Source organism: Pituophis catenifer, unplaced genomic scaffold (assembly GCF_029215685.1).
Source record: "Pituophis catenifer annectens isolate HBS135680 unplaced genomic scaffold, rPitCat1.0.hap2 SCAF_7, whole genome shotgun sequence".
Taxonomy (NCBI): domain Eukaryota; kingdom Metazoa; phylum Chordata; class Lepidosauria; order Squamata; family Colubridae; genus Pituophis; species Pituophis catenifer.
The window spans coordinates 87,587,063-87,658,207 of NW_027256887.1; the positions used below are offsets into that span (position 1 = coordinate 87,587,063).

At 45.5% G+C, this 71,145-nt stretch overlaps 2 protein-coding genes across 2 annotated transcripts; both read right to left on the reverse strand.

The window, feature by feature from the left end:
• Positions 1-5,194: 5,194 nt before the first annotated feature.
• On the reverse strand, positions 5,195-5,659 carry LOC139319181 (calmodulin, striated muscle-like). Its single transcript, XM_070946912.1, has one exon. The coding sequence runs from the start codon at positions 5,639-5,641 to the stop codon at positions 5,195-5,197; it is 447 nt and encodes a 148-aa protein (XP_070803013.1). The 5' UTR covers positions 5,642-5,659.
• A 17,527-nt stretch (positions 5,660-23,186) lies between these two features.
• On the reverse strand, positions 23,187-49,097 carry NET1 (neuroepithelial cell transforming 1). Its single transcript, XM_070946988.1, has 10 exons — positions 48,846-49,097; positions 38,025-38,132; positions 35,881-36,048; positions 34,676-34,738; positions 33,884-33,980; positions 32,361-32,437; positions 30,954-31,211; positions 30,117-30,287; positions 27,152-27,338; positions 23,187-25,435 (listed from the first exon to the last, which is right to left on the reverse strand). Exons 1-10 carry the CDS (start codon positions 48,936-48,938, stop codon positions 25,041-25,043), a joined length of 1,617 nt encoding a protein of 538 aa, XP_070803089.1. The 5' UTR covers positions 48,939-49,097; the 3' UTR covers positions 23,187-25,040.
• Positions 49,098-71,145: the final 22,048 nt, after the last annotated feature.

Sequence of the window (71,145 nt, forward strand, 5' to 3'; positions counted from 1 at the left end):
ATGCCAATTTTATGACTATTTTTGCAGTGGTGATTAAGCAAATCTGTTTTACTCAATGGCTGGTTCTTTTGCGGGAAACCGGAAGCATACATGAAAAATTGTGTAGTCACATGACCGCAGGACACCACAAACAAATGTGAGTTAGTTGCCAAACACACAAAATGTGATCACACGGGGGAGGTGGCCCTCCAGAACAGGGTTTGTAAGTAGCTCTGTTGAAGTCCATCATAACTTTGAATATCTGCTAAGTGATTAAGCAAGGACGATCTGTATTTGTTATTAGTCATAATAATTGAATGGAGCTTCCAAGTTCAAAAGCAATTTACCTCTCTGTTCCTGCAGGTAAGAATAAGCAAGATCTGGATTCATAATCCTGGAAGTTGTTTTTTAGAGGCAATTGACTAGTCACTACAGGTAGTCCTCGATTTACAACAATTCGTTTAGTGACCGATTGTTCACTTAACAACCGGGTTACTAACTTAACAACGGCCGTGATTCATTTAACAACAGTGGCCAGGAAGGTCGTAAAATAAGGCAAAACTCACTTAACAAATGTCTCGCTTAGCAACATAAATTTTGGGTTTAGTTGTGGTTGTACATCAAGGATTATCTGTAATGAAATACCAAAATCTGGGCTGGATTGATCTTCGCAATTGTATCTGTCCTGCAAGTGTTTACTGCGATGTTGATATGGTGGGATTTAGTCAGTTCGCACCTATTCGGGAGAACCGGTTGTTAACTTTCTAAGCAGTCTGGAGAACCGGTTGTTGGAAGAAATCTTATTTTGTTTTTTTCCCCACTTTACAGGGCTAATCCTGTAAGGAAGGCAGGGAGGAAACATTCTGCTGGTGTTTCTAGCCTAATCTTTATTGCCCTGCTTACAGAAACTGCCTCTTTGGTTTAACCCTTATTACGTTGTAACAGTAAGGTGAAGTGCCCATCGACGTCAGTGACATTGAGTTGGCCACACCCACATGGTCACATGATCACCGAGCCACACCTACCCAGCTGGTCATTAGGGCAGAGAACCGGTTGTTAAATTATTTGAATCCCACCACTGGATGTTGGGTTTAGTAATTGATCAGGATTCGGATTGAACTCTCCTTTTATCTTCCAACTATCATGTTTTCTTCCCTTTTCAACATCGGTCCTAATGTAATGGCTAAACAAAGAAATAAACAACGATAAACTACAGTCTCTGGCCCCATAAAGATTCTACCTCCGCCTCTTTGTACCTTCCTCCCTTCCTTGCCATTGTTCTTACTATTAATATTAATTTTAGCATCAATATTTATGACCTTAATGTTTTCGTGTTTGATCGCATCGTGTTTACTCTGTTGTAAGTCAAATGGGTGGCATATAAAATGGATGGATGGATGGATGGATGGATGGATGGATGGATGGATGAGAAGGTTGCAGGAAAGATGGTGGCCGAAGTAAGCCAGGGTTAGGGTTAAGCCAGGAGTGGGATTTGGGGGTTCTCCGAACTGCACAGAATCTTAGCTACAGGTTCTCCCAAACCCCTGTGAACCCCGACAGCCCACTCTTGGTTACATCCCCCTTTATTCTTACCTGGGAGCATCATTTCTCACAGTCAGTAAAAACAATATGTTGGATCAGAAGGAGTGCACACCAGAAAGTCACCTGGGCAGTCCAATACTTAGAAAATAATAGCATATGTATTTCCCTTGTTCTAATATATTCAGTTTGTGTTTTGCTGCTATCCAATTTACCCTTATTTTTTCCTTGTAATTTACATTCCCAATTTTGAATTTCTTCTCGTAATTTATTATATTCTTTTTCTCTTTCTTTTCTCCGTTTTGCGTTATAAGCTATTGTGAGGCCTCTTACATATGCCTTAGTTGTGTCCCATAAGTTTTGTAGGGAGGTGTGTTGTTTTGTATTTTCCTTATAGAACAATTCTAACTCCCTTTCCATGTGTTTCTTGTACTCTTTTTCTTTTAATAACTGTGTGTTCATTGTCCATCTATTCTTTCATTTATTCGAATTTCTATACCGCCCTTCTCCTTTCGGACTCAGGGCGGTGAACAGCCAGATAAAAAACATCTATACAAACATCACAGTTAAAATAAAGTTAAAATAATTTATAAATTTATAAATATTCTTCTTTCTCTGCTGCCCCTTCCACGTCATCATTATTGATGGAGCCGCTCTGGAGCCTCATGTGGCTCTTTCACCCCTCTGCTGCGGCTCCCTGTCACTCAAAATAGGCATCACAACCGCCAATGTATGACACCTGCCAGCACACGATTTATTGAGCTTTTCAATCCCCGGTAGGCCAACCATGGATAAATCCAAGAAAAGGAAAGTTTCAGAAGTAAACAGAACATTTAATTCAACTACATATGCTAGTTTTGTGGCCACTCAAGAAATAGGCAGGCACGGGAAGGGTTTTTGTGGCTCCCGGTGTTTTCTTTTCTGTGGGAAAGGAATCCAAATGGCTCTTTGAGTGTGTAAGTTTGCAGACTCCTGATCTAGGCAATATATATTATTGTTCTTTCTACCTTGTGAGCTTAACGAACTGTTTAGAGTCCTGCCTACTATGTGAATGTTTGAGAGTACCAGGGGTGGGTTCTACTTACCTTTACTACCGGTTCGCAGTGGGGCCGCACGCTCGCGCTCACTTCACTCTAACGTGCGTGCACCCTTCTGCTCAAGCACAGAAGCATTTTGATGACGTTGGGGTCGGTGGGGAGAGTCTCCCTCCGGTTTTACTACCGGTTCTATAGAACCGGTGCGAACCGGGGGCAACCCACCACTGATGCATAGGCTCAGGGAGGGTGAAAAATGGGCCTACCGGAAGTTCGGGAAAGGCCTCCGGAGCCTGGGGAGGCCGTTTTCGCCCTCCCAGAGGCTTGAGGAAAGCCTCCGGAGCCTGGGAAGGGCAAAAACACCTCCCTCCCTGCCATGGTGTAGGAGGCCGATTAGGCCATGCCAGGCCCTACCATTTTTCCACTCTGGGTTATCCCTTGGCTTTTCATTCAACTGTTGGGTTGCTTGAGCAGTGGGTTGGACTAGAAGATCTCTGAGGTCCCTATGTTCTATGTTCCAAGTCTAAGTATTGTTTCTAGGCAATGTTTCTGAATCTTAGCAACTTTTAAGATGTGTGGAAGTTCAGTTCCCAGCATGCTGTTGGAATTGAAGTCCACACATCTTAAAGGTGCCGAGATTCAGGAAAAAAAAATGATCTAACATTTATTCCTGAAACTCAGCAGTTGCTAAAATTCCTTCATTATAGTATTCCAATTTTTCTTCAATATATATTATTGTTCTTTCTACCTTGTGAGCTTGATGAACTGCTTATAGTCCTGCCTACTGTGTAAATTTTGAGATTACCCTACTATTTCTCTTCTGGATTATCCTTGGTTTACAATCAAGTGTTGGATTGCACCCCGAAGGGTGCAAAACAGTTTGAATATGAATCACGCTTGAGGTCGATATGTATTGGAAGTTTCCAACTTTAATGGAAGAATCCTGGCATTGTTCTGACTATGGAAGAGTTCCATGCCTGCTGGACTCCTGTTTCAAATTTGAAATGTTTCAAGTTCAAATCATCTTTTGTAAACAACTTGTGTTTATTTATTCAGCATATTTATGTAGCCGCAAACATCTCACAAACATGTGACTCTGGGTAGAGTAAAACACGACAACAGTTACAAACTCCATAGCAAAACAATCAACTGCTTTGATAAAAGAAAAAAAAAACACAATTGCTTTTGCTTCTACTTGGAAACCGTTTCTGGACTTTGTGCTTGGGGTGGGGAAAAAAATGAAACTTTGATTTTGGGTTTTACTGATTAGATAGATCTGTTGCCTCACCACTAGAGGTTCTTAAGGAGAGACTGACAGCCATTTGTCCTGAATGGTATAGGGCCGTGATGGCGAACCTATGACACGCGTGCCACAGGTGGAACACGGAGCCATGTCACCTGGCACACCAGCTCAGCTCCGGCACGCGGAGAAATAGGGAAACAGGCTGTTTCCTGCCTCCGGAGGGCCTGGGGAGGTGGGGAAGGCCAGTTTTTCTTTCTCACCTGGCTCCAGATCCTCTCTATGCAACTGGGGAGGGCGAAAACAGCCTTCCCCACCCCCTCGGAGGCCTCTGGAGGCTGGGGACAGCAAAAAAGTCACTTCCTGTCCAACCGAAAGTTGGAAAACTGGCTGTTTCGGGCCTCTGGAGGGTCTCTGAGGCGGTGGGGAAGGCTGTTTTCGCCCTCCCCAGATGCATAGAGAGGATCTGGAGCCAGGTGAGAAAATAAAAACGGGCCTCCTGGGCCATCACGTGCCAGGAACGGGGAGGGGGGGTCGCTCGCGCATGCATGGGGTGGGGCGCATAGAATTATGTCTGTGGGCACGAGCATGTGCGAACCTCCCCTGCCCCCCCCCTTCCTGGCACACGATGGCAAAAAGGTTAGCCATCACTGGTATAGGGTCTCCTGCTTGAGCATGGGGTTAGACTAGAAGACCTCTAAGGTCCCTTCCAGCCCTATGATAGGAAGGAAGGAAGGAAGGAAGGAAGGAAGGAAGGAAGGAAGGAAGGAAGGAAGGAAGGAAGGAGAGACAACGGATGGAAGGTCATTAAAGACAGATCCACCAAACAGGTACGCACTTTGTACGCTTCACGTCACATCTGCGTATGCGTGCAGGTTTCACGCAGCTCCCTCCGTGCGCTGTGCATGCAATCGCACCATCTGGACATGCAGTTTGTTTCCACACGTGCAATGCATGCGCGCAAATGCCATCTACGCTAGCAGAAAAGTACTCTTGAGGGCATGTACAAATGTGCACACATGCGCAGGAGAGCTCCGAAGACCAGCTGGGACCCCTGAATCGTGTGCATGCGCACCAGAGGCCCGAACATCAGCTGGGACATGCGCACATGCGCAGCCACAGGTGAGTTGGGCGACAGCTCGCATGGCTGGAAAGATGGCTCTGTGTGCCACCTCGGGCACGCGTGCCATAGGTTCGCCATCACGGGTATAGGACCTCCTATTCGAATAGGGCGTTGGACTAGAAGACCTCCAAGGTCCCTTCCAACTCGGTTATTATGTATTCTGTTGTATATTTTGGACTTATCCCCTAATTATTGGACATATGGTGGCCATCCCAAACATCTGTTTCACAAAAGAACCCTGGAATAGTCACCAACTTAAAAAGAAATTGTACCTTGACATTACTTCTCCACCATGATTCGCGCAAATTCTTCATAGTTGACCTTCCCGTCCCCATTTTTGTCCATCTCCTTGAACAACAGCTTTACCTCTTCGTCGGTCAGCTTCTCCCCGACGACGGTCAAGACATGTCGCAGTTCTGCTGTGTTGATGTAGCCGTCTCCATTCCGGTCAAACACACGGAAAGCCGCTCGGATCTCCTCCTCGGTGTCGGAATTCCTTGTCCTCCTGGCCATCACGGAGAGGAACCTTGGGAAATCTACCTTGCTCTTGTGGGCCTCTATCTCACCGATGATGCTTCGTACCTCAGATTCCGTGGGATTTTTCCCGAGGGATCTCATCACGGTCACCACCTCCTTGGAGGTGATCAGCCCGTCGCCATCTTGGTCGAAGAGCGCGAAGGCACCTTTGAGTTCCCTAATGTCGTCCTCCGAGAGTCGGTTGGCCATGTTGCTTCTCGGATCCCACACCCACGTCAGTCGTTCTTCTCAAACACAACAAACACAACTCATCCTCCTTGAAGAAACAGGAAAATCTGGTGGAGGATGAAGACGTGGGGTAGGAACGAGAAAGATCACTCCTCACCCTCCAGGCGCGGATGTGGGTCGGTCGGTTGAGAAAACATCACATAGGGAAGGTAGGCTTCCAGAAGTACATAGAAGGTAATCCGTGCTAAATTTTCAATGTCTTCAACTTCAGCTCTTCTAACCAGAATTGAATATACAAGTCATCCTCAACTTATGACCACAATTGAGCCCAGAATTTCTGCTGCCAAGTCGAACAGTTGTTAATGCCAGTTTCCAGTGGTGGGATTCAAATAATTTAACAACCGGTTCTCTGCCCTAATGACTGGCTGGGTGGGTGTGGCCGTGGTGGGCGTGGCTAGAGGGTGTGACAGGCAGCACTCAGCCTCCTGCACCCCCCTGGGAGCAAAAATGGGCGGCGTTCCCCTCTGTGCCCCATTTTGGGCCTAGTAGGCCTCCCTGCAGCCTCCTGGGAGCAAAAATGGGCCGCAAGGGGGCGAGCTGCACCACTCTGCACCCCATTTTGGGCCTAGTAGGCCTCCTCAGACTTACATGGGAGCCAAAATGGGGCGTGTGGGGACTTCTGGGAGGGGAGGGGCCGGCCAACAATTTAACCGGTTCGGCCGAAGTGATACGAACCGGTTGAATCCCACCACTGCCAGTTTCCAAGCGTAGGAATTTTGATCACGTGACAACGGGGATGGTGGAACAGTTGTGTGAAAACTGGTCATAAGTCATTTTTTAAAATGATGTGGCAACTTCGAACAGTCACTAAACAAATGGTTGTAAACGGACTGGTATCTGTACTTCGGGCTTTACGTATTGTCAACGGTTCTCCTGACAAAATTATCTCACTCCCACGTAGCAGCGAATAGGTTAAAAAAAGATGTAATGAAATGAAGAGTTCCTGAGAAGAGGCAGAAGTTAGGAACTTTCCATGTGGACGCAAGATGGAAAAAGCGAACGAGTCAGCGGGCATGCCGGCGTGTTTAAAATTCTTCAAGCGCTGTTCTAATTCAAACCGAGCGTGCTAATTTTGCCTCCCCTGTTCTGCGTTCACTCTCCTTTGCAGAAAATCATGTTGCTTGCAAGGATGCAACTGTAGAGGTGGTCCAACAGTATTAAGTATCTGCAGTTGCAGATAACTAACAATCTGAACTGGTGTCTCCGCACGTCATCTTTAGTGAAGCGTGCAAACCAGCGACTGCATTTCCTGCGTCGGATGAGGAGAGCACCTCTTTCTCCTTCTGTCCTGGCCACTTTTTACAGAGACACGATGGAGAGTGTTTCAAGAAACTGCATCCCTATTTGGTTTGGTGGCAGCAGTGCCTCAGATAGAAAGTCCCTACAGAGAGTGGTGAGGACAGTGGAGATTATAGGAAGCTTGCTTCCCGTTATTCAGGATACTGCTTATAAGTGCTATGCTCTTAGAGCTCAAAGCATTGTTAGAGACCCCACACACCCAACTTCACGGTCTGTTTCTGTTTCTCCTCTGGGAGGGTGTTTCGGAGTATTTCTAGCACTTGCAAGATTTGTTTCTCTCGCCATGTACATGTATACATTCAAACTAGACTGCGTTGTTTCTCTGCATCATATAACATATGTAGGTATATGCATAATTTTGTATTTATTTCTTTTGTCATGTTCATGTTGTGTATATTGGGGGGGGTGACCTTTTGGAGAGCTGTACACAATGAAACTTCATTTTAATGTACGCCAATTAGCGTATATTCAAAATGACAATAAAGTCACTTGAAAATCCCTCTGTCAAGTTTTGATGTCATCTCAAATAAATTGCACTCCCAAACAATCTTTGCTGAAATATTCCATTTATTGAGTACGACAGATCTGGCCCCGACTTCATCGTAGCCGATACTAACCCTCTGACCCCCAAACCCTTCCCTTTCCATTCCCCAATTCTCATCTTCTCATTGGCCATCTTCCAAGTCAGTCTCCCCAGCTTCTGACCTCAGCCCACAAGAATGTCCCCCTCCCATCCTATCTCCTAGGGGATATTATCTACAGAGAAAATAAGTAGGTGAAAAGTCAAGCGTCTCCTCCTTTTTATGGCAGCATCAGAATGCTGACACCCTCGCTGACACACCTGCCTGTCAGCAACAGAAACGTCGGGCTCATTTGTGGTCGTAAGCCGAGGACTGACCAAGCTTCATTTTTTGATGCTGATCACCCTCCAGTGATGGCCCAACGGTGCTGTCCCGATTCAGGATGGGCAGTCTGAAAGGCCAAATACAGGTAGTCCTCAATTTACAACGGCTCATTTAGTGACCATTTGAAATTACAATGGTACTCAAAAAATATCTGACCGTTTTCACACGACCAGTGCAATCCTCTCCCTAGTCGCGTGATCAAAATTTGTATGCTTTGCAAACCGGTGTGTGTTTATGATGTTATCCTGGGCTCACGTGATCCCTATTTTGCGACCTTCTGAGCAGCAAGGGGAAGGCAGATTCACTTAACAACCATGATACGATTTTAGCAACTGCAGTGAAAGTTTGTAAAATGGGATAAAACTCATTGAACAAGTGTCTCGCTTAGCCACAGAAGCGTTGTACTAAATTTTGGGCTCAGTTGTGGGTCATAAGTTGGAAGACGATGCGTAAATGGCTTTCCCATCCTCTGGGTTCATCATGTCATGAGCCGACGGGGAAGACATCTGTCAATCACACTATAGCAACATCAAATTTAGTTCCCACCCAGGCGATCAAACCTAGCATGCAGTGTTTGACTCTGAACTGGCTTCAACACCCAGCATATTTTTTTTTTGCAATTTCACACTTACAACCGTCAAAGCATCCCCGTGGTCACATGATCAAACTGGCAACTGACTCGTATTTACAGTCACAGCGTCCTGGACGTGTCACATGATCCCCTTTCTGATGTCTGTGGGGAAGCCAGATTTGCTTAAAAACTGTGTGACTGACTTCACGACCGCGGTGCTTCGCTTAACAACGGGGGGGGGGAAGGGGGGAAGGTTGTTCAACGAGGGAAAAAAAAATCAAATGATTCAGCAACAGATATTTTGGAGCTCAATTGTGGTGGTAAGTCGAGGACTACCTGCATATATATAGATAAATAGGAATTTTATATATATATTTAAATGTTTTAATATTTGTATTCTATGTCTTTTATCTTGGCTGTACACCGCCCTGAGTCCTCAGGGAGAAGGGCGGTATATAAATTCGAAATTAAATTAAATTAAATTAAATTAAAATTAAATTAAACTATCTACCTGCCTGTCAGCAACAGAAACGTCGGGCTCATTTGTGGTCGTAAGCCGAGGACTGACCAAGCTTCATTTTTTGAGTAATTTTCCACATAATGGGCAAGTTGTCCGTCACCCCCCCGCCCCAGACAAAAATTGTTTGACATAATAAAAACAGGGGAAGAATGTTGCCGGTGGAAATAATGTTCCACGCCGTTGTTTTACTTTTCTTTGGAAATTCCTGACCCTCTCTCCGCGTTTTAATGAATGCCACGCTCTCTTCTTTTCCAAAATGTGAGTGTGCCAGCCATAAAAAAAAAAAAAGGAAAAAATGGGGTTTTATTTTCCGACATGGAAAGCTTTGGGCAGCCCACTCCTCTTCATTTAATTCCCTCCAGATGTATTAAATCACGTCCTGGAATCGCTCGCTGGCCGAGGGAGAAAAACATGACATTTTTTCCCCCAACAAAAGTTTCCCCTACCCCAAATGAATGATTGTGGTGGGCCCCCGAGGAAGGAAAAGGTCCGATGTAGTAGAAAATGAGGGTAAAAATCACATCCACCCAACTCGTGGCCAGGAGCCAAATGACCTCAACCCAACATAGACTTCCTCCCATCTCTCGTTGTGGATTCGAGGCAGGTTTAAAATTGGGGACTTTGGATGAACGAAGCATCAAAAGCTCCGATTTGCACATTTCCAGTATTTATTATTGTTTAAAAAAAAAAAAAAAGAGGTAAGAGGTTCCTAAAATGGAATTCTACCATTGCAGGTACTTTAGCCCCTAAGTAAAGTATAACCGTGATTTTAGCACCTTTGTTGTTCAGTTGCTAAGTTGTGTTTGACTCTTCGTGACTCCGTAGCACGCCATTGTCTCCAGAGTTCGGCCAAATTCGTGTTCGTTGCTTCGAGGACAGAGGTTGGGAATTCAGCCGGTTCGGACCGATTCTTGTGAACTGGTAGCGCCGACGATCAGTTAAGGGGTGAAATGCTACTGGCTCGGACCGGTTTGACCAAACCGGTAGCGATAGTGGTGGGTGGTTTGAAGAACCGATAGTGACAACAGTGCAAGGCTCCGCCTACCTACCCAGTCATTGTTACTTCCTGGTTTTAACTAGGAAGTAACCTGTTTTTTACCTTCTGCACATGCGTGCACTTCCGAACCGGTAGGGAAGGTAAGTAGATTTCACCCCTGGATCAGTTGGCCCCACCCACCCGTCCCCGCTCTATCCTGTCCATTATTTCCTGCTTTGTAGCTCATCTCAATTGTGGCGCACAGCTGATTTCTCCCTCCCCGTCGCTGTTCTACTTACCGTTGCTGACTTGGAAGGGAAGCAGCTGAGCTTCTAAATGCTCCATTTTCAGCGCTGCGCACAAGCGTCTTAGGCACACACGCACTCACCAAAACGGTTGTTAAACAAGCAACATCCCACCACTAGTCGATGATGACTCTATCTAACCATCTCCTCCTCTGCCATCCTCTTCTCCTTCTGCAAATGTCTATGGAGATTCTCGGTCATCCAGGTCCTGGTTGTCCTTTTTTTTTTCTAAGAGGCAACCAGACTTTCTGGTTTTTTCTTTGAAGACCTTTCGCTACACATCCAAGAAGCTTCCTCAGTTCTGACTTGGATGGTGTGGAATGGAAGGATTGATACTCCTTGCAGACAGCTGGTCATTTGCATCCTTTTAGAGGGTCGTTGAGGCCACTTGGAGGTTTATCTGTGTCCTCAGGGTCATCTGAGTGGAGCCTTCTTGGAACTGCAGAAAGACTGAGTTGTAGACTGGAGATAGATAGTGTCGTATCCTTCCTCCTCTGTTGAGGGAAGGGCTGCTCAATTTTGACCTAGATGGCCTCTTTGACCCCTCTTTCAAACCAGCGTTCTTCTCTCTCCAGAATGTGGACTTTGCTGTCTTCAAAAAAGGGGCCTTCGTCTTTTAAATTCAGATGGGCTGCTGAATCTTGGTGCTTTTTTTTTTTTTCAGGAGACAGTTGGACTTTCTGGTTTTTCCTTTGAAGACGTTTCACTCCTCATCCAAGCAGCTTCTTCAACTCTGACTTGAATGGCGGGGAAGGGAAGGATTTATCTTCCTTGCAGGCAGCATTTGGTCATTGGCATCCTTTTTTTTAGAGAGTCGTTGAGGCCCCTTGGATGTGTATCAAACCAGCAGTCCTCTGTCCAAAATTTGGACTTTGCTGTCTTCAAAAGAGTAGTCGTTGCCTTTCAAATGCAGAGAATCGAGTCCCCGTGGGTGCATTTTTCTATGCTGTGCCACATGCTTCTCCTTCTGCCTTCCATCTTACCCAACATCGGGGTCTTCTCTAAAGGAGTCCTCTCTTCTCCTTTGGTGGCCAAAGTCTTTTGAGCTTCGGCTTCCGGATTTCTCTTCTACAAAGAGTGCAGGGAAGAGCAACGAAGATGATTAGGGGACTGGAGGCTAAAACACATGAGGAACGGTATGAGGAACTGTGCAGGCAGTCCTCGACTTACAACGATGCATTTAGTGACCGTTCGAAGTTAACAACGGCGCCGAAAAAAGGGACTCATGACCGTTTTTCACACTTAGGATGGTTGCACCATTCCCAAGGTCATGGTGATGTTTCCTAGTTGGGTCATGAAACGTCCACCAGAAAACCACCAAGCTCAGAGAACACCAAGGACCCCACAGTCGTCGCTCTCCCCCCACTCCTCCTCCTCCTCTAACCTCACTCTCTTTTTGCCCTGATGATGATACCTAGCTGGGTCATGAGACGTCTGCAAGAAAAGCACCCAGCTCAGAGAGCACCAAGGACCCCATAGTCCTCCTCCTCTTCTTCTTATTCCTCCTCCTCCTCCTCTCTGCAAACTTCCTCTCCCTTCTAGCACTTACTATGTTACATAGCTGGGTCATGGGACATCTGCAAGAAAACCACCCAGCTCAGAGAGGACCAAGGACCCCACAGTCTTCCTCCTCCTCCTCCTCCCAATCCCAAATCAACTCTAGTTTGTTTGACATTGTTAGGAGAAACTCCTGAGCTGCTCAGGCAGGGAGAACATGGGTGCAAAGAGGAGGAGGAGGAGGAGGAGGAAAAGGAGAAGGAGAAGATGAAGATGAAGGAGAAGGAGGAGAAGCAGAAGAAGACGAAGGAGAAGGAGAAGGAGAAGGAGGAGAAGGAGAAGGAGAAGAAGGAGAAGGAGAAGAAGCAGAAGAAGACAAAGGAGAAGGAGAAGAAGGAGAAGAAGACAAAGGAGAAGGAGAAGAAGCAAAAGAAGACGAAGGAGAAGGAGGAGGAGGAGGAGAAGGAAAGGAGAAGAAGAAGAAGAAGAAGAAGAAGAAGAAGAAGAAGAAGAAGAAGAAGAAGGAGAAGAAGCAGAAGAAGACGAAGGAGAAGGATAAGGAGGAGAAGGAGAAGGAGAAGGAGAAGAAGGAGAAGGAGAAGAAGCAAAAGAAGACGAAGGAGAAGGAGAAGGAGGAGAAGGAGAAGGAGAAGGAGAAGAAGGAGAAGAAGCAAAAGAAGACGAAGGAGAAGGAGAAGGAGAAGGAGAAGGAGGAGGAGGAGGAGAAGAAGAAGAAGAAGAAGAAGAAGAAGAAGAAGAAGAAGAAGAAGAAGAAGAAGAAGAAGAAGAAGAAGAAGAAGAAGAAGAAGAAGAAGAAGAAGAAGAAGAAGAAGAAATAAACTCCAACAAATATCATCATATAACGTCGAATTCCGGCCCCTTCCGACGGTATAAAAATGCCTTTTCTTGGAGGCCCAGCCTTGGAGAGGACCCTGATGCAAATGCCAGGAAAAGCAGACTACAGTCCTTTGAGCAAAGCTTCCATTTTTGGCTCGTTTGCTAAATAAAGAGATGGGGAATCTGAGGGCCAGGCCACCTGGCGCCTATAGACGCGGCTTCGGGCCTGGTTCCCTAGAAGGAGCCAGGAGGGTGAGGACAACAACACGCAATTCTCCAGGGGAGCAAAATTCCAGATCTTTTCTGGTAAAAAAGGGTTGGGAATGTTTGGGAACTGCAGAGGAGAGGCCCTTATCTGCCTGACTCTCCTCTGAGTAAGATTTCCCAGGGTGGCCGAAATTTTCTGTGGCCAAAATAGCCACTTGAAGCCATTGGGTTCAATTATAGCACTTCCAAGCTCTGATGGGTTGCATTTCCTTTCGGTTTAGCCCAATGTTTCTCAGCTTTGGCAAGTTTAAGACAGATGGACTTCAATTCCCAGAATTCCCTGTGCTGGCTGGGGAATTCTGGGAGTTGAAGTCCACCCGTCTTAAAGCATGCTTTGCTGGAGGATTCTGGGAGTGGAAGTCCATCCATCTTAAAACATGCTGGTTGGGGAATTCTGGGAGTTGAAGTCTGCCCATGTTAAAGCATGTTTGACTGGGGAATTCTGGGAGTTGAAATCCACCCGTTTTAAAGCATGTTTGACTGGGGAATTCTGGGAGTTGAAATCCACCCGTCTTAAAGCATGTTTGACTGGGGAATTCTGGGAGTTGAAATCCACCCGTCTTAAAACATGTTTGACTGGGGAATTCTGGGAATTGAAATCCACCCGTCTTAAAACATGTTTGGCTGGGGAATTCTGGGAGTTAATCCACCCATCTCAAAGCTTGCTGGCTAGGGAATTCTGGGAGTTGAAGTCCACCCATCTTAAAGCATGCTTTGCTGGAGGATTCTGGGAGTGGAAGTCCACCCATCCCAAAGCTTGCTGGCTGGGGAATTCTGGGAGTTGAAGTCCGCCCATCTCAAAGCTTGCTGGCTAGGGAATTCTGGGAGTTGAAGTCCACCCGTCTTAAAGCATGCTTTGCTGGAGGATTCTGGGAGTGGAAGTCCATCCATCTTAAAACATGCTGGTTGGGGAATTCTGGGAGTTGAAGTCCATCCAATTTAAAGCATGCTTGACTGGGGAATTCTGGGAGTTGAAGTCCATCCAATTTAAAGCATACTTGACTGGGGAATTCTGGGAGTGGAAGTCCATCCGTCTTAAAGCATGCTTGACTGGGGAATTCTGGGAGTTGAAGTCCATCCAATTTAAAGCATGCTTGACTGGGGAATTCTGGGAGTTGAAATCCACCCGTCTTAAAACATGTTTGGCTGGGGAATTCTGGGAGTTAGTCCACCCATCTCAAAGCATGCTTTGCTGGAGGATTCTGGGAGTGGAAGTCCATCCATCTTAAAACATGCTGGTTGGGGAATTCTGGGAGTTGAAGTCCATCCAATTTAAAGCATGCTTGACTGGGAAATTCTGGGAGTTGAAGTCCACCCGTCTTAAAACATGTTTGGCTGGGGAATTCTGGGAGTTGAAATCCACCCGTCTTAAAACATGTTTGGCTGGGGAATTCTGGGAGTTAGTCCACCCATCTCAAAGCATGCTTTGCTGGAGGATTCTGGGAGTGGAAGTCCATCCATCTTAAAACATGCTGGCTGGGGAATTCTGGGAGTTGAAGTCCATCCATCTCAAAGCTTGCTGGCTGGGGAATTCTGGGAGTTGAAATCTGCCCGTCTCAAAGCTTGCTGGCTAGGGAATTCTGGGAGTTGAAGTCCACCCATCTTAAAGCATGCTTTGCTGGAGAATTCTGGGAGTGGAAGTCCATCTAATTTAAAGCATGCTTGACTGGGGAATTCTGAAGTCCATGGCCAATTAGCAGGCCCATTGCCTCACTTCCACATCCTTTTTGTATCATGGCAACCAAAACTGGATTCAGTATTCCAAATGTGGTTTTACCAAGGCCTTATAAAACGGTACAGGCGTCACATCAACAGGTGGAGCGTTACTAACTCTTCATGTGACTTTGGTCCTATCCCTCTGCTGATACAACAACTTAGGACAGCATCCATCAAGGACTACTACCTGTGTATCAAGAATCTTCTGGCCCCCATAATTCCCTTTTATCTGCCATTTTGGAAAAGGAGCAATGGAGTGGCAAACAAGATCCTGAGCACTAACCACTCCACCTCTCTACCTTCTGGAAAAAGAGTGTTTTGTAACTTTCCAATTCCGCCCCCCCCCCTCAAAGGATGCTGTTTTGTAAAAACAGGGCAGCCCCCTCACCACCTGGGGACCATTTCGCATGCTTTCCAAAGTCCAAAAGTTTCCATTGGCCCGAAAAAAGTGCCTTTTAAGAGAGCCACAGAACTTGTGTGAAAAAATAAAATGTGTTTTGGCACCAGGAAAGATTTTTTTGCTCTTAAAGATGACACTTCTTGGAAATTTGGGAAAAAAAGGACGGTGGTTTTCTGGTCTTTTGTGAGGGGGTAGGGATGGTGGAAATCTTAATTCTGGATTTTCACCTGAATTATTTTATTGAGTTTTCCTCTCTGGTTTTCGAGCAATTTCCTAAGAACTGTACAAATAAAAGTCATCCTCAGCTTATGGTCTCAATTGAACCCAAAATCTCTATTGCTAAGTGAGGCAGTCGTTAAGTGAGATTTGCTCCATTTTATGACCTTTCTTGCCGAAGTTGTTAAGTGAATCAATGCCGTTGTTAAGTCAGTCACACGGTTCTTAAGCGAATCTGATTTCCCCATTGACTTGGCTCGTCAGAAGGTCGCAAAAGGGAAACACGTGACCTCCGGATACTGCAACCGTCATAAATATGAATCAGTTGCCAAATGTCTGAATTTTAATTACGTGACCATGGGGATGTTCCACGGTCATAAGTGTGAGAAACGGTCACAAGTACTTTTTTCGGTGCCGTTGTAACTTTGAACGGTCCCTAAATGAATTGTTGCAAGTCGAGGACTATCTGTAATACAGTTACAGGTAGTTCTCGACTTACGTCCGATCACTTAGTGACCGGTCAAAGTCACAATGTACCTGAAAAAAAAAGGGGAGTTATGAGCTGCTTTTACACCTGGCTACAGGGTCCTGCAGTTACACGACTGTGATTATTAATAAATTAATTTAAAAATGAATAAATCCAATTTGTTTATTGGATTTACAACGGTTTATTTATTGGATTTGATTAGCAACACTTTTGCCCAAAACAATCACTTCTGATTTTTTGGCAAAACTGCACCCATTGGTTCACTTAATGACCCCTGCGAAAAAGGTCATAAAAGTGTATCAGTTATACGACCAGTCCATTTTATGACTGTCATGATTTACAACCCCAATGGGCAAGCTCCATTACAGTTGTAACTTGAGGACTAACTATATATCTGTTTCTGAGAGGAATAGTCCATGGTCTCTCCACCTTCCTGATTTTGCTGCTTTGCTGTCATGGCTGTGGCCGCCATCTTGACTTTTTTGACCTATCTCACTGTCTTGAGGTGGGGAAGTATGATAGTTCCAAGATCAAAGATGGAAGCCAATGATTTTACATTTTTCAAACTTGACAACCGAATGATGAGTGGACTTCAACTCCCAGAATTCCCCAGCCGGCTGGGGAATTCTGGGAGTTGAAGTCCACTCATCTTAAAGTTGCCAAGTTTGAAAAACATTGAAATCAGCTACGAACAAATAACTTCCCATTTAATATCCTTATGCATCCCGGTCCAGATTTAAGCGAGTCAAACAGCAACCAAACCCTCAATTTAAAGTTCATTAACAAATTAACAACAGTCACAAGGCAGGAATTTAAATAATCGGTGCAGCTAACGATTGTTTATGCCACTGGCATCTGGAACATCACAAGTTGAGGGTTACACAACTGTAAGGTTTGTAAACCATGCCTCTCTGCTGACATGCGATTTATACATTAAATAAATGAATACAAGACGTGCCAGAAAATTAAATAACTATGTCATAAGATCGTGTCCAGGTCTTGTTTATTTATGCATGTCAGAAGCCTCGCAATTCAAATAAGGCATACTATATAGCTGTGATGGCAAATTTATGGCACGTGTAGCCATATCGGTGGGCACACGAGCTCAGCTCCGGTGGGACCGGAAGTCGGTAAACGGGACGTTTCTGGCCTCCGGAGGGCCTCCAGGGGGACGGGGAAGGCTGTTTCCGCCCTCCCCAGGTTCCTAGAAAGGCTCTGGAGCCTGGGGAGAGAGAAAAATGGGCCTACCGGGCCATCGTGTGCCAGGAGAGGGGGGGAACGGGGGGTCATGGGCGCATGCGCAGGGCGCAAGGAGTATAAATCCTTCCATTGCCCAGAAGATGTTTCGCTTGTTATCCAAAAAGCTTCCTCAGTGCTGACTGAATGGTGGAAGATGGAAGGATTTATAGTCCTTGCAGACAGCTGGACATTTGCATTATTTTTTAGAAAGTCGTTGAGGCCACTTGGAGGTTTCTGTATGTCCTCGGGGTCACCTGAGTGGTGTAAATGGGTGTGGAGCCCCACCGGAAGTCGGGAAACAGGCTGTTTTTGGTCTCCGGAGGGACTCCTGAGGGAGGGGAGGCCATTTTCGCCCTCCCCAGGCTCCTAGAATGGCTCTGGAGCCTGGGGAGGGTAAAAACAGGCCCACCAGGCCAAAAGCGGGAGGAGCGCGGGGGGGTCATGTGTGCATAAGCGGGGGTGGGGTGGGGCACATTGAATCATGGGTATGGGCACATATGTGCACGACACCCCACGACACCCCCCCACGTTCCCCCCCCTTTTGGCACGCGACGGCAAAAAGGTTAGCCATCACTGATCTAGGCTACGATTTATTTCTCCTCCCGGCAGAACCAAGTTTAGTCATGGTTTCACGAGATGCAAAAAATCTCTCGGTTTTGGCACCCACCAAGCCCCATCAAGTGGGGTCCTTTCTCATTGTATGTCTTGTCTGACATGCAGTCTAGCAGCTGCAAACAATTAAGCTTCGGATTGTTTCGATTTCATTTCTTTTTCTCAACAAGACGGGTCTGCGCCAGATGTTTTCCGAAGGCACGTCACGCACAGCCAGACACGGAAAACCAGACGTCGCTTTTGAACGGCGTTTCTGAATCCAGCTCGGGTCGAAGAAAATCATTTTGCCAGGATTCTGCGAGCGTTCGCTGAAAGGGCGTTTGAAAACAGAACTCTGTATTTCGACAGCATCTTTACAAGGAAAAAAAGGGATCTGGAGATCGAGGAATGTTGATTCCCTCCCAAAAAATGTCATCTAAGGATTTTGAGGATGGAGGTCATTTTAATTTCTCTTTGCTAACTGGGAGGTTATCCAAAGTTGGGATGAACTGAGGACATGAAAAAGTCCAACGGGAGAACAACCAAAATCAGATTGATCAATATTTGCTCATATATTAGGAAATCAAACTCAGGAGTCATCATTAATTGATATGGATTTTAAATTGATAAATTTTAAACTATGGGCCAAATTTAATTATTTTAAATCTATTTTTAATCGTACTTTATGTATAAATGCTTGTATTTTGGCTGTTCACCGCCCTGAGTCCGAAAGGAGAAGGGTGGTATAGAAATTCGAATAATAAATAATAAATAAATAAATAAATAAAATTGAGAGAAAAGGAAAAATATAGCTAAATATATCTTAAAAAGGTTAAAATTATTACTCGAAGGTGCTTTTTTTCAAGAGGCAACTGGACTTTCTTGTTATTCTTCTCATCCAAGAAGCTTCATCGGTTCTGACTAAATGGTGGGGAATGGAAGGATTTACATTCCTTGCAGTCATCGGCTGGCAAGATCCCACAGAGTTGGCCTCCTCCGGGTCCCGTCAGCTAAACAATGTCGCCTGGCAGGTCCGCGGAGGAAGGCCTTCTCTGTGGCTGCCCCAGCTCTCTGGAATCAGTTACCTCCTGAGGTCCGGACCGCCCCCACCCTACTGGCCTTCCAGAAAGCAGTGAAGACCTGGCTTTTCTGGGAGGCCTGGGGCCGTTGATCTCACCACTGCGATCTTGCGAGATCCGGCCATGAGTGGTGTGTATGGGTTTTTAACGTCTCCTATTGTATATTGTTTATACTGTCTTTGTTGTAAGCCGCCCAGAGTCCTTGGAGAGTTGGGCGGCATAGAAATACGAATAATAAAATAAATAAATAAATAAATAAATCTGCGCCAATCTGGACCTTGTTTCTTGGCTGCAAAGGCCTTTCCCTGAAGGATTTCTGACAGCAAAACGGAAGCCGGGATTGACGCACGCAAGTGGCAACAAACGACTGCAGAAAAAGTGGACCGGCAGCGGGTTCCTGCTGGGTGGGGCTGTCAGTGCTGCCGCCGCGAGGTGAGTCAGCGGAAGACATCAGTGGTGAGTTTCTACCGGTTCGCCCGGGTTCGGACGATGCTGGAGGTCATCACGAATGCTCTGCGCACACGCAGAAGTGCCGCGTGCGTGCAAAGCGAGCACGGACGCACGTTCACAGTTCCGAACTGGTAGCAAAAGTAAGTGAAACCCACTACTTGTTCTGCCCCAGCTACGGACCCCAAAGAACGCAGCACACACAAAATCTGTACAAATCTTAGTTTACTAAATTAAATCAGTTTTTTTTTTCAAACAAAGGCTGTTAATTAACTTTCTTAACAGCCTACAAGAAATCAAAGATAAAGTAATCATAATCTTACTAAGGTTGGCAGAAAGCCCAGAAGCAATTTGCAGAAAATCCAGACGTGAAGGAGAATGAACTAAAGTTGTTCCCTACAAATTGCTTCAGTCGGTGTTCCTCCTTAAATAGGCTAAGGGAGTGGCCAATAAGCCCCAAGCCTTACTCTCAAGAAGACCTCCTCCTGAGGAGCCACTCCTGCCTTTTGGCAGCTCTGCGCGCCCGTGCATCGAGAAGAGGCTCCTCCTCTTCTTCCTCTTCACTTAAGGGAGCTTCTGGAGGTTCTGAAGGCCCTGGCTGAATCCCCACCTCTGGCACCACATCTTCTCCAGCCTCCTCATTGACTCAAGTGCCAGCCGCACAGGCTGCTGGCGCAGCACCACACCAGCCTCCTCGCTGTCGGAATCAGCCACCAGCCGCACAGGCTGCATACGGGCCACACTACTGAAAGACGTCCCCTGAAAATAAGACCTGGTGCCTTTTTTGGTAGCAAAAAAAAAAAAATGTAAGAACTGGATCTTATTTTCAGGGAAACATGGGTAAAAGAGAATGTAAACAGATGTCACTATTGAAAGTTCAAAAGGAGAAATAGCAAAATGGATCGGATAAAATCTCGTAATCTGAGCTCCGTATCCAGAAAGGGGATTGCACAATGCATTGAGTAATGAGGCTTAGCGGTTATTTGCCGAGATTTCTTATCAAGATGGACGCATAATAAAAAGTTTTCCAGGAGGCTGAGGATTGTCCGTGTATCTGGATGACGCCAGACTTCACCCTAAAGCCGAGTTAATAAATCACAGCAACGTTTAGCGAATGTGCCCTACCTACCCCGAGAAATAAACCGTATCCTAAACAAATGGCCAGGTTTTTTTTTTCTTTCTCATTTGCAAACTGTCCAACCCTTTTTAATTCCGTGTCTGGGATAAGATCCCTCCAGAATTAGGTCTTTTAAGCAAATCTGCCTTCATTGATGGCCTTCAAACAACCAGAATCAATACAGGTAATTCTCAATTGATAACCGATTCATTAAGCAGCTTTTCAAAGTTACGACGGCACTGGGAAAAGGAACTTCAGACCAATCCTTGTACTTATGACCGTTGTAACGTTCCTGACAGCCAAGGGATCAAAATTTGGGCTCTTGGGCCACCGGCATGCATTTACGATGGTTGAAGCCGCATGGGGGGTGGGGGGGGGTCAAGCAATCGTAATTTGTGACCTTCCCGGCCAGCTTCGGACAAGCAAAATTTAATGGATCTGCTTTATGTCTGCATACAGGGAGTCCTCGACTTACGACCACAAATTTTTCTTGCAAAGTGAAACATTTGTTCATTGAGGTTTGGGCCATTTTAGGACTTTTTGTGCCATGTTTGTTAAGTGAATCACTGCAGTTAAATTAGTCACATGGTTGTTAAGTGAATCTAGCTTCCCCGTTGACTTTAATGGTCAGATTAATGGTCGCAAAAGGGGATCATGTGACCCCGGGACACTGCGACTGTCATAAATGTGAGTCAGTTTCCAAGTATCTGCATTTCCATTACATGAACATAGGAACTGTACGAGATTTTTGTTTTTTCCTTAACATATATGCTAACCACCTGCCTGGTTTATTTGCATTGCAAAAGGTATTATGTTTAGGATATTGCAAGTTCGTTGCAACTTGATCTGACATCAACATATTAAACTGTCCTCGCAATATTGTAATGGCTTCTTTTATATTCTTGTCATCTGGTTTATCCACTAACGCCTGTTCCTTCTTTTTTATTTCCTCTTCCAATTCCCTCCGTTTTTTCCCCTATGTCTGTAGGAATTATTCAAATTTATTAAAACTCCTCTCATATATGCTTTACTTGCACCCCATACCATTTCCACAGGTGTACCCTTATGCACATTTTAAAAAAAAAATCTTTCATTAACTTTTTACATTCTATCACATTTGTCTCATATTGAAATAAGTTTTCATTCAGTCTCCAAGATCTCCTAGACCCCTCCCCAAACTCTAATTCCATCCACACCGGATTATGGTCTGTTAAAGTTCTTGGACATATCTTCGTCTTCTTTACCCTGGAAAGAAAATCATTTGTAATGATTATAAAATCAATTCTAGAAAAAGATTGGTGCCTATCAGAAAAAAAAGCAAAATCCTGTTCTTTAAAATTTCGTTCACGCCATATGTCTCTCAACTCCATATCATCCATCATGTCAAAAAAAGTGCGAAAATCGGTCCCAAGTCCCTTTTTTCAGTGCCGTTGTAAGTTCGGTCACTAAATGAACGGTTTTAAGACGAGGACTGCCTGTAATTCATTCAGCAACTGTAGTGATTTACTTACAGCAAAAAAAAAAAAAAAAAGGTAAAACTGTGTGCCGTCAAGCTTTCAAAACTGCTTTGCTTAGCAACGCGAGTTTTATTCCCAATTGCAGTCGTAAATGGAGGACTATCCCCCACTGCCCAGGACCTACAGGTAGTCCTCGACTTACGACCACAATTGAACCCAAAATCCCTGCTCTTAAGTGAGACATTTGTTAAGTGAGTTTCGCCTCATTTTACGACCTTTCTTGCCACCGTTGCTAAGCGAAATCACAGCAGTTGCTAAGTTAGTCACACGGTCGTGAAATGAATTTGGCTTGCCACATTGACGTGGCTTGTCACGCCAAAGGGGATCACGCGACCCCGGGACGCTGCGACCATCGTTAAGTACGAATCAGTTGCCGAGCATCTGAATATCGGTCCCAAGATCACGGGAGGAAGCTGCCAAGGTCGTAACTGTGAAAAAAACGGCCATAAGTCACTTTATTCAGGTGCCATAACTTTGAAAGGTCACTAAACAAGGTTTAATGTCGTTAAGTCGAGGACTACCTGTACTGACATTAGCGAAAGCTCTACGGCTGTCCAATAAAACCTGAATAGAAGTGAGGGCTGCACTTGGCTGCCTTTCCCAGATTTATCCAGGAGGCTAAGACACTTTCGATTAGAAAGGTCGGCAGTTCAAATCCCTGCGTGAGAAGGGGGTTGGACTAGATGACCTCCAAGGTCCCTTCCAACTCTTGTTACTGTTAAGTTGCGTTTTTGCTCCTCGGGTTGAACTGCAACTCAACAAATCCCCCCTCCCCCTTCCAAAGGCTGGGCGCCATGCCTGGGTTGCCGTGACCCTAAAAATTAAAACATGTCTCGCTTTGAAGATCTTCGGAACATCTGAGCCTTGGTGGCGCAGCAGACTAAAGTGCTGTTAAGTAGCACCAGCTGCCTGCAATTACTGCAAGTTCGAATCTCACCAGGCTCAAGGTTGACTCAGCCTTCCATCCTTCCGAGGTAGGTAAAATGAGGACCTGGATTGTGGGGGCCATAAGCTGACTTTGTATAAAAAAGAACACCGCTTGGGGGGCCCGAAAGCCCTACTAAGCAGGTATATACAAAAGTATGAAGACTATTGCTTAACGCATTGTAAGCCGCCCTGCGTCTCCGGAGAAGGGCGGCATATAAAATCGAACCAATAAATAAATAAATCTGAACCCACAAGAGTGTTGGTAGTACAGTGGTCTAAAGCACCCTGTTATTAAGACCAGCTGCCTGCAATTACTGCAGGTTCGAATCTCGCCAAGGCTCAAGGTTGACTCAGCCTTCCATCCTTTCTAAGGTAGGTGAAATGAGGACCCAGTTTGTGGGGGCAATAAGCTGACTTTGTATAAATATACAAAAGTATGAAGGCTATTGCTTAGCGCATTGTAAGCTGCCCTGAGTCTCTGGAGAAGGGCGGCATATAAATCAAAATAAAATAAAAGAAAAAAGAAAAAAAAGAAAACACCCTCTCCTCCCACTCGTTCCCCCGAATCAAAGAGAGGCCCACGCAAGGATCGATGCGATAATGAGCTTTTAATCGTTAATTTTCCATTTCATGTTACTGTACAAGGAAACATTTACAGAGCTTTGGTAATTCTCTTATTTACATTTGCTCGCAGGGGCTTCAACCCCTACCCACCCTCAACGCTGGCCCAGGTGCCTTTCGGCACCAGAATTTAAAATTTAAAAAAAAAAGCAGAAAACTCACACTATTTTTTTTTTTTAAACTTCTTACTGGGCCAATTTTGGGGAGGTCGTTTTTCAAGTGGGCTGCGGCGGCTTTATTTTTATTTATTTATTCATTCTTTTGGACAGCTCTTGCGTTTTGAGCAAGATTTCCCACCTGGAGATCCAATCCTCGGGAGAGAATTGCCAGTAAAACCCAACATCCGTATTTATCCTTCCCCGTTCCCAACACAGTAACAAACCCCTCGCTAACCCTCTTTACCCGACTTACGACGTGCTTTTCCCTGCTTCCCGCAACGGCTGCATCTTTTGATGCCTTTCAAGAGACTTTTGTCCCCTTTTTTAATCGCAAACTTGGTCCCTTTATTCACATCTTCGATAACCCCTTCTTCTTCCTTCACTTTCTTCCAGCAGTTGCAATTCAGCCTTGCTGGGGTCAACCTTCCCCAATTGCTACATTCCCGACCAACTTCAGTCTCCCTCCTTATTTAAAGATAGCCAATTCCTGACCACCGGAGCTCCACCTTGGACACGGAAATTTTCTCTCCTCTGATCGATTCAAAAGGCCGCCCCCGAATCCCAGATCGGTTGGAAAAGTGGGGACACCGGTCTGTTTTTTTCCCCTCCTTCCAATGTCTCGAGTTATTCTATGGCTTGGTTTCAACCGGTTTGAAACGGTCTGAATTGGCTTTTCGGTTTGAATCACAAATAGTATATATATATATATATATATACATATATATACCAGCACTCATGCATCAAGAAAAGGGGAAGGGGGAAAAAGGGTGAGTTTTGAGAAAGAAACGACACAGGAATCAAAGTACAAAAAGGAAAGGGTCTACAAAAGCATTCAAATAATATTTAAAAAAACAAAAAACAAAAACAAAAAGATTAAATACGTGGCGTAGCAATTCGCAGGAAGGAAAGCACACCACCAAGTGTAGAATTCCAGTCATTCAAATGGAAACGCGTTGAACCTGGGGTCTTTTTTGTGAGGAACACAATAGACCGTGTCAATTTAGAGCAGTGTTTCAATTTAGAGCAGTTGAGAAACCCTGCTTTAGAAGAAAAGCTGATAATTGGACGACTTCTGTTCAGAGAATCAAAGTCATTGAGAATCACAAAACCCCTCCAAAATTCCAATTATTTTCCCCCCCAAATGAACTGCTTTTTGTTTTTTTTTTAAAGAGCTGATTTGTATTTGGGAAGGCAATTTTAACACCTTTGCAGCCTTTTGGAGAGCGCTTTTCCTTCCCGATATTAACACTATGTACAGAAGGGATCAGGACCTCTGGAGTCTGCTGTTGCAATCCAGAAATCGAGCCCTTAATTTCGACCCACCCACGGGATCAGACGCCGGTTCAACAACGTTTGCGGAAAAACCAGTAGCTGCCTTTAAAATAAAAGAAAGAAAGAAAGAAAGAAAGAAAGAAAGAAAGAAAGAAAGAAAGAAAGAAAGAAAGAAAGAAAGAAAGAAAGAAAAAGGAAGGAAGGAAGGAAGGAAGGAAGGAAGGAAGGAAGGAAGGAAGAAAGAAAGAAAGAAAAAAAGAAATCAAGACTCACATGTAACACAAAAAGACCAACAAAGAGAGAACAACAGACCCTTCACCATTCTCACATTACAGGAAAGAAAATGTACACTTTATTTATAAATTAAAGAGCGAGGAAGCCGTTCGCTCCCGCTATTTAAACCAGAGTCTCTTTCCGTTTGACGCTGGTCTGGCTTTTGTCCCTGTTTCTCCTGAGCGCCGAATGCATCCGGTAAGTTTTGACGTTCTTCATCTCTCCCGCCACGTCGGCTTCGGAGCTGTTCTCGCCCAGCTCCATGCGGAAACTGCCCGAGGCGGAAGGCTGCCTCCTTTGGATCTTGGCGTTGGAGCCGAAGGGTTGGTTCTCTTCGCCCTCCTCGCTCAGCTCGGGCAGGTCCTTCATCTCGAAAGGCACGGGGCTCGGCTGGAAGGGCGCGATGGCCGCCTGGATGCAACTGAGCCACTGCTGCTTGTGGAAGATGTCGTTGGCCTGCAGCGTGTGGGACTGGCCCGAGGAGGAGTCCCGGAAACGGACCCGGAAAATGTTCTTGGCTGGAAAAGCAAGCAAGGAGGAGAAGAAGAAGAAGAAGAAGGAGGTTTATAGAGATGCTCCATCATCCAGATCAAGGTTGTCCCAAAGGGGATTCCACCCCACCCCCACCCCCGCCCCCCAAAAAAGGCCACCGGGCTTATGTTCTTCGAAAAGGTTTTGCTTCTCGTCCAAGGAGCTTCTTCCGTTCCGACGGAGGTCAGAATCAAAGACGTTCTAGAACGGATGTCAGAACGGAAGTTCTAGAAATGATTCTAGAACCGAAGAAGGCTTCTTGGGTGAGAAGCGGAACGTTCTGAAAGAAAAACAGCAGCCACCACCAAGAAATCCCAGTTTCAAAATGTTTCTGCTTCTCGTCCAAGAAGTCCCTTCAGTTCTTATCTGATGTTACAACTGAAGCAGCTCTAGAACTGATGTTAGAACTGAAGCAGCTCTAGAACGGAAGACATTCTAGAACTGATGTTAGAACTGAAGCAGCTCTAGAACGGGAGACACTCTAGAACTGATGTTAGAACTGAAGCAGCTCTAGAACGGGAGACACCATAGAACTGATGTTAGAAGCGAAGCAGCTCTAGAACGGAAGACATTCTAGAACTGATGTTAGAACTGAAGCAGCTCTAGAACGGGAGACCCCCTAGAACTGATGTTAGAACTGAAGCAGCTCTAGAACGGAAGACATTCTAGAACTGATGTTAGAACTGAAGCAGCTCTAGAACGGGAGACACTCTAGAACTGATGTTAGAACTGAAGCAGCTCTAGAACGGGAGACACCATAGAACTGATGTTAGAAGCGAAGCAGCTCTAGAACGGAAGACATTCTAGAACTGATGTTAGAACTGAAGCAGCTCTAGAACGGGAGACCCCCTAGAACTGATGTTAGAACTGAAGCAGCTCTAGAACAGAAGACACTCTAGAACCGATGTTAGAAGCGAAGCAGCTCTAGAACGGAAGACACTCTAGAACCGATGTTAGAAGCGAAGCAGCTCTAGAACGGAAGACACTCTAGAACCGATGTTAGAACTGAAGAACCTTCTGGGACGAGAAGCCAAGAGAACAAACACCAAGACGGTCCAGTTGCTTTCTGAAAACTTTCAGGACAAGGAGAGAAGGATGTTCTGATCAACTCTTGAAGGCCACCTCAGGTGTGGCTCCTGGTTGGGAATCTCTTGCCGAAAGGTCCTGAGAAGAGGATCTTTTGAGGGAGATGGGCTTTTAGGCGTAGGAATCTAGAGGGTGTCTGACTGCTGCTTTTAGGGACCCAGGAAAGAATGCGTCATGTAGAGGAAAAAGTGGAATCGGGATGTCTGGGGAAACTCGGAGAGGGCCCAACTTTGTAAAGGACATTGCAGAATTCAGAAGCTCCCCTCTTCAGAACAGCCTCTTGATTAATGGCAGGCTAAAGAAGAATGGGGTTGTTTTTTCTTGGAAGGGACCGTGGGTGTCTTCTAGTCCAACTCCGTGGTCAAGCAGGAGTCCTTATACCATTCTGGACAAATGGCTGTCCAATCTCTTCTTGAAAACCTCCAGTGATGGAGCATCCACAACTTCTGGAGGCAAGGAGTTCCACTGCTTAATTGTTCTTACTTTTCTCCTCAATTCTAGGTTGCTCCTCTCTCTGACAAGCTTCCATCCCGTCCTGTCCTCAGGTATTTTGGAGAACAGATCGACCCCCTCTTCTCTGGCCCTGCCCCCCCAAATATTGGAACCTTCCTCCCTACCTTTATCCGAATTGCCAAAGGCACCTCGGAACGACCCGCCCATTTTGACGTCTCCATCTTGCAAGTCCTCCAGCACCAGGTCTTGTACCGGGATCGGCTGCCGATACACTTGGTAAGAATGGCGCTCGTTCCGCGTGACGGGCCGGCTGAGGACCAGGATTTCTTGGAAAAGGAAGATGTAAAGCTTCTGGAAAGAGGAGAGAGAGGAAGTTTTAAGTGAAATTCAGCCACCATCAAAGAGAGGGAACTCAAGTTCACCATGTATATTTTTTACATCAATGGAAAGGATTTGGAACATTCTGCTGCCAGCCCTTTGAAAGAAATTCCATCTTTTAACTACAAAACATTTCTTTTAGATTAAGGGGGGGGGGGGGGTTGTCCAACCTTGGCAGCTTGAAGACTCGTGGACTTCAATTCCCAGAATTCTGCAGCCGGCATGCACACAGCCATCCTGCCAAAGGCAATGTATGGATTGGGAATTCTGGGAGTTGAAGTCCAAAGCCTGCTGGCTGGGGAATTCTGGGAGTTGAAGTCCACCCATCTTAAAGCAAGCTGGCTGGGGGATTCTGGGAGTTGAAGTCCACCCATCATAAAGCCTGCTGGCTGGGGAATTCTGGGAGTTGAAGTCCAACCCTCTTAAAGCATGCTGGCTGGGGAATTCTGGGAGTTGAAGTCCACCCATCTTAAAGCAAGCTGGCTGGGGAATTCTGGGAGTTGAAGTCCACCCATCTTAAAGCATGCTGGCTGGGGAATTCTGGGAGTTGAAGTCCACCCATCTTAAAACATGCCGGCTGGGGAATTCTGGGAGTTGAAGTCCACCCATCTTAAAACATGCCGGCTGGGGGATTCTGAGAGTTGAAGTCCACCCATCTTAAAGGAAGCTGGCTGGGGGATTCTGGATGTTAGAAGTTCACACATCTTAAAAATGTTTGAAAAGCACCACTCTAGCTAGCCTGCAAAGCATAGGATGTGCCAAATGTGACCCATGCGTTCTCCTACCAGCCTTCAAGCTGCCAGTTCTTGCTAAAGACTTTGCCTAAATAATTTTGTTATGATAAAGACCTAACGGAAGGATTAAAAAAAAACCCCTATAATGGAAGAGATGAAAGTGACCAACGAGAACATGTAATGTTTATAGCCGAGACAAAAGATTTTTTAAAAAATGACCCTCTGAACTCTCATCTTTAATTTCTGCAAAGCAGCCCTAAGTAAATATTGATGGAACAGTCTATAATTTTCCTCCCACCTGATGCTGCGGGCCCAGAAGGCCACTTAATAAAGTGAATTATCCCCCCAGGAATGCATCTCTCCCCCCCCCCCACTCTGCAAAAGTCAAATTGTGAATTACGTCCCAGCCATCTGGAAACTGGACAGCTACCAGCTCCGCTCTCTGTCTCCGAGTGCCAGGCTGGTGCCTTTAAATGGACTTCTTCAGACCCAACCTCAACTCGGGCTCAAGTGGCGCCAAGGCTGACACGGGGGAGACAGTGTTCTCTTGAGTTTTTATAGAGGAGAAGAAATGAAGGGCACCTGGCAGAAGGCACAGGATCCTTACTTTTATGGGATTATAGATCTTTTGATAAGAAATTGAGGAACAGAGGCTGCCCGGCCTTGTTTTCTGGGCTCATCCTCAAGAATTTATTTTGGGTTTTTTTAAAATCCCATCTTTATTACTAATATGTAATTCGGGAGTAGTTATGGCTGATTAGTCCAAGGTCACCCAGCTGGCTTTCATGCCTAAGGCGGGACTAGAACTCACCATCACCTGGTGATTGGTGTCAATTCACTTAGTCAGCTTTCATGCCTAAGGTGAAACTAGAATTCACTATCACTTGGTGATTGGCTCAGTCACCCAGCTGGCTTTCGTGCCTAAGGCGGGACTATAACTCACCATCACCTGGTGACTGGTCCAGAGTCACTCAGCTGGCTTTCATGCCTAAAACGGGTCTAGAACTCACAACCTCCTGGTGATTGGGGTCAATTCACTTAGTCAGCTTTCATGCCTAAGGTGAAACTAGAATTCACTATCACCTGGTGATTGACTCAAAGTGACCCAGCTGGCTTTCATGCCTAAGGGGGGACTAAAACTCACCAACACCTGGTGATTGGCCCAAAGTCACTCAGGTGGCTTTCATCCTAAGGCAGGACTACAACTCACCATTACCTGGTGATTAGCCCAAAGTCACTCAGCTAGCTTTCATGCCTAAGGCAGGACTATAACTCACAACCTCCTGGTGATTGGTGTCAATTCACTGTCAGCTTTCATGCCTAAGGGGAAACTAGAATTCACTATCACTTGGTGATTGGCTCAGTCACCTAGCTGGCTTTCATGCCTAAGGCGGGACTATAACTCACCATCTCCTGGTGATTGGTGTCAATTCACTTAGTCAGCTTTCATGCCTAAAGTGAAACTAGAATTCACTATCACCTGGTGAATGGCTCAAAGTCACCCAGCTGGCTTTCGTGCCTAAGGCAGGACTAGAACTCACAACCTCCTGGTGATTGGTGTCAATTCACTTAGTCAGCTTTCATGCCTAAGGTGAAACTAGAATTCACTATCACTTGGTGATTGGCTCAGTCACCCAGCTGGCTTTCGTGCCTAAGGCGGGACTATAACTCACCATCACCTGGTGACTGGTCCAGAGTCACTCAGCTGGCTTTCATGCCTAAAACGGGTCTAGAACTCACAACCTCCTGGTGATTGGGGTCAATTCACTTAGTCAGCTTTCATGCCTAAGGTGAAACTAGAATTCACTATCACCTGGTGATTGGCTCAAAGTGACCCAGCTGGCTTTTGTGCCTAAGGCGGGACTACAACTCACCATCACCTGGTGATTGGCCCAAAGTCACTCAGGTGGCTTTCATGCCCGATGTGGGACTAGAACTCACCGTCTCCTAGTTTCTAGGCCACCCCCTTAGGCACTCTTAGCTCCCAGATGTCCGCGGTTCCCCCATTTCTACTTACATGCCCGTTTTTGTTCTTCAGCTCCCCGTGACAAAGCAACACTTTGCTGGCTTCGATCCGTGTGTCCCGCTGCTTCTCATCCAGGTACTCCAGCTTATCGATGTAGTATTGGCATTCCGACTCTCCTTTCTTCAAGTTGATGTCCGAGAGGACTCCTTGGATGAGGCCGATCTAGGAGGAAAGCATCCGTCGATAAGGATGGGGGAGACGCAGGAAAGGAAGCGCTGCCAGACTAAATGCTGAACGCTGGCACTGAGGACGTTACCTAGTTTGGTAATGAAATGTCTGCAGGAGAACCACCAAGCGTAGAGGGCAACAAGGACCCCACGGTCCTCCTCTCCTTCCTTCTTCCTCCCCTTCATTCCTCCTCCTTTTCGTCCTCTTTCTCCTCCTCCTCCACTCCACAAACCCCACGCCCTTCTAGCACTGATGATGTTCCCTAGCGGGGTCATGAAACGTCTGCAAGAAAACCACCAAGCTCAGAAGAGCATCACCTCCTCTTTTTTCAAACCCCACTCCCTACTACTGGTAGCATTGATGATGTTCCCTAGTTGGGTCATGAAACGTCTGCAAGAAAATCACCAAGCTGTGAAGAGCAACAAGGACCCCAGTCCCCCCTCCTCCTCTCCTTCCTTCTTCCTTCCTCCCCTTCATTTCTTCTCCTTTTCTTCCTCCTCCTCCTTCTCTCCACAAACCCCACTCCCTTCTAGAACTGATGATGTTCCCTAGTGGGGTCATGAAACGTCTGCAAGAAAACCACCAAGCTGAGAAAAGCACCCAGGACCCCACTTTCCCCCTATATCTGAAACCCAGAGGGAGCAAAGCGTAGCCCCTTACTGCTTCTTCCAGACTCTGGACATCGGGGTGATCGTTGGGCGTGTGCCGGAGGATCTCCTTCAAGAGGAGCGGGTACTTGACCAGGCGACTGCGAGGAATGTCCAGGAAGCTCCAGAGGTCCAGCTTGCGGCTGAAAGGAGATTCCAGGCAACGCTGCAGGAAGTCCTGGACTCGGGCATCCTGCTTCTTCTGGTCCAGGAGGGCTTTGGCCGCCAGCTGGTTGCTGCAGTAGGCCTTGTAGGCGTTCAGCCCGGGGAGCTGGGGAGGAAGAGAAGGCCACGCTTGTGAGAAGAGCAGGCTTGGTGGCAGGGGTGGGGACACTGGCTCTTTCTGGAACTAGGGCCTTGCAGATTTAAGCTGAGCAGTTGCCCAAATTTAGGCAGAGGAGGAGGGGAAGAGGAAGGGGGGAAGGAGGAAGGAAGGGGCAGGAGAAAGGAGGAGGAGGAGAAAAAGAGGAAGAAGAGGAAGAGAAAGAAGAGGAAGAGGAAAAAGGAGCAGGGCGAGGAAAAGAAGGAGAAAGAGAAGATGAGCCTCTTAATGAAGAGGGAGAGGAGAAGGAGGAGAGAGAAGAGGAGGAGGAAGGTGAGAAGCAGAAGCAGGAGAAGAAGAAGCAGAAGGAGAAGAAGCAGAAGGAGAAGAAGAAGCAGAAGAAGGAGAAGCAGAAGAAGAAGAAAAAGGAGAAGGAGAAGGAGGAGGAGGAGGAGGAGAAGAAGAAGCAGAAGCAGGAGAAGAAGAAGCAGAAGAAGTAGAAGGAGAAGAAGCAGAAGCAGAAGGAGAAGAAGAAGCAGAAGAAGGAGAAGCAGCAGAAGAAGAAAAAGAAAAAGGATAAGGCAGAAGGAGGAGGAGGAGGAGGAGGAGGAGGAGGAGAAGCAGAAGCAGAAGAAGCAGAAGCAGAAGAAGCAGAAGGAGAAGAAGGAGAAGCAGAAGGAGAAGAAGCAGAAGCAGAAGAAGAAGAAGCAGAAACAGAAGAAGCAGAAACAGAAGAAGCAGAAGCAGAAGAAGAAGCAGAAGAAGCAGAAGCAGAAGAAGCAGAAGGAGAAGGAGAAGCAGAAGGAGAAGCAGAAGGAGAAGAAGCAGAAGCAGAAGCAGAAGAAGCAGAAGCAGAAGAAGAAGAAGAAGCAGAAACAGAAGAAGCGGAAGCAGAAGGAGAAGAAACAGAAGCAGAAGTCTCTTAATGTAGAGGGATCAGGGATCTAACTATTCTGCATTTTTTGTTTTTACCAACAGGGATCGGGGCCGCCCAGAGTCAACAAGAGTGAGCGGGCAGCCAGGTAAATCTTCTCAATAAATGAATAACTAAATTGAGCGGAAAACTCAGCGAGATCCGGAAGCCGAATAAAACTGCGTCTAAAATAATGACCGGCAGGCGTTAAGCGGAGGGGGGGGAGGTTGGGAGGATTCACTCACCCATTCCACAAGGATGGGTCCGATTTGCTCCACCGTCCCATCCGGCCGGGTCACCTGCCCCAGTTTTTCCAGGAAGTCTGTAAGGGAAAAGGGAAAAAGGAGAATTGGGGAAAAAGGCAAACGCGCTGGAAGAGATTCAATCAAACCCCCTCAAAAGGAATGGAACTTTTAAAATTTTAATGCAAGGATTAAATACAGGTAAGTCCTTCGGTTATAACAGTAATGGAGCCTGCCCCATTACGGTCATTAAGTCGTCACAACCGTAAAACGAGTCGATCGTGTGGCCGACCTGATGTTATGTTTCTTGCGGTGGTTTTTAAAGCGAATGTGGCAACGGTCGTAAGTGTGAATCCACTGTTCACTGTGGGTGTGGTTTTGTCAAAAACCGGAGTATCATGAAATGCAATGACAGATAGTCCTCGACTTACAACCGTTTATTTAGTGACCATTCCAAGTTACGGCACTGAAAAAGTGACTTATGACCGTTTTTCACACTTATGACCACTGCGGTCAAGTGATTTAGATTCGGATGCTTAACAGTTGACTGACATTTATGACGGTGGAAGTATCCCGGGGTCATGTGATCCCCTTTTGCGACCTCACCAGCGAAGTCGATGGGGAAGCCAGATTCACTTAACAACCACGTGACTCACTTAACAACTGCATTGATTCCATTAACAAATGTGCCAAGAAAAGTTGTAAAATGGGACAGAACTCACTGAACACATGTCTCACTTAGCAACGTAAATTTGGGGTTCTAGTTGTGGGTCGTAAGTCGAGGACTACCTGTATGTGACCGTGGGATGCTGCAAATTAAGGAATTGTGGCCGTGTTGCCGAGCAACCCGAAGAGCAATCGTGTCTCCTTTTCAGGTGAGGCCGTAACTGTGAACGGTCGCTAAGCAACCGGTCATAAGTCGAGGACTACCTGTAATTACACTGAAGGAGTGAAATTTGAATTAACTTGAAATGCTACATGGAAACAAGCTTGAATTCAGGATCCAGGCGTGATTCAGCCCTGCTGGCATCAGACCAGAGCAATATATCTCCTTCAACCATTCATATCTTGCAGAGAAAATCTGAATTTGAATGTTTTATTTGGCCAAGCGTGATCACGCACACAAGGAATTTATCTCCGGTACAGAAACAATGCCAATAAAAGGGGCGGAAATAAAAGAAGATCGTAAGAATAAATGATAATAAATCATAAAAGAATTTAGAAAATAAAAAACGGCTGGAGAAGCCACCATTGATAGTTGGTTAGTTCACAACCCCTCTGAGCTCTTGTAGGTAGCTTTTCCTTACAGATATCGCTTTATCCGTAACTATTCTGAGTTTTTTTTTGGGGGGGGGGGGTTGTTTTATAAGAGCATTTCAATGGAGCGTGAAACTATTTGTACAGTGATACATGTTCCTGGATCCATTTTTTCCTTTCTGAGTCACACTCTGGGTGGGTCTGGCCTCGAGCCATTCGGGACGTTGAAGAAACCCTGATTCGGCTAGGGAAGGGCCGGGCGTTTTTACCTTCGTGCAAGGGGATGTAGGAATCCAGATCTCCAAAGATGTGGCTCAGTTCCTCTTCGGACATGATGGACAGCTTCAACATGGGGTCGTGGTAAGCCTGGAGATAAGAGAAAAGGGAGAGGTCACCCTCTTAGCCAAAAGTTGGATCTCCAGCTGGGAGACTTCTGATGGGAATGGCAGAGCCGTTGCCAGCTTCAAGATGGGTGGACTTCAACTCCCAGAATTCCCCAGCCAGCATGGCAGGTGTTTCACTTAGCAACAGAAATTGGGGCTCAATTGTGGCCATAAGTGGAGGACTATCCGTATGGGAATTCCTTCACAGCCACCTCTGTTTTTGGGGACGAAAGTATTCCCCGCCAGTTTGGATCAGGGGTCTCCAATCTTGGCAACTTTTAAGATTCGCTTAATGACAGATTAACTCAACTGCTGGGATTGGCTTTGCAATAAAAAAAAAAAAAAGCAGCAAAAGTGAAATCGCATTTGCTTATTAACAACTGCAGCGGGAAAAAAAAACATGTGATTAAATCAGCCGTGAATCATTTCATCGCTCTGCTTAGCAGCAAAAATTCTGCTCTCCGTTGTGGTTGTTAAGTCGAGGACTACCTGTACAGTCAACAGACTCTCTTGTCCTGCTATTCGGAAGAGGAGGAGGGAGGAGGAGGAGGAAGGAGGCCAGGCCATAGGGGGGAAAAAAAACAACCCCATTTTAATTGGCGGCTTGGAATCTCTTTGAAGAAACTGAGTCACCTGCAGAGTTATCAATCAAAGTCAACAGAGCAGGGAGAGGCCTACCTTTCGGGCAAGCTTCAGGTCCTCGATCAGATCCTGCTCTCCCCGAGAAAGTTCGTAGATCGCCTGCAAGCACAAGAAAAAAACCGAAAGGCCAGATTATAACAAGCGCCTTCGCCTTTGGGAGACTGAACAATCGGCTCAATTTGTTTAGTTATTATTATTTGTCGGATTGGTAAAATGCTTTCTGACAAGGAACAAGAACCACAAATGGGGTTAAGAAACAGAATCACAGAGTCGGAAGGGACCATGGAGGTCTTCTAGTCCAGCCCCCTGCTCAGGCAGGAGACCCTATACCATTTCGGATAAATGGCTGTCCGGTCTGTTCTTGAAAATCTCCACTGTTAGAGCAGCCACAACTTCTGGAGGCCAGTGGTTCCACTGATTAATTGTTCGGTCAAGAAATGTATTCTTATGTCTTTCATATTTCTCTCCTTGATTCTATGCATCCGCTCTTATTCTGCTTTCAGGTGCTTTGGAGAATAGATTGACCCCCCCCCCTTCTTCTTTGTGGCAGCCCTTCAAATTTTTTTAAAATTTGATTTATATGCCGCCCTTTTCCGGAGACTCAGGGCGGCTTACAATGCGTTAAGCAATAGCCTTCATCCTTTTGTATATTTATACAAAGTCAGCTTATTGCCCCCACAAACTGGGTCCTCATTTCACCTACCTCGAAAGGATGGAAAGCTGAGTCAACCTTGAGCCTGGTGAGATTCGAACTTGCACTAATTGCAGGCAGCTGGCAGCTAAGTGATAGCACTTAATAGCACTTTAGTCCGCTGCACCACCGAGGCTCAAAGTCACCCAGTTGGCTTTCATGCCTAAGGCAGAACTAGAACTCACTGTCTCCTAGTGATTGGCTCAAAGTCACCCAGCTGGCTTTCATGCCTAATGTGGGACTAGAATTCACAACTCCTGGTTCGTAGAGCAAACTGGCTCTCCGAATTACTTAGCAGCACGAAATTACTATCGTCTACACTCATCAAGACAGAGGACATGATGTCGTGCCTTGGGGGTGGTGTGGGAAGGGTGGAAGGATATGCAGAAATACTACCGCTTACTCACTGGAGCCTCCTTCTTAAGCCACCTTCTCATCCTCCAGTAAAAATGGGGAAACTTCCTTTTTTTCTCCATTTTTAGAATTTTAGCACCCTAAGTGTGTTGTCCGTGAACCGGGGGGGTACCTGTGGCTCAGAGCCCAGCCTTACCTCTTGGCGTTTGATTTCCTTGGTGCTCAGCGTCTCCTTCATAGTGACATCCAACGTCTCGGACCAGAGGACGCTGTTCCTTCTTTTGGGTGGGGTGGGGGCCGTTAGCCGGCTACACGGCTTCTGACCACTTGCCGGGGATTTGTCGCCGCCGCGAAGGGAGAACGACTGGAGGGAACAAATGGGGAGGGGAGGGGAAAAAAAAAACGGTCCGTCAGCAGGGATGGGCGTGAGAAATTCCGTTTATTTTCAACCTTTTGCGTTCTGGGCCACCCGCAGAGGCGGTTCGGTTCCTGTCCAAACGGTCCCCCACCTGAACAGGTAAGGGCAGACGGTATAGGACAGGTGGAAGCATCAGCCATGCCCGATTCTCGGAGTTTGTCAAACCAAACATAATGCATCCAGGTTTAATGAATCGGATCCTGGTTCAGGAAAGTATGTCGGTAGTTCTCAACTTACAACTGATCACTTTAGAGCAGGGAATTCTGGGAGTTGAAGTCCACAAGTCTTAAAGTTGCCAAGGTTGGAGACCCCTGGTTTAGAGCCCCAGAACGCTGCAACCTGTCATAAATGTGAGCCAGTTGCCGAACATCTGCATTTTGATCATGTGACTATCGGGATGCTGCCACAGTTGTGTGAAAACTGGCCGTAAATCACTTTTTTCAGCGCTGTTGTAACTTTGGTTACTAAATGAGTGCCGTAAGTTGAGGACTACCTATATCAGCAATAGTGTCCTAGCAAAGCTTGGTATCATTCCCTCTAGGGCAGTGTTTCTCAACCTTGGTAGCTTGAAGATGGGTGGACTTCAACTCCCAGAATCCCCCAGCCAGCGCTGCTGGCTGGGGGATTCTGGGAATTGAAGTCCACCCATCTTCAAGCTACCAAAGTTGAGAAACACTGCTCTAGGGTAAAGGTCTCCATACCTGGCCACTTTAAGGCTTGTGGACTTCAATTCCCAGAATTCCCCAGCCAGCCATGGGAATCCTGGGAATTGAAGTCCACAAGTCTTAAATGTGGCCAGATTTGGAGACCTTTACCCTAGAGAAAGCAAATTGAAGATCTTACACAAAAGGTTCTGCTGAGGACACGTCCCCATGGTGGACCACCAAGTTTCAACCCCTGCTACAATATGTCCCAGGTGGCTTTTCAGTCTCAAATGCCCCCATTTCTCCCTCTGGGCCTGGCCCAACGTGAAGTTGGCCCGGGCATTTGATGCGTTGAGGCCTACAAAATGATGCAGCCGAAGGGGAAATGTCATTCTGCAACTCTACTCTAAGAAAAGGTTCCCCTCACACATCTGTGCTAGTCGTTCCTGACTCTAGGGGGCGGTGCTCATCTCCGTTTCAAAGCCGAAGAGCCAGCGCTGTCCGAAGACGTCTCCGTGGTCACGTGGCCGGCATGACTCAACGCCAAAGGCGCACGGAACGCTGTTCCCTTCCCACCAAAGGTGGTCCCTATTTTTCTACTTGCATTTTTTTACGTGCTTTCGAACTGCTAGGTTGGCAGAAGCTGGGACAAGAGACGGGAGCTCACCCCGTTACGCGGCCCTCAGGATTCGAACCGCTGAACTGCCGACCTTCCGATCGACAAAGCTGCAAATACTGTTTTTTTTCCAGGTCTGCGCTGAACGGCGGCCTAAGAATTCGAACCCAGCGGTTTTTATAGGAAGGTGGAAATCCCCGTTTGCTTCTCCGAAGCCCCAAATCCTATTCTTCTAAAGCAGGATTACTCTTCCAAACAGACTTGACGATATTCCGGAAATTTTTTTCCCCAAAATCTGGCCGTTCTCCCAGGTTTCGGGACAGGGGGCAGCCTGTGATGCTACAAGCAGTTGTTTGCGGTGCACTTTGTTCCAACACAATGGATGGGTTTTTTTTTTTTTGCATTGTTCTTCTATTTTAAGTGCAAGCCACTAGAGTCGGACAGACCGCTAAGAAGCCAATAAACAAACTCACGTCCTCAACTTGGCTTCGTTCCTCCTCGCCTCTTAAAAAGATTCGCCAGGATTAGGAAGCGACTTTAAAGGGAAACGTCCTGGCACGGGGGTGGGATGGGGTGGGGTGGGGGATTGGCACCCGAGTCCCGCCTGGATCAGAAGATCCTTGAACATACACGCTCCATATCTCCGTCTCAGGCCCGCTTACCTGTATGGTCTGTCCGAAGCGACGCACTGCACCATTTCGTACAGGCGAAATCAGGTTTGCCAAGGAGGTGACCCGGGCCAGAGATCGGACACGTTTATTGCTAGGCTCCTGCAAAGAGATAAAATGAGAGAACAAGTTGTACAACTGGTTTACTCAGGACTTAAAGAGCACTGGACGGACAGAGTGTTGGGGTCAGGGGGTGCAACGTCAAACATCATTGGTCATTATTTCAAGTCACCCTGCCTCGAAAGAAATTTACATATTATCCTTCTTTCTTTCTTTCCTTCTTTCCTTCCTTCCTTCCTTCCTTCCTTCCTTTCTAATTTGATTTATATGCCGCCCTTCTCCGGAGACTCAGGGCGGCTTACAATGCGTTAAGCAATAGCCTTCATTCTTTTGTATATTTTATACAAAGTCAGCTTATTGCCCCCACAAACTGGGTCCTCATTTCACCTACCTTAGAAAGGATGGAAGGCTGAGTCAACCTTGAGCCTTGGAGAGATTCGAACCAGCAGTAATTGCAGGCAGCTGGTGTTAATTACAGGGTGCATTAAACCACTGTACTACCAAGGCTCTTTCTTTCTTTCTTTCTTTCTTTCTTTCTTTCTTTCTTTCTTTCTTTCTTTCTTTCTTTCCTTTCTTTCTCTTTCTTCTTTCCTTCCTTCCTTTTTCTTTCTTTCCTTCCTCTCCCCCTCACCCCCCCCTTTCCTTCCTTCCTATATACACACATATACACACGCACACAATTTAGCTTGCCTCCCTTAGTTATGGGTGATTCATCACTGGAGGTTTTTAAGAAAAGACAGGACAGCCATCTGGTAAAGTGTCTCCTGATTGAACAAGGGGATGGAATAGAAGACCTCCAAGGTCCCAACTCTGTTATACACACAGGCACCCATTCATGGCTCAATCTCTCTCTCTCTCTCTCTCTCTCTCTCTCTCTCTCTCTCTCTCTCTCTCTCTCTCCCTCCTCTACACCCACCCACACAAGCACACCCACCCACCCATCCATGTTTCTCTCTCTCTCTATCCACCTCTCTCTCTTTCTCTCTCTCTCTCTCTTTCTCATTTTACAACCAGCCGTCCCTCTCTCTCTCTCTCTCTGCATATTTTTAAGCAATGACCTTAGAAGCAAGCAACATGCAAGGTTTCTCGGTCTGAAAGAAGAACCAGGAGGATTTTAGGCTGCAGGCTTCCAACTGCTTCGTGACCCGTGTTAAGTTTTCAAACTACTCTGCCTTTTAGGCAAATATTGGGAGAGTTGATAAAAAAATCCATCATCTGCAATGTTCTTTTAGGTACGTGGCAAATGGCTGCAACTATATTTCCTGGTTGCAAGGAATGATGGAAGGCAAAGACCATTAACTTGGAAGGAGAAACAGCAGAAAATATCTTTTTTTCTCTCTCTCTCTTGGGAAATAATGCCCTGCGTAAAAAAACCCGAAGGAATATGTGTAATCCTCGATTTACAACCGTTGATTTAGCAACCGTTCGAAGCACTGAAAAAAGTGACTTAGGACCTCTTTTCACACTGATGGATCTTGCAGCATCCTCATAGTCTAACATGCTCAAACTTTAGATGCTTGGCAACTGGCATGTACTTATGACGGTTGCGGTGTCCCCGGGGTCACGCCATCCCCTTTTGCGACCTTCCGACGAGCAACGTCAAATGGGGAAGCCGGATTCACTTAACAACCGGGTGACTAACTTAACAACGCAGCGATTCACTTAACAACCGTGGCGAGAAAGTGAGGGGGGAAAAAACCCTCACTTAACCGCTGTCTCGCTCAGCAACAGAAATTTAGGGCTCGTAAGTCGAGGACTACCCGTAATGTGTCCGTCTCCTTTCGGTTTCCTATGCCAAACGCAGGTAAGAGATGGAAAGATAGGAAGCAGGTAAGCCGAGTGGCACAACAGAAAAGCCAATATTTAAACGCACAAGAATTTAATAGCCGGATTCCAAGCCAAGAAATAAATTTATACCACCAATTATGTATTGGAGGAGGGTTTTTTTTTTTTCCCCAAAAGGGAATATAGAAATACGGGTACCAAATACCTTAGTTCCAGACAAGTGGAAATCATGGTTAGGCTAGAACCAGGATAAGCCACATCTCAACACCAGCCTTCTCCAACCGGTTGAAGAAGTCTGGAGAATGGCAGCCCAGAAAGTATTAGATCTCAGGGAAAGTGCTTTCTTTTTCGGTGCCCTTGAGAATGTAATCTGTTTTTGTTTTTTTTCCTTTTTCTTTTGATCTGGTTCTCCTTTTGATTAGATTTCCTGGTCCCAGCCCCAAATTGCCTTCCCCATTTCGATTACAAAACCTTGCTAATCTACAGGGTAACATTTGAGTTTCTGCTTGCAGAGATGTGGAAAGAATAAGGGACAGCCGGTCCCTGCCTCCAAGGTTGCTTCGAGAACAACAGCCCTGAGAGGCAGGCCGGGGCTAAACGCCCGCCTCTGGCCCAAGGTTAGACCGCGCGAACCTGGTTGGGAATAGACCTGACCTTGGTTCTCCTCCTGTACAGGTAGTCCTCAACATACGACCCCAATTAACCCCCGATATTTATGTTGCGAAACGAGACCTTTGTGAAGTGAGCTTTTGCCCCATTTTACGACTTTTCTTGCCACGGTTGTTAAGCGAATCAACTGCAGTTGTTAAGCGAATCCCATTTCCCCCATTGACTTTCCTCGTCGGAAGGTCGCCAAGAGGGGATGACGGGACCTCCTCCCCCCCCCCCCGGATACTGCAACCGTCGTAAATGTGAGTCAGTTGCGAAGTGTCTGAATTGCGACCATAGGGTTGCTGCAATGGTTGTTAAGTGTGAAAAAAAATGGTCATAGGTCAGTTTTTCCAGTGCCGTGGTTAACTTTGAAGGGTCATTAAATGAACTGTTGTAAGTCCAGGTCTCCCTGTAATCCTTCCCTGCGTTGATAGGCGGATATCTGAGCGGCTTAAGGAATATTGTGTACTTTTGTGTTGCTCAGAGTGGGTGTGGGTTGTGTTACTTTTATTTCCAGTGGGGGAAAACTGCTGCTATCTTTGTTTGACTTCATCACAAGACCGGTGGCGTCAGAGAGAGAGAGACAGAGACACACAGAGAGAGAGAGAGAGAGAGAGAGAGAGAGAGAGGGAGGGAGGGAGAGAGAGAGAGAGAGGGAGGGAGAGAGGGAGAGAGAGAGAGAGAGGGAGGGAGAGAGAGGGAGGGAGGGAGAGAGGGAGGGAGAGAGGGGGGGGAGGGAGAGAGAGAGAGAGAGAGGGAGGGAGGGAGGGAGGGAGAGAGAGAGAGAGAGAGAGAGAGAGAGAGAGAGAGGGAGGGAGAAGGAGGGCTCAAAAGAAGCCAAAATCTTCTTGAATTGACATGGTTTTTTCCCCCTGGGCTACAAGCATTGTGCCAATTGTGGTTTGCAAACCATAGTTTACAACTGAGGATGTTGCAGGAAGGTGGCCAATTATAGGTGGTTCAATCAGGGGGTGCGAAACAAAATCTTGGCTGAGCGAACTGGGCGAAACACCAGAGTGTGTATTGTTGTCTGGTTTTCCTTCACGGCTACGCACAACTGGAGTGGCTTCCCAAACCTTTTTTTTGACTTCGAGAAATCTCCCAAATTTCTCTCCTCCGAAGCTCAGAAAGGCCCACGAGGGATTAGATGTCATCCATGGTTCATGGTGGAGCATGGGCTTCCTTCCCTATTCCTTCTTTCCTCCTCTCTCCTTCCTTCCATCACTCCCTCCCTTCTTCCTTCCTTCTCTCCCTCTCTCCTTCTGTCCCTTCTCCTTGCTTTTTTCTCCCCTTCCTTCATCCTCTCCCTCCCTTTTCTCTCCTTCCTTCCTTCCTCCCTTTCTTCCTTCTCTCCTTCCTTCCTTCTCTCCCTCTCGTTTTCTTTTCCCTATTCTTCCTCCCTCCCTCCCTCCCTTTTCTCTCTCCTTCCTCCCTCCCTCCCTTTCTTCCTTTTCTCTCTCCTTCCTTCCCTTCTCTCTCTCTCCATCCTTCCTTTTCCTTCCTCCTCCTTCCTTTCTTCCTCCTCTCTCTCTCCTTCCTTCCCTTCTCTCCCTTCCCGCTCCCCCTCCCCCTTTTTTTAGTGCATCCCAGTCTGGAGAAGCCCAGCCCATTAGGGAAACTGGAAGTGGGAGGAATAAACTGGTGGTCTTCAGAACTTTTCTTCTTCAGAACTTTTCGGAGGGTAGCCGAGTTTGCAGGCAGGATGGGTTTTTTCCACGCTTTCTAAATCCCTTGCAGGAAAAAGGAAGTGGACCACGGAGGAAAGCCCGGCTGAGAAAGGCTGAGCGATGCAGGAGTTCAGACTCAGAAATTAGTGAACAAAGAACAGAGCCCTTTGCTGGGGGACAGAGATGCCGAAGAATATTAAGGAATGAGGTCATGCATTCCACTTAACTGGGGGTGGGGGGGCGGGGGGGAAAGAGAGCCCGGACCAGGATCGATTCTTGTTCCTGGAAGATAAAAGGAACCACAGACGCCGACACCAAAGTAACGTGGCTACAGATCAAAGGGCCACCCGAATGGGTTGATAATTCTGTAATTCAGAACAGGGGCGTCCAACTTTGGCCACTTTTAAGACTTGTTTTTTTTTTTTTAATTTGATTTATATGCCGCCCTTCTCCAGAGACTCAGGGTGGCTTATAGTGCGTTAAGCAATAGCCTTCATCCTTTTGTATATTTATACAAAATCAGCTTATTGCCCCCACAAACTGGGTCCTCAATTTACCTACCTTAGAAAGGATGGAAGGCTGAGTCAACCTTGAGCCTGGTGAGATTCGAACTTACAGTAATTGCAGGCAGCTGGTCTTAATAACAGGGTGCTTTAGACCACTGTACTACCAAGGCTCTTGTGGACTTCAACTCCCAGAATTCCCCAGCCAAGCAGGATAAGGTAATATATATATATATATATATATATATATATATATATATATATATATATATATATATATATATATATATATATATATGTAGGTCTTTGGTTATTCGGGTCTTCTCCCACGTAAAATTTTACGTGGGAGAAGACCCGAATAACCAAAGACCTACATACAAACACCTGAGAAAACATATATATATATATATTACTTCTTCGTAGGGTTTATGTGTGTTTTTCTTCTAGCCAGGTAGGGAAAACCTGGCTAGAAGAAAAACACACACACATATATATATATAAAATATTCTTAAACCAGGGATGTCCAGTCGTGGCAAACCCTGGTTTAGAATTTATTAAGTTTATTCTGTATCTTAAAGGGCTGGAAAATGCCCTTTCTATTGAGATAGGGGCTGTGGGGGATAAGGGGCGGGGCCTGATCATCCAGATATCGAACCCCCAAATCCCTAAAATTCAGTGTTTTGTTTTTAACCTGCTTTTATAGGTTGCTCTCAGCTACCTATCTCCCAAACTAGTCTTATAAATAAACACAAGAACCATACAGGTAGTCCTCGACTTACGACCATAATTGAGCCCAGGGTTAAGAGTTGTAAGGTGGTGCCCGGCCAGTAAGTGGACCATGCCCGATTTTGCAAATTTTGGGGGGGTGATGGTCGTTAAGTTGAACCACCGCAGCCGCTAAGTGGATGCAGCAGTCGTTAAGCGAATCCCTTGCCCACAATGGGTGTATTTTTGGCAGAAAACTGGAAATCAACGTGTGTGTTTCTGGCCACAAAGTGTCGCAAACCACGGCCGGGTGACCACGAGACACCCGAAACAGCTGTAAGTGTGAGGCAGTTGCTAAGTGTGCAAAATGTCATGTGACATACGTGTGTGTGTGTGTGTGAGAGAGAGAGGGGGGAGAGAGGGGGAGGGAGGGAGAGAGAGAGAGAATGAACTTCAAATTTGGGTTCTAAGCAGGTCCTAGAACAGTGTTTCTCAACCTTGGTAGCTTGAAGATGGGTGGACTTCAACTCCCAGAAACCCCCAGCCAGCGTTGCTGGCTGGGGGTTTCTGGGAGTTGAAGTCCACCCATCTTCAAGCTTCCAAGGTTGAGAAACACTGCCCTAAAAAGTCCATATTAACAGCTGCTAAATGATGGTCGTAACTCAAGAACTGCTAGAGTAAGTTCTACAAATAAATAATATTCTTGTTTAACGGCAGAACTGGATGGAAGAGAAGATGACACCTAAGAGCTGGAATTTTTCAGAAACGGGGAAATCCGCATAGTCCTCGACTTACGACAGTTCGTGTTTAGTGACCGTTCGAAGTTACAACGGCACTGAAAAAAGCGACTTATGGCCGTTTTTCACACTTACGACCATTGGGGCAACCCCGTGGTCACGTGACCAAAATCTAGACGCTACCAGCCACTGGTTCATACTTATGACGGGTCGCAGCGTTCCAGGTCATGTGATTCCCCGACCGTGTTGCTCCAAGTGCTGCGATTCACTTAACCGCCGGGCCAAAGAAAGGTCGCAAAGCGGGGCAAAACTCACTCTCGCCTTGCAATCCGAAGCCGATCCAGAGGACGGTACCCAGCGGCCCATCACACCCAAGTTAAGACAGCATCAAAGCGCACAATGCCAATACCACAATGGACTATTGCAACTCTTTATTTATTTTTTTGCTTTGAAGAGATTTACGTTTTGCTAGCAATAAATAAATAAATAAATAAATAAATAAATAAATAAATAAATAGGTAAAAAGAAAAAGAACAGCAAACTTTTGGACTTTCAACAGCTATCGGCCCAACCATTTACATTTAAACTAGTTTTTCAGGTTTTAAGTTTCAGGGAAAAACAAGAAGTGGGGGGGAAAAAGGAGATCTCTGTGAAATCTTTGCCAGTTTTTCAGTAAACCAACTTTCACTTTCCAATGGGGGGGTGGGAGAGAAAAAAAGAACAATGGGGAAGGAAGCAGGGGGAGAAAAAACCACAGGGGAGGTTTCAAAATATATATATTTTTTTCCAGAATTTCTGCGCCGCGGAGACCACGCCCATCTCGCCTTCCAAAGAGTCGCTGAAGCTAACACATTATGCGCGTAAACAAAGGTTGAAAAACACCTGACCCTTCGCCTTTTAAAAAAGGATGACGTATATGACAAACACGCCAACGAGCCAGAGGCGGAATTCGATGCCCGACAACCTACTTGGGAGCCAAACCTCAATCCCACAAGGGTTAGGCGACGGCTGGCATAGGCTGTAACGCTTTGCATTGATGCCAAGGTGTTTACTTGGCATTAATCTAAAAAGTGTGCTTTGCCATGGGGTGTTTATGTCCTTGGTGTTCACTGAACTTGGTTTATCTCAGACGTTTCATGACCCAACCAGGTAACGTCATCAGTGCTAGAAGGCAGTGAGGTTTGCTCTCTGTTTACATACGAGCCCCTTCTAGCACTGAGGATGTTATCTTGTTGGGTCAAGAAACGTCTGCAAGAAAACCCCCAAGCCCAGAGAGCACCAAGGACCCCACAGTCGTCCTCTCAACAAACCTCCTGCCTTCTAGCAGTGATGATGTTACCAAGTTGGGTCATGAAACGTCTTCAAGAAAACTTGGAGAGCACCCGGGACCCCTCAGTCCTCCTCCTCTACTCCTCCCAACAAACCCCACTCCCTTCTAATTTAATTTAATATTTAAATTTATATACTGCCCTTCTCCCGAAGGACTCAGCACTGATGATGTTACCTAGTTGGGTAACAAAACATCTGCAAGGAAGCCATTGAGTTCAGAGAGAGCACCAAGAACCCCACAGAGCCCTTCTTCCTCCTCCACTCTGCAAATATCACTCCCTTCTAGCACTGACAATGTTACCTAGATGGGTCATGAAACGTCTTCAAGAAAAACACCAAACTCAGAGAGCACCAGCCCTTCTCCTCTCAAGAAACCCCACTGCCTTCTAGCACTGATGATGTTACCTAGTTGGGTTATGAAACATCTTCAAAAAAACCCACCAATCTCAGAGGACCCCTCAGTTCTCCTCTTCTCAACAAACCCCACTCCCTCTCCCTCCTAGCAGTGATGATGTTACCTAGTTGGGTCATGAAAGGTCTGCAAGAAGAGCCAGCCAGCTCAGAGAGCACCCAGGACCCTGAGGTACAAATATTCTCCTTTACCGGCAACCTGTCTAACTTGAGGATCAACTCTGCCTGACACCCAGAAAGAAAAAAAACAAAACAGAACAAACAAAGGCAGAAACTTACGGAGAGAAATCCTGAGGTTTGTTTTCTCTTCATCAGCGTCCAAAAAAACACTGAGAGGGAAGCCCGGAGGAGTTCCACCTTTCTAAAGAAGAACCGTGAATCATAGGGAAACCAAAACGTCTCCGGACAGGATGTCTCATGTCACAAGCTGTCATTTGCGAGAGATGATTGGGTTTTGTTTTTTTTTGACTCCGGCATTCTTGTGACTCTGACTTCAGATAGTATCTCCGGGCGATGCATTTTGTGGGACTCAAATGATTACATCACATGTTGTTATCAACCAGGGGCGTGCGCGCACACCCACAACTTCCAAAAAAGTTTTACGGTGTGTGTGTGTGTGACATTTATTTATTTATTTATTTATTTATTGGTTCGATTTATATGTTTTAAGCAATAGCCTTCATACTTTTGTATGTACCTGCTTAGTAGGGCTTTCGGCCCCCCCCAAGCGGTGTTCTTTTTTTATACAGTCAGCTTATTGCCCCCACAATCCAGGTCCTCATTTTACCTACCTCGAAAGGATGGAAGGCTGAGTCAACCTTGAGCCTGGTGAAATTCGAACTCGCAATAATTGCAGGCAGCTGGTGTTACTTAACAGCACTTTAGCCTGCTGCGCCACCAAGGCTCACCAAGACATCATGAAGTGGAGGCGAAAATATGGTTCTATTTTTTTTTTGTGCATTTCTATTTCTGTAAATTTGTAGAGTTTCATCTTTTTTTTTTAATATTTTAAGCCACCTCGTGGTAAGAAGGGGCGGGTAATAAATTTATTAAATAAAGGAATAAAAAAAAATTAAAATGAGGCGGCTTTTTGGAGAAGGACCCTGTGAAAGGGGTAGCTCTCGTTCATTCATATAAATAAACCAACTTACAAGAAATCAAGCCATCAATGCTTGCATTTTTAAGGGAGAAGTACCCTCTCTGCAGATGAATGGGTTCATTTTGCGGAGGAAGTCCAAGAAACAAAGGGTTTTTTTTTCCTCTTTCCATTTGATGATACATGATGAGCAGAACACACCCAAAGTTTTAGAGGGGTGACATCATAAAGAGAAGGCTAAAATAGATTTATATTTTTGTAATGTTTTATTTTATCTTCTTAAACATTTTAAGCCACCTAGAGTTACCCCGTGGTAAGAAGGGCGGCCAATAAATTTAATAAAAAAGAATTAAGGTGCCTTTTTGGAGACGGAGCCTGTGAAAGGGATAGCTCTCATTCATCTGTATAAACCAACCAACTTCCAAGAAGTCAAGCCAGCATTGCTTGAATTGAAGTAAGAAGCACATGAATTGCGGTTCCTTTGCAAAGGGAAGCCCAAGAAACAAAAGTTCTTTTTTTCCCCTCCCCTTCCATTTTAATTGCAGGGATGATGATACACGATGAGCAGAAACAGAGAAGGGGGAACAAGTTAGAGACCATCCCGGGCAGCTGTGACTAAGCCTCACTTGCTTCAAAGTTCCTTAAACGACAAACTGGACTTAAAAGCAACATAAGAAAATTCTCTTTTTCAGACCCTCCCCCAAAGCCTTTTCCAATGCAGCTGCAGCTAATAATAACACACCTTTAAAAAAAAAAAGTCCGTTTTGAAACTTTTAGAAAAAGTAAAGGGAGAGGGGAGAGAAAGCCAGGTGGAAGGATTTTACAAACATTCTCCTTTTTAACGAAAAGAAAAAAGAAAGAAAAAAAAGGGAGGGGGACCCACGTTTGGCAAAAGTCGCACAATGCAACTTTTTAAATAATTTTTAATATTTTTAATATTCAAAGTTTCATTTGTTTTAAATTGATTGGGTTTTTTTTAAAAAAATCTGTCTGGGCCAAACTATTTAATTCGATGTTATTTCTGCTTTTTAAATTTTGTATGTTATGTCTTTTATTGTTGGCTGTTAATCGCCCTGAGTCCTTCGGGAGTAGGGCGGTATACAAATCAAATAAAAGTAAAGTAAAGTAAAAGTAATGCAACTTCCAGCCTCCTGTCGCCAGCCGCCCAGAGAATAGAATATTATAGAAACTTTTCTTCTCACTTTAAGAGCCTTGGTAGTACAGTGGTCTAAGGCACCCTGTTATTAAGCTGGTTATTAAGACCAGCTGCCTGCAATTACTGCAAGTTCAAATCTCCCCAGGCTCAAGGTTGACTCAGCCTTCCATCCTTTCTAAGGTAGGTAAAATGAGGACCCGGATTGTGGGGGCAATAAGCTGACTTTGTATAAATATACAAAAGGATGAAGGCTATTGCTTAATGCATTGTAAGCCTGAGTCTCCGGAGAAGGGCGGCATATAAATCAATTTTTTTTAAAAAAAAAAGTCCATTCATCGGCATACATTCAAAGGAAAGGTCGTTGCATGCAGGAGAGAGGGGCGGCGCAGAAATGCAATCGAATAAAAATAGTGATTGCAAAGGGGAAAAGCGCAAACAGCCCTTTTTTTTTTTTTTGCACCCGCCTTCGCACGGCAGTCCCAAGGCCGGCTGGCTTTCCCTCCCCGCGCCCGAAACTTCCCACGCGTCCGGCGCAGCCCCGGGCGAGCTGAGTCAGCACCGACCGGCGGCGGCGGCAGAAGAAGAAGCCATGAGCCGCAGGGCAAGGCGGGCAATCCGGGCGGGCAGGGACCGGAGGACGACGGCGGCGGGTGCAAAGCAAACCCGGGAAAGGGGACGCGGGGGGGGTTTCTGTCCACCCGGCTCCCGCTTTTACCTCCTGTTCGCGGAAGGTCTGGTTCTGCGCGTCGATCACCCGGATAGTCCGCTTAATGGGCAGCAGCCCCCCGGCGTCATCGTGCGCTACCATGTCCTCCGGCTGCTTAGCCTTAAATCCACCGGACGGAAGGAAGGAAGAAAGAAAGGAAGAACGGCTACTGGCCCCAGCCCATGCCCGGCGCTTCCCGGCGGCCGGAGCCCGGCTGGCAAAACGGCAGCGGCGGGAGCGACATAACCGAACTCCAAGAGATCCCCTCGCCGACTGAGCCCCGCCGCTGCCGCGCGCCGCACTCCAAGAGCCGGGGGCGTGGCCACGAGGCGTGGCTTCGGGGGCCGGGCGGCCATTGGTTGCGGGGAGAAAGGGCTCCGCCCACCCATCCCCCCCCCCCCCCCGGGTTCAGGTTGCCCGCGCACCTTGGCTTGGAGGGAGGGAGGGAGGGAGGGGGAAGAGTGGAAACCGCGCTCTCGGCTGGAGTTGCAACCTGGCGCCCGCGCATCGCCCGCCTTGTCCGGCTCCGGCGGGTCCCAGGGCGGAGGAGGAGAGCTTGCAAGCACGTGTATCGCAATGGTGGCCTTTGCAAGATACGTGCTCAGTGGCTAAAACACTGTCGATCAGAAAGGTTCTGCGGTTCGAATCCCTAGTGCAGGTCTCCTGCGAGAGCAGGGGGTTGGACTAGATGACCTCCAAGGCCCCTTCCAGCTCTATTACTGCTACTGACCAGCTCCTGCACTGATGGTTGTTGTTGTTACCTAGCTTGGAGCGAGAAACGTCTTGAAAAGCGAAGAGCTCAGCTCAAGAGAGCATCAAGGACCACACAGGCCTTCGACCCCTCCCTCCCTCCTCTCCCCAAACCCCACTTCCTTCTGACACTGATTAAGTTCCCTAGTTGGGTCATGAAATGCCTGCAAGCAAACCACCAAGCTGAGAGAGCCCCCAAGGACCCCACAGCCCTCCCCCCTTCTCCTTTTCTCTACAACCTCCCCTCCCTTTTAGCACTGATGATATTACCAAGCTGGGTCATGAAACGTCTTCAACGAAACAAGCAAGCTCAGCCAACATCGAGGACCCCACAGGCGCCGCCCGGCAACACCCTCCTCCTCCTCCTCCTCCTTCCTCTCTCTCCCCACACCCTTTTAAGCACTGATGGTGTTACCTAATTGGGTAATTAAATGTCTGCAAGAAAACCACCAAGCGCACCAAGGACCCCACAATCCTTTCCCTCCTCCTCCTCCTCTTCGCAAGCTCCCCTCTTTTCTAGCTAATGAATTGTCGGCAAGCAAACAACCAAGCTGAGAGCATCAAAGACGATACAGTCTTCCCCCCCCCTCTTCTAGCACTGATGGTGTTACCTAGTTGGGTCATGAAACGTCTGCAAGAAAACCCCCAAACTCAGAGAGCGCCAAGGGCCTCACACTTCTTCTCTTCCTCCTCCTCCTCCTCCTCCTCCTTCCCCTTCTCCTCCTCCTCCCTCTGCAAACCCTACTCCCCTCCACTGATGATGTGACCTACTTGGGTCATGAAACGTCTGCAAGAGAGCACCAAGGACCCCACAGTCCCCCTCCCACTGCTCCCCACAATGTCTTCTCCCTTCTAGCATGGATGACGTTATCTAGCTGGGTCATGAAATGTCTGTAAGAAAACCACCAAGCTCAGAGAGCACTGAGGACTCCACAGTCCCTTTCTGTCTCCTTTCTCCTCTTCCTCCTCCTCCTCTCTGCAAACCTCACTCCCTTCTAACACTGATGATATTCCCTACTTGGGTCATGGAACGTCTGCAAGAAAACCACCCAACTCGGAGAGCACCAAGGAGCCCTCCGCTCAACCCTGAGCTACAAATATTTTCCTGTATTGACCATTTGCTCCTAGACTTTTGGGGGGGGGGGGGTTCCCTTCTCTGCAAGACCCCAGGGCAGACGGTCCTACAGGGTTTCCTGGTGCTACTCAAGAACACAAGGACATGTGTAACGTAAGACTTGGCAACCTGATTTGGCCCCCCAAAACTGCCCTTGCAACTGGCCGAAGGAGCAACCCCTTTAATCAGATTGTGGGCTTGGAAACCCCTCCAGATGTGAGACAGACATCTATGGACACCACACGCCCCCCAGGGATTAACACACACGCCAGCACCGATTTCTCTATTCGAGGGCTGTTTAGCAATGGACCTGGTGGCCACTTCTAATGAAAGTCTAGCAAAGGCCTGGAAGCGCTAGGAAACATCAAATAAACCGACTTTTTCCCCCCAGATGTTCAACAGCTGGAGGGGCCTGGGTTTGCTTTGTTAGAGAGGCAGGGAAGGTACACCGGCTCTCATTTAGACAAAACCAGCAAATATTCAAACACCGGAACAGTTTTTCCATTCCATGACAAGGTTCCAGATGTTGGGGGCTCCTCTGAAGCATACTTTAGGCTAATTAACTGGAAATTACATCTGAATGTGGAATGGGTTTCTAAACAAGAACCTTTTTTTTTTGGCCTTTTAGGGATTTCTCCATTTTCCAGGGAAAAGTTGGTTTGTGACTCGGGGGGAAGAGCCCAGCAGCCTGGACAGTGTGGCAGCTATCTTTCATCTCCCAGTTGGAGGACTCTATTAAAAACTGACCTTAAGAAATCCAGCTGAACTATAAACATCTAATATAAGCTAACTATTCGTGTGGAGAAGAAACTTTATTCGCTAACGAACAATGAATGTTAAATATATTCTCGGAATAGGCTGGCTCAAAAGGCATAGAAATTTGTTCAAGCTGTAAAACTGCTTTGCAAATAACAGGGATGTAATCTTGTTGGCTGACATACATCTGCATCTCTATAACTGTCTGGTTTGGCTCTGCAACCCAACGAGACAGACAGAGACTTCAGAGGAGAATTAGAACTGCAGAAGAAAAAACCATGGCTACCAACCTGCCTTCCATGGAGGACCTGTATACTGCACGAGTCAAAAAGAGGGCTGGGAAAATATCTATGGACCCCTCGCATCCTGGACATCAACTGTTTCAACACCTGCCCTCAAAACGACGCTATGGAGCACTGCACACCAGAACAACTAGACACAAGGACAACTTTTTCCCAAACGCCATCACTCTGCTAAGCAAATAATTCCCACAACACTGTCAAACTATTTACTAAGTCTGCATTACTATTAATCTTCTCGTCGTTCCCATCACCCATCTCCTCCCACTTATGACTGTATGACTGTAACTTTGTTGCTTGTACCCTTACGATTTATATTGACTTTCCCTATGACTATCATTAAGTGTTGTACCTTATGATTCTTGACGAACGTATCTTTTCTTTTATGTACATTGAGAGCACATGCACCAAAGACAAATTCCTTCTGTGTCCAATCACACTTGGCCAATAAAGAATTCAATTCAATTCAATTCAATTCAATTCAATTCCATTCCATTCCATTCCATTCCATGGCATGTCACAAAAATGCAGCCAACGAATATTATTTGAGTAAGTTATGGGGGAATGTATTCTATGAATATAGCTCTAGAAGTACCTTAGTTCTCAACTTGAACTATTCACTGAGTGACCGAGGTTGCAACGGCACTGAAAAAAGGGGGACTTATGACAATTTTTCACACTTAACGACCGTTGCACGAGATCAAAATTTAGATGCACGGCCACTGGTTCGTATTTATGACGGTTGCAGTCTCCCCAAGGGTCACTTGATCCCCTTTGGCGACCTTTGGGCAAGCAAAGGGGGGGGAAGCTGGATTCGCTTAACGACGGTGTGACTAACTTAACAGCTGCCGTGATTCGCTTAACCGCCGTGGCGAGAAAGGTCGTAAAACGGGGCAAAACCTACTTAACCGCTGTCTTGCTCAGCAAGAGAAACTTTGCGATCGTAAGCCGAGGACTGTATTGTGTTTGAGCATCAGCTGGGTTCACACGATTTGACTCAGCGAAAATGTAACTGGCAGATTTATAGCCGAGGGTATTGTGCAAATCCGGCTCTCCAAAGAGTTGATTAAGGACTAACGTTGGCCCTTATCCAGAAATTAAAAGAGTTCAGCCTTCCGGCAAAGCTGTGTTTGCACAACTTCATTTAATCCACTTCCAATTTATGGATTCCCCTCTCCCCCCCACAGCACAGAGAGTTAACCTAAACTCTGATTAGGTTAGTTCAATTTAGTTCGTGCCTTTTAAAGATAAGCCAAACGGAAGGGTCAGATGTATACAGGGAATTCAATCATGGACGCTTGTGGTGCTTTCAGACAACACGATAACACAACCGTCGACGAACAGACAATGGGAATGAATTGTCTAACGGGTGGGCTTCAAAAATTTTAGCAAGGGGATCTCTGTCCGGTTGCTGGGTGGGCGTGGCCATGGTGGGCGTGGCCTAGTCGGCCTCCTGCACCACGGCGGGGTGCGTGTGTGTCTGTGTGTGTGTGTGTGTGTGTGTTTTTGCCCTCTCTGGGCTCCGGAGGTTTTGTTTGAGCCTCCGGGAGGGTGAAAATGGCCTCCCCAGGCACCGGAGGCTCTCTGGAGGCCAGAAATGGGCCTGTTTCTGACCTTCCTGAACTTCCGGTAGGCCCGTTTTTCGCCCTCCCCGAGTCTCCACTGCACTTACCTGCATCCAAAATGAGGGACTCCTGGGATGGGCGGGGCCAGCCAGGAGTGGGATTTGGGGGTTTTCCAAACTGCACAGAATCTTAGCTATAGGTTCTCCCGAACCCCTGCGAACCCCCAGCAGCCCACCCCTGATTTGAAAGCCCAAACAAACCACCGATGGCTTCTAACGTTTAGCAGCTTGGAAAAATCAAGCAGGAAAGGAGACCACCAAGCAATGCTAACTTTGCAAGCTGTCGAGGTAGTCCTGAGTAGGCTTCGCTATCAAACCGCTGTTACCATGAGGAGTGTTAGTTCTCAACTTACAATCATTTATTTAGTGAACGGCACTGAAAAAGGGATTTATAAAACGACTGTCGCAAAAATCGTAAAATGGGGCCCAAGTCACTTAACCGCCGTCTTGCTTAGCAATGGAAATGTTGGGCTGTTTTCTTGTCGTAAGTCGAGGACTACCTGTACGGTGACAATTCCAGGCCAAGGATTTCGGGTGCTCCGATGCTTTTAACCTTGAATTCAGCTCAGTTTCAGAGTCGGTATTTACAGTGGATATAGAAAAAAAGTCTACACACACCCATTAAAATGGCCAGTTTTTGAGATATTAAAAAAAAAAAAAAAATCAGACCTAGATAAATCACTTCAGAATCTTCCCACCTTTAATATTTATTTATTTATTTATTTATTTATTTATTTATTTATTTAATTAATTAATTAATTTATATACCACCCTACTCCTGAAGGACTCAGGGCGGTGAACAGCCAAACAGTAAAAATACATAGATACAAAATTTAAAAACAAAGTAATCGAATTAAATAAATTTGGCCCAAACTTATTAAAACCCCAATCCTTTAAAAACCAATTTAAAATTTACATAATTAAGACCTATAAGTGTAAAAAAAATGATCCTAAATCAGTTTTTTCAAGGGCGCTGTAGCCCTGAACCGTCGCTAAACGAACGGTTGTAACTTGAGGAGTACCGAATCCCTGCGCAAACTCTTTGTTTTTCCTGTTATCTCTCCATCAGGCCTAATGAGGAAGCCCAGGTCATTTCTTCCAGCAATCAAGGAAGTTGGATCTCCATAAACCTAACTTCCTCTTCCCTATTCCCACGTATTCCCTCTTCCCCCCCTCCTCTCGCCAGTCTTATCAGCAGGGCTGCCCTATATTTAGAAGCAGCTCCCTTGAGGACACCAATGAATGAATGAATGAATGAAAGGAACGGCTTTTAAGGAAGGGGACGGGGTGGGTGGGTACCCCTTCCCAAGTTCAGGTAGGCACTTAGTGGGGTTTCCCAAAACTGTCAGGTTTCCTTATGAAAATATAATTCTAAGCAGCTCCCAAATTATAAAGGTGCACTAAATAAAAATTTTTAGAACGCAGCAGGGGGAAAAAAAGAAAGCCTCGTCTACGTATAATAATGTACATTTCCCAGAGTACTTAAGAGCTTTTAAAGAGAAGATTGATGACACACTGGCAATTCGTTGCAGTTCAAGTTCCAGTGAATTTATTCAGGATGGTTTATTGGTGTGTGTGTGTGTGTTACACACACACATGTTCATTGGCGTCGTTTTTTTCCTTCCTTTCCTTCCTAGTATTCCTTCCTTCCTATTTTCCCCTTCCTTCCTTATTTTCCCCTTCCTTCCTTTCTTCCTAGTATTCCTTCCTTCCTATTTTCCCCTTCCTTCCTTCCTAGTATTCCCCTTCCTTCCTATTTCCCCTTCCTTCCTTCCTTCCTTCCTAGTATTCCCCTTCCTTCCTTCCTATTTTCCCCTTCCTTCCTTCCTTATTTTCCCCTTCCTTCCTTCCTTATTTTCCCCTTCCTTCCTAGTATTCCCCTTCCTTCCTTCCTATTTTCCCCTTCCTTCCTTCCTTTCCTTCCTTCCTATTTTCCCCTTCCTTCCTTCCTATTTTCCCCTTCCTTCCCTACCTTCCTAGTATTCCTTCCTTCCTATTTTCTCCTTCCTTCCTTGTATTCCCCTCCCTTTCTTCCTTCCTTCCCTTCCTTCCAACTTTTCCTTCCTCCCTTCCATCTTCTCCTTCCTTCCTTCCTTCCTTCCTTCCATCTTTTCCTTCCTTCTTTCCTTCCCTACCTATCTACCAAATGGAGATTAGTTAACATGTTTGAGAGAAGAACTCCCATTGAGATGAGAAGGGAAGTGGATTATGGTAGAACCTGCACATCGGTGTTTCTGCCTAGGAACAAAGCAACAAGGAGTTTTCTCAGGCAGCTCAGAGTTTATGATAACAGAAGAGGAGAAAATAAAATGTACCTTGGGTGTAGTGGTTAAGGTGCTGGCTCAGAAACTAGGAGATGGTGAATTCTAGTCCTGCACATGGCTGGGGGGCTTTGGGCCAAATACAGGGAGATGGTGAGTTCTAGTCCTGTCTCAGGCATGAAAGCCAGCTAGGTGACTTTGAGCCGATCACCAGGAGACGGTGAGTTCTAGTCTTGCGCTTGGGAATCAAAGGTGATTGGGTGATTTTGGGCCAAATCATCAGGAGACAGTGAGTTCTAGTCCCACCTTAGGCATCAAAGCCGTCTGGGTGTCTTTGGGCCAATCACCAGATGTTGAGTTCTAGTCCTGCCTCAGGCACAAAAGCCAGCTAGGTGACTTTGGGCCAATCACCAGGAGACGGTGAGTTCTAGTCCCGCCTTAGGCATCAAAGCCGTCTGGGTGTCTTTGGGCCAATCACCAGATGTTGAGTTCTAGTCCTGCCTCAGGCACAAAAGCCAGCTAGGTGACTTTGGGCCAATCACCAGGAGACGGTGAGTTCTAGTCCCGCCTTAGGCATGGAAGCTGGCCGGTGACTTTGGTCCAATCACCAAGAGACGGTGAGTTCTAGGCCCACCTTAGGGATGAAAGCCAACTGGGTGACTTTGGGCCAATCACAAGGAGATGGTGAGTTCTAGTCCCGCCTTATGAGTGAAAGACGGTTGGGTGACTTTGGGCCAATCACAAGGAGATGGTGAGTTCTAGTCCCGCCTTATGAGTGAAAGACGGTTGGGTGACTTTGGGCCAATCACCAGGAGATGTTGAGTTCTAGTCCCGCCTTAGGCATGGAAGCCAACTGATTGACTTTGGGCCGATCACCAGGAGACGGTGAGTTCTAGTCCCACCTTAGGCATGGAAGCCAGCTGGGTGATCTTGATCCCATCCCTCTCTCTCTCGGCCCAATCTACCTCACAGGGTTGTTGTTGGGGGTAAACAGGAGGGGGAAGAAGTATTATGAACCTTTGCCGCCTTGAGTGACTTATAATATAACAAAGGCAGGATTAAAAATCTAAGAAATAAAATCCGTAAGTATGAAATATGAAGAAAGACATTCAGATCGTGCTTGGCGGGAGGCCTGATCCTGGCTGCATCGTTTATCTATATATCAAAAGCTATAATTTCGCACCTTGAAAAAATAGAGAGTTCCGTTCTTCCGCAAGTACTTCTCTCGTTTTTGTTTTTGTTTTGGAATTTATTACAGGTTTTGATCCTACCTCACACAGACTTGTCTATTTCTTGGAGAGAGGGAGAGAAAAGGGGGGGGGGGGAGGGAGAGAATATTTTAAAAGTTTAGCTAAGTGCCCAAGGCCATGAAAACAATCCCGCAAGCAAAGGAATATATAGCAGCGTGTCTGTGTGCTTTCGGTGAGCCTGGCCGGGCTGTTCTTCCCTTGATCTTAAGAATTGACGTAAAAGAGTAAACATTTCGACTTCAAGGCTTTGGGGTTTGCCAAAATCCGAGCGGGAGGACCATTATTTGCTCTGCTTAGGTTCCCTTTTGAAGTTCTTTGCTTTTAACATTCTTCCCTATTACAGTCATGGCAAACCGAAGAGGAGGAAACGTAATAATAATAATAATAAAAAAAAAGAAACAGCATCCATGAGAAAAGTTTTTTTTTTTAAATTGTATTTTTTTATCGTACTTTCTTTTTTTATATAAATTTTATAAATTTTCTATTGTTTATATTAATATTAATGTAACATTATTAATATTAGTATTTAATAATACTTAATATTATTAGTATTTTCTATTAAGCACTAATAAATGTACACAATAGAAAATTATATATATATAATTATATATATGTAGGTCTTTGGTTATTCGGGTTTTCTCCCGCGTAAAATTGGAGGTTTCTTGGCAACGTTTCGACGAAGTCTCATTCGTCATCTTCAGGCTGGTGTCTTCGGCTTCGTGTTTCTAGGAGCAATGTGTGTGATCGCAGCTGTTTCTTCCTTTTAACTGCCAGTGGGGGTGTGAACTGATTGGTTGGGGGTTTGGCTGTGCTCTGATTGGATGGGGGGCTGGCTGTGCTCTGATTGGCTGGGTGTGTGTTCTGTTTAGGTGGGGGCTTGGTTGTGCTCGGGTTAGTCTGAGTAGCAGGGGGATTTGAGCTGGTGAGCTGTGTTGCTGTTGTTTGGCTTCGTGTTCGTGGCCGTGCTACCTCTTCATGGTGGGTGTCAGTCTGCTTCATGTATGGATTGGAGGGGTTTAAAGGGGCTAATGATGCAGCTGTGGTCTGGCTTCTGGTCCGCGGTCGTGCCTCATCCTCAGTGTGGGTTTGAGTCTGCTTTCTGCGTGGATGTGTGGTAGTTACATCCTGTGTGGCTCTCGTGAGTGTGGGTCTGGTGTCATTCTTTGTGTTAGGGACTCGTTTGTCTATAAGGGCAGGTTTCCAAATGGCTGGTAGGCTGGTAGCTCAAATCTCCCTGCTACTCAGACTAACCCGAGCACAACCAAGCCCCCACCTAAACAGAACACACCCCCATCCAATCAGAGCACAGCCAACCCCCCATCCAATCAGAGCACAGCCAACCCCCCAACCAATCAGAACACACCTCCACCCAATCAGAACACAGCCAAGCTCCCACCCAATCAGTTCACACCCCCACTGGCAGTTAAAAGGAAGAAACAGCTGCGATCACACACATTGCTCCTAGAAGCACGAAGCCGAGAACACCAGCCTGAAGATGACAAATGAGACTTCATCGAAACGTTGCCAAGACGCCTCCAATTTTACGCGGGAGAAAACCCGAATAACCAAAGACCTACATATATATATATATATATATATATATATATATATATATATATATATATATATATATATATATGTCTTTTTTCTTTTTCGTAGGCTTTTATGTGCATATTCTTTCTAGCCAGGTTTTACCTACGTAAACTAGGTTGTTCTGCAGCCCTGGTTCTGTGAAATCTCATTCACCAAAAAAAAAAAAAAAAAAAAAGGCCCAGAAACTTGTGAATGAGATTTCACAGAACCAGGGCTGCAGAACAACCTAGTTTACGTAGGTAAAACCTGGCTAGAAAGAATATGCACATAAAAGCCTACGAAAAAGAAAAAAGACACATTGTTCCTTTACAGGGAGGATATCTGAGAAGTGGGTGTGGCTCTCTGACGAAGCCTTATGAGGCAGAAATAGCTATCTGAGTCTCCCAGAGAGCAACACAGAGTTGCAGTTTGTCAGCAAAAAAAAAAAAAAAGGCCCAGAAACTTGTGAATGAGATTTCACAGAACCAGGGCTGCAGAACAACCTAGTTTACGTAGGTAAAACCTGGCTAGAAAGAATATGCACATAAAAGTCTACGAAAAAGAAAAAAGACACATTGTTCCTTTACAGGGAGGATATCTGAGAAGTGGGTGTGGCTCACTGACGAAGCCTTATGAGGCAGAAATAGCTATCTGAGTCTCCCAGAGAGCAACACAGAGTTGCAGTTTGTCAGCAAAAAAAAAAAGGCCCAGAAACTTGTGAATGAGATTTCACAGAACCAGGGCTGCAGAACAACCTAGTTTACGTAGGTAAAACCTGGCTAGAGGAATATGCATATATATATATATATATATATATATATATATATATATATATATATATATATATATATATATATATATATTATAAAATATAAAATATAAAATAAATATAAAATATAAAATATAAAATATAAAATATAAATATAAATATGATAATACAATTAAAAAAAAATCTTTTCTCAATTTTCAATACAGGTCGTCCTCGACTTACGACCGCAACGGAGCCCCAAATTTCCATGGTGAAAAGCGAGGCCATTGCGAAGTGAGTTCGGCCCCATTTTGCGACCTTGCTCACCACAGTTGTTAAGTGAATCACTGCAGTTGTTAAGTTAGGAACACGGTTTGTGACTTGAACCTGGCTTCCTTGTTGACGTTGCCTGTCAGGCCGCAAAAAGGGATCACGTGTCCTCAGAAATGATTTACCTCATAAATTCAGGTCGTCCTCGACTTACAACAGTTCCTTTAGCGATGGTTCAAAGTTACAATGGTACTGAAAAATGTGACTTCTGACGGTTTTGCAGTTATGACCATTGTAGCATCCCTATGGTCGTGTGATTTACATTCAGATGCTTGGCAACTGCCTCGTATTTATGACGGTCACAGTGTCCTGGAGGGAGGGGGGGTGTCACACGATCCCCTTTTGTGACCTTCTGACAAACCAAGTTAACGGGGAAGCCAAATTCACTTAACAACCGTGTGACTGACTTAACAACTGCGGTGATTCGTTTAACAACGGTGGCTAGGAAGGTCATGAAATGGGGCAAAACTCACTTAACAAATGTCTCACTTAGCAACAGAAATGTTGGGCTCAATCGTGGCCGTACGTTGAGGACTATCTGTACAGTAGTCTTCCTCAGCAACCTGAAGATGGGTGGACTTCAATTCCCAGAATTCCCCAGCCAGCCATAAGCATACATGAGAAATGAAACAAGGCATCTGAAATTAAAAGCCCTGAAAAGATGCTACCAGACGCCTCCTGATTTATTTATTTTTTCTTTTATCTATTCAGTAGCTTTCTTTCATCATCCTTTCTTTGATTCGCTCTGCTGCTCTTCCACCCATAGAAACTTCCTTTTTAGGTTATCTCCTTTGCTGCCGGTAAACCGATAAGAGGGAACAACGCCAGCAAACATCTGGCTCCTGCAAATCGGGAATTAATATCAAATTGCATTTTCTCCACTACTCCTGGCCTCCTTCCTCCCTGTTTTCATTGGAAAGAGGAGATTAAGAAGAGACTGGAGAGCCATTTGTCTGGAACGGTATATGGTCTCCTGCCTGAGTAGGGGGTTGGGCTAGAAGACCTCCAAGGTCCCTTCCGACTCTGTGATTCTGTTATTCAACCCTTCCAAATCTAGTCTTAATCTAACAGCAAATTCTCCACCCCAGTGTGGGAAAAATCACAGTTTCCCAGGTTTGTTGCAAACAACCTTTCGTGGTTTGCAAACTACAAAATGGAGGATGGGAATATATCCCTTGCGTGGTAAGGAAGGAGTAAAGGACATGTGTCGCTCCAACTGTTTTCAACAGATCATAATTGGCTCCGATGAACGGAGTTCTGTCACTTTGTGTAAATCAGGAACGTCCAACCGTGGCAACTTTAAGAGTTGTGGAGTTCAACTCCCAGAATTTGGAAGGAAGGGAGGGAGGAAGGGGGAAGGAAAGGAAGGAAGGAAGGGAAGGGGAAGGAAGGAAGAGAAGTGGAAGGAAAGGAAAGAAAGGGAAGGCAAAGGAAAGGATGGAAGGAATGGAAGGGGAAGGAAGGAAGGAGAAAGAAAGGAAGGAAGGAAAGAAAGAAGTTAAAGGGAAGGAAGGAAGGAAGGGAAGGCAAAGGAAAGGATGGAAGGAATGGAAGGGGAAAGAAGGAAGGAGAAAGAAAGGAAGGAAAGAAAGAAGTTAAAGGAAAGGATGGAAGGAATGGAAGGGGAAGGAAGGAAGGAGAAAGAAAGGAAGGAAAGAAAGAAAGAAGTTAAAAGGAAGGAAGGAAGGAAGGGAAGGCAAAGGAAAGGATGGAAGGAATGGAAGGGGAAAGAAGGAAGGAGAAAGAAAGGAAGGAAAGAAAGAAGTTAAAGGAAAGGATGGAAGGAATGGAAGGGGAAGGAAGGAAGGAGAAAGAAAGGAAGGAAAGAAAGAAGTTAAAGGGAAGGAAGGAAGGAAGGGAAGGGAAGACAAAGGAAAGGATGGAAGAAATGGAAGGGGAAGGAAGGAAGGAGAAAGAAAGGAAGGAAGGAAAGAAAGAAGTTAAAGGGAAGGAAGGAAGGGAAGGCAAAGGAAAGGATGGAAGGAATGGAAGGGGAAAGAAGGAAGGAGAAAGAAAGGAAGGAAAGAAAGAAGTTAAAGGAAAGGATGGAAGGAATGGAAGGGGAAGGAAGGAAGGAGAAAGAAAGGAAGGAAAGAAAGAAGTTAAAGGGAAGGAAGGAAGGAATGGAAGGGGAAGGAAGGAAGGAGAAAGAAAGGAAGGAAGGAAAGAAAGAAAGAAGTTAAAGGGAAGGAAGGAAGGAAAGGAAGACAAAGGAAAGGATGGAAGAAATGGAAGGGGAAGGAAGGAAGGAGAAAGAAAGGAAGGAAGGAAAGAAAGAAGTTAAAGGGAAGGAAGGAAGGGAAGGCAAAGGAAAGGATGGAAGGAATGGAAGGGGAAGGAAGAAAGGAGAAAGATAGGAAGGAAAAAAAAGTTAAAAGGGAAGGAAGGGAAGGCAAAGGAAAGGATGGAAGGAATGGAAGGGGAAGGAAGGAAGGAGAAAGAAAGGAAGGAAAGAAAGAAAGAAAGAAGTTAAAGGGAAGGAAGGAAGGGAAAGAAGGGAGGAAGGAAAGAAGGACCCTGATGGCACAGTGATCGGAATGCAGTATTGCAGACGACTTCTGCCCACTGCCAGCAGTTCGATCCCGACCGGCTCAAGTTGACTCAGCCTTCCATCCTTCCAAGGTGGGTAAAATGTGGACCCAGATGGTTGGGGGCAAGAGGCTGACCCTATAAACCGCTTAGAGAGGGCTCTGAAGCCCTGTGAAGCGGTATATAACTCTATGTGCTATTGCCAGTGCTATGTTCCCACTGCTGTGGGTTCCCAGAGCCATTGCTTGACTCCTTGACCTGCCTTAATCTGACCCACCACAGCTCGTCCTGGGATTCTCAGCGCACATCTGCTAAAAATGTCGTCCATTTACGAGAATATATCTTTTTTTTTTTTTTGCTTTTTTGGGACATGGATATAAATACCTCCCGCAGGAATGTCGAAGCGAGATGGCATGCAGGATGAAATGTGGCCAGACTAGTTATAAGGGAACCAGTTCAATCTTAGTTGCAAAATTCAGACCAAGTGGTGGATTTTCCCCAAGTGTTAGACCTGGTCATAGCCTCCTTCAATTATATATGCGTGTTCGTCATGGGTATTAATAAGATGCCTTTGCACAAGCTGCTAGCCAAAACCAGTTAAGGATTCCCCAAATCTGACTGCAGGGAAAGGCAAATATTTTAAAGCATCTTTCCTGAGTGTAGGATAGGACTCCCATTTTGTTCCTTACGTTGCTTTTTCCCCGGTTTGCGAAAGTTCTTACCGGAGGAATTTCCCCACTTAAACAAGAACACCAGACTGCGGAAGAAACAGAACGATTATAGTTTTTGCTCGCTAGCGTGTGCTATTTTTCATCCGGTGGGACTAAATTTTTTTTTTTAATGTAAGTTAGAACAAGAACTTCCAAGTGCACCAGGAAACAAATCCAAGGATTCGCTTAACAACTGTGAGAAGCCATCAAAGGGGACAAATGTCACTTAACAGAGGTTGCACTTAGCAACGTAAATTCTGGGCTCGGTGGTGGTCGTAACTCGAGGACTACCTGTAGAGCAAAGCCAAGCCATTCAGGCTGGCATTCAGCATGGCACAAGTGGGAGCTAAGTGGCAGACCTGACACTGATTTCCTTTAATACATGGAGGGATTTTAAAAGTTCATTTACAGAAGGCAGGCATTCCTTATTGGTCTACTACCCCTGTGTCAATGGACTAAAGAAATGATTCCTTCTCCACTGTCCTCAACCAGCAGCCATCCAGCTGCTGTAGAACCAGCTGCAAAGTGAGTGAGGGGGGATCAGCCAGCAACGGCACCTGCCTTAGTGAATTTGCTAAAAGTTTCCTGTAGCCGCCTAACATCTGTGTGTAATTTTTATTAAAACTTTGGAAACAAGACGCTAAAACCTAATAGGAACTAATAATATAAAGTGAGGAAGAATAGAAATAAATAGAAAATAAATAAAAATAGAAAAGGAAAGAAATTAAAGTGAAGGGTAGGAGAGAAGAGAAGGAGAGAGAGAAGGAAGGAAGGAAGAAGAATGGAAGGAGAGAGGAGAGGAGAGAAGGAGAGAGGTGGAAGGAAGAAGAATGGAAGGAGAGAGGAGAGGAGAAGGAGAGAGAGATGGAAGGAAGAAGAATGGAAGGAGAGAGGAGAGGAGAAGGAGATGGAAGGAAGAAGAATGGAAGGAGAGAGGAGAGGAGAGAAGGAGAGAGGTGGAAGGAAGAAGAATGGAAGGAGAGAGAAGAGGAGAAGGAGAGAGAGATGGAAGGAAGAAGAATGGAAGGAGAGAGAGAGGAGGAGAGAAAGAGAGATATGGAAGGAAGAAGAATGAAAGGAGAGAGGAGATGAGGAGAGAAAGATGGAAGGAAGAAGAATGGAAGGAGAGGAGAGAAGGAGAGAGAGATGGAAGGAAGAAGAATGGAAGGAGAGAGAAGAGGAGAAGAAGAGAGAGATGGAAGGAAGATGAATGGAAGGAAAGAAGAGAGAGGAGAGAAGAGAAGAGAAGAGAAGGAAGAAGAATGGAAGGAGAGAGGAGAGGAGATGAAGAAAAATAGGAAGGAAAAAAATGATATCCAATATTCTTCTCAGAGCTTAGAAGTACACATAACGTCTCTCTCTAATATAACATCATATTGCTTTTCTTTCTATAATCCATCCTGTCTAATAATCCAAACTATAAATTACATATTTGGCTCCCCACCCCCCAATTTTTCATAAAAAGCTCATCTGAAACTGGCTAACATCCGAAGGTAGATTAAAAAAAAAAAAAAACAATTCACAGGCTTCAGGTTCTTGAAGCAACAGAGACAATCAAATCAATTTTAAGTTTCGACGACACAATATTCGTCGTGAATCCTTTGCAAAGGGAATACTAGAGCCTTGATGAAAAGATGGCGCACAGTTTAAAGGGTTTGCCCGTAGATAAAAGCACTGATTTATTATCTGTGCTTCGAACTAAGAAAAAAAAAAAGGATACCCCTTACTACAGGTCGTAGTAATCACAATGGGGACAGAAATGTCCACTGCAAAGCGAGAAGCGAGTTGCACCAATTTGACGTGCTGTTTTGCAATGGCCATTCAGTGAACTGCCACAGTCGTTGAGCGAAGCACACGGTCATTAAGCAGATCCGGCTTCCCCCGTTGACTTTGCTTGTTGGAAGGCGGCTAGGAAGGTTACAAATTGTCACCCTCGGATGCGGCAACCATCGTAAATTCAGGCGCTTGGCAAGCGGTACGTATTTACGACGGTGGCGGCGTCCCAAGGTCATGTGACCTGCCGTTTGGGACCATCTGACAAAAGGGCAGGATTCACTTAATGACCGTCTTGCTTAGCAACGGAAATGCTGGTTGCAATTGTGATCAGAATTTCAGGACTATCCTGTACCACTTTTCATTTTTTACCCTTTTGTTTTTCTCTTCTTTTTTTCCCCTAGCTTCATCCAACCACAAATTTCTCATTTCTTAACGTCCTTTTCAACCCTTTCCCTCTTGTCTTTTTTTGCGATTCAGTGTTGATTTGTTTTCTCTGAATAACCAAACCACGATACACATTTTTCACGCCGGTTACTCCAAGTCTCAGCCCCATTCAGCTCTTTGTGTTACCACGTATGCTTCTGGAGAATTCATTCATTTCCTTTCTGCCCATCTTCCACTTCCCTATCACCGAGTAACCACAGGGACAATCTTTCCACTTCTTGCAACAGGAATTCATTCTCAACCTAACCACATCCTTTCTACCGGTATTCGCACCTTAAAATTTCCTAATCAATTGCTTCATCTTTAGTAAACATTCTGAAGAACAGGCGGTCCTCAACTTATGACCACAATGGAGCCCAAAATCCATGTTGCGTCGTGAGAAATTCGCAAAGTGACTTTTGCCCTATTTTACGACTCTTCTTGCCACGTTTGTTAAGCGAATCGCTACAATTGTTAAATTAATAACACGGTTATTAAGTGAATTTGGCTTTCCCCGCAAAAGAGGATCGCATGACCATGGCACACTACAACCGTCATATATGTTGTGTCATATATATTGCGAAGCATATGAATTTATATGTGTGTGTGTGTGTGTGTGTGTGTGTGTGTGTGTGTGTGTTTTTCCTCTAGCCAGGTTTTCCCTACGTAACCAAGGTTTTTCTGCAGCCCTAGCTCAGTAGAATCACATCCACTGAATTCTGGGCTTTTTTCTTTTCTGGTAGCCAGCAAATTCTTCCTGCTAGGTGGGAGACTTATATAGATCTATTTCTAGCTTGTGTGCTTTCATCAGTAAGCTGATGTATATATATATGTATGTATTTCTCTTTAGCCAGGTTCTACCTATGTAAACCAAGATATTATGCAGCCCTAGTTCAGTGAAATCACAATTCACTAGTTTATACCATAATATCTTGGTTTACGTAGGTAGAACCTGGCTAAAGAGAAATACACATAAAACCTACGAAAAAGAAAGAAAAACAAATATTGTACCTTTACAGGGAGGATACATGAGATGAGGGTGTGGCTAACTGATGAGGCCTTATGAGGCCGAAATAGATCTATCGGCAGCAAAGGGTCTGCTGGCTGCCAGAAGAAAAAAAGCCCAGAAACTAGTGAATTGTGATTTCACTGAACTAGGGCTGCATAATATCTTGGTTTACGTAGGTAGAACCTGGCTAAAGAGAAATACACATAAAACCTACAAAAAAGAAAGATAGATAGATAGATAGATAGATAGATAGATAGATAGATAGCGGTTACGAAGCATCTGAATTTTGATCATGTGACTGTGGAGATGCTGCAATGTTCATAAGTGTCAAAAATGGTCATAAGTCCCTTTTTTCAGTCCCGTTGTAACTTCAAATGGTCACTAAACTAACTGTTGTAAATCAAGGACTACCTGTACACAAATTCGTTTTTTCACCATACTCAATTATTTTTTCCATTAACTACCTTAGTCTGGCAGATCTAGACAGCATACTAAAAAAGCAGAGACATCACCCTGCCAACAAAAGTGCGTATCGTCAAGGTTTTCCCAGTTGCAATGGATGGCTGTGAAAGTTGGACCATAAGGAAGGCTGAGAAGGCCAAAGAATGGAGGCCTTTGTACTCTGATGCTGGAGAAGACTCCTGCGAGTCCCTTGGACTGCAAGGCGATCCAACCGGTCAGTCCTAGAGGAGATCAACCCTGACTGCTCTCGAGAAGGCCAGATCCTGAAGGTGAAACTCAAACCCTTTGACCACCTAATGAGAAGGAAGGACTCCCTGGAGAAGAGCCTGATGCTGGGAACGATGGAGGGCAAAAAAGAAGGGGGTGGCAGAGAAGGAGGTGGCTGGATGGAGTCACCGAAGCAGTCGGCGTGAGCTTCAATGGACTCCAGAGGATGGTAGAGGTACAGGAAGGCCTGGAGGAACATTGTCCATGGGGTCACGATGGGTCGGACATGACTTTGCAACTAACAACTAATACCTTAGTCTGGGATATGTCGATTTTCAGACAAAAACCCTTCCTACAATATGTCTAACATTTACTGCAGATTGTTGTGTTCTCAGCCAACACTTCCCTCCATACAAAAGCTACACACATTCATACCCCAGACATGATTGCAAGCTTTTCTTATCCGTGACAAATGGCGCCTAAAAAATGTACACGTTGTCTTTGACTTACAACAGCGACAGTTTGAAAATATAAAACGAAATAAAAATAAAATATGACATAACGGCCGAACATCGTCTAGAAAGTTACCAGACTGAGAATGTTGCTTTTAGCTAATGCCTTCCTTGTTTATGCTGTCTCAGCACTAATCCTGCCATCGTATATATATATAAATAAACATAATAGGGATTCATTGTCAAGCTGTCAAGAGCGCCTTCAACAAAAGGGTGGATCTGGTGTGTGTTAGCAACCAAATTGTGGTGGTTTGTGTATCCAATGACAGGTGGGGGCAGAGCCCTGTGTAGCTTGGCAGGGCCGGGAGGATGCTGGGTGAGTAATTGTGAAGTTACCTGGGCTCACCCAAACTTTCCTTTCTCGTCAGCCAAGCGCAGGCTCCGAAAATACTTGATTCTAAAAAGAAGAATTTTGCATCAAGAACGTCTGGGTTTAAAAAAAAAAAAAAGAAAGAAAGCGTATTTGTTTATATAGGTTAGAAATGAATCACTACTGACAGATAGTCCTCAAGTTAGGATATAGAATGGAGCCTCCCGTACAACTGTCGTAACTTGCGACGGTTGTAAATCAGGTCACCGCCACCAGCACCCAACTTGATTTTAATTTTTTTTTTTTTTGCAGTGGTCGTTAAGCAAATCAATGGTTGTTAAGCAAACTCCTGGTTTGCTGTGGGCTGGTTTGGGCAAAACCCAGAAGGAAGTGATAGCTTTTGGCCAAATTATCTTAGGACGCAGCAACAGTCATAAGTCCGAGTCAGTTGCCCAGCATCTGAAATCTGATCACACCATCATGGGGATACTACAAAGGGTCGTAACTGTGAAAAACGGTCATAAGTCACTGCTCTTCAAGCCTTTACAGCTAGTGACCGCTTTTTAAAGCTTCCACGCTCTTCCAAGGCTAAACCCTGTTTTACACTATTGATGACAACTGACACTACTGTTGAAATAACAACTCTGTAGGTATTAGTTAATTTCCCTACTCAAAGAACAGTCAACAGGTAAGTAGAAATAGAAAAGTCTCAAAAATCCCAAGCAAATTCAGAAATTTTCAGGTTGTAGGGTGAAACCAGCTGAGGTATCTCAAAAAACACACACTGGATCCCTAAGACTTAGGACAAAATTATCTAATATCTATCTATCTATCTATCTATCTATCTATCTATCTATCTATCTATCTATCTATCATCTATCTATCCATCCATCCATCCATCCATGCATCTATCTACCCATCTATCCATTTATCCATCTATCCATGCATCCATCTATCCATGCATCCATGCATCCATGTATTTATCCATCCATCCATCCGTCCGTCCATCCATCTACATCCATCCAAACTATCCATTTGTCTACTCAATCTACCTACCTACCTACCTACCCCATCCATCTACTCTTTCTTTCTCTCTCCATCCATCCAAACTATCCATTTATCTACTCAACCTATCTACCTACCTACCTATCCCCATCCATCTACTCTTTCTTTCTCTCTCCATCCATCCAAACTATCCATTTATCTACTCAACCTATTTACCTACCTACCTATCCCCATCCATCTACTCTTTCTTTCTCTCTCCATCCATCCAAACTATCCATTTATCTACTCAACCTATTTACCTACCTACCTATCCCCATCCATCTACTCTTTCTTTCTCTCTCCATCCATCCAAACTATCCATTTATCTACTCAACCTATCTACCTACCTACCTATCCCCATCCATCTACTCTTTCTTTCTCTCTCCATCCATCCAAACTATCCATTTATCTACTCAACCTACCTACCTACCTACCTACCCCATCCATCTACTCTTTCTTTCTCTCTCCATCCATCCAAACTATCCATTTATCTACTCAACCTATTTACCTACCTACCTATCCCCATCCATCTACTCTTTCTTTCTTTCTCCATCCATCCAAACTATCCATTTATCTACTCAACCTACCTACCTACCTACCTACCCCATCCATCTACTCTTTCTTTCTCTCTCCATCCATCCAAACTATCCATTTATCTACTCAACCTATTTACCTACCTACCTATCCCCATCCATCTACTCTTTCTTTCTCTCTCCATCCATCCAAACTATCCATTTATCTACTCAACCTACCTACCTACCTACCTATCCCCATCCATCCACTCTATCAATCTTCTGTCTCTCTCTCTGTCTGTCTCTCTCTCTCTCACACACACAGACATCCAATCTATCCATTCATCTACTCAACCAACCTACCTACCTATCCATCCAACATACTTATCTATCCATTTATGTATCCATCCATTCTATCTATCCTAGCTATCCATTTTATAGAAGCTAACCTATATATCCATCTATCCACTCAACCTATCTATCCATCTGTCCCCTTAACCAACTATCTACTTGCCTATCTACCTATCTATTTAACCAATATACCTACCTATCCATCCATTTACCTATCCTCTTATATGGCCACCCATCTTGTAAAATGGAACTCTGGGCAGCTCACAACAGTAGGAAAACCAAATCCCTGACCCTCAGCCTGGACTCTAGCCTCACCGGATCCCAATGCCTGGAGGAACAGCCAGCCCTAGAAGGCTTTCTGGGAGGGTGGGATCTGCCAGATCCTGGTGAAAAAGGTTCCTATAGGGCAGAGGATGGCTGGGTTGAGAACTGGAACAGGCCACCATTTTAGCTTCTTTGCAGGGAGAAGAGCCCCCCCCCCCAAATAACCTGCCTTTCAGCCACGTAGGGCTTTAAAGGTAATAATTGCCACCTTGGAAATGCACCTGGAAAGAAGCTGGGAGCCTATGGAGCTCATGCAGCAGTGGTTTACCTGGGCAAACAGGTGAGGGGGCAGCCCTGTTATATTCTGGCTCAGTTATGAACTTTAAATGGTCTTTAAGCGGTCTTGAGGACACGAAGAGGGAAGTTTTGGAGCAAACATGGGGTCTATATTGAATCTGCCTCTCCATCTAACCCAGGGGTCTCCAATCTTGGCAACGTTAAGCCTGGAGGACTTCAACTCCCAGAATTCCCCAGTCAGCTGTCTGGGGAATTCTGGGAGTTGAAGTCCTCCAAGTTTAACGTTGCCAAGGTTGGAGACCCCTGATCTCATCCGCCAGAAGATATTCCCTCCATCGCAATTCCACTGAAAGCTGAAACTATCCACACCCCACAGATTGCAGCCAGGTCTACGTTATCAGCTAGAAAATAATAGGCAGGGAGCAGAGAGTTTACACATTTCATGAGGTTACACAAAGTGTTAGTCTCCAGTTGAGCTGAGTAAGAAAGAAAAAAAGAAAGAAAGAAAAGAAAAGAAAAGAAAGAAAGAAAGAAAGAAAGAAAGAAAGAAAGAAAGAAAGAAAGAAAGAAAGAAAGAAAGAAAGAGAGAGAGATTGATTTATGTTTTTTTTAATTTGATTTATATGCCACCCTTCTCTGGAGACTCAGGGCAGTTTACAATGTGCTCAGCAATAGCCTTCATACTTTTGTATATTTATACAAAGTCAGCTTATTGCCCCCACAATCCGGGTCCTCATTTTACCTACCTTAGAAAGGATGGAAGGCTGAGTCAACCTTGAGCCTTGGCGAGATTCGAACTTACTTTAATTGCAGACAGCTGGTCTTAATAACCAGCTTAATAACAGGGTGCCTTAGACCACTGTCTAAGACCAAGGCTCTTAGATTGAGAGAGAGAGGGAGAGAGAGGGAAAGAAAGAAAGAAAGAAAGAAAGAAAGAAAGAAAGAAAGAAAGAAAGAAAGAAAGAAAGAAAGAAAGAAAGAAAGAAAGAGAGAGAGAGAGAGATTGAGGGAGAGAGGGAGAGAGAGAGAGGGAAAGAAAGAAAAGAAAGAAAGAAAGAAAGAAAGAAAGAGAGAGAGAGAGGGAGAGGGAGAGAGAGGGGGGAAAGAAAGAAAGAAAGAAAGAAAGAAAGAAAGAAAGAAAGAAAGAAAGAAAGAAAGAAAGAAAGAAAGAAAGAAAGAAAGGCCAAGAGAAAACAGCT

Excerpts from the sequence above, each read along its gene's own strand:
- LOC139319181 (XM_070946912.1), bottom strand. The coding sequence starts at position 5,641 with ATGGCCAACCGACTCTCGGAGGACGACATTAGGGAACTCAAAGGTGCC.
- NET1 (XM_070946988.1), bottom strand. The coding sequence starts at position 48,938 with ATGGTAGCGCACGATGACGCCGGGGGGCTGCTGCCCATTAAGCGGACT. Across the intron at positions 34,739-35,880 it reads AGGAAATCAAACGCCAAGAG|GCGATCTACGAACTTTCTCG; the intron begins GTAAGGCTGGGC and ends TTGTGCTTGCAG. Across the intron at positions 27,339-30,116 it reads TGAAGAACAAAAACGGGCAT|AAGCTTTACATCTTCCTTTT; the intron begins GTAAGTAGAAAT and ends TCCTCTTTCCAG.